This window comes from Gigantopelta aegis, chromosome 6 (genome assembly GCF_016097555.1).
Source record: "Gigantopelta aegis isolate Gae_Host chromosome 6, Gae_host_genome, whole genome shotgun sequence".
NCBI lineage: Eukaryota > Metazoa > Mollusca > Gastropoda > Neomphalida > Peltospiridae > Gigantopelta > Gigantopelta aegis.
Window position 1 is genome coordinate 27,202,032 of NC_054704.1, and position 60,948 is coordinate 27,262,979.

Genomic DNA, 60,948 nt, shown 5'->3' on the forward strand with positions numbered 1-60,948 from the left:
TGAGAGGTGGTCTACAATGTCATCTATGAAGATGATAAAGAGTGTTGGCGAGATGACCCCTCCCTGCGGGACTCCTCTCTGAGTGGCCATTCTCTGAAAAAGGTAGCTTTTTATCCAGCCATACATTCTTCTACAAATCTTTTTTTTTGAGAAGCTTTAAAAGCAGGCCATCCTTCCTTATGTTCTTTTACAAGTCAGGTTGATAAAAGCTAAGTACCTTGTTGTAAATGACTGCCTTTGTTTACATGTGCATACAGGAGTTGGTCAGAGCTGATGTCACTTCACCTCAAGCTAGAATTCCGGACGCACCAAAAACAAAAGAAAATGGCTGCCCCCCAATTAGCAGGAATAATCACGTTTTTTTATTAACTCTAAAATTACGCTTTTTTCATTTCTTAAAGCATCAGTATGTGTTGGTGGTCCGGTGGTCTTTCCAGCACATAAGGCTCATATTTGAGTTTACTCTCCCTTTAACACAGATAAATGTTTATTAAGGCCTCAGTCTTTGGCAACTTTTGCCAATAGCAGTTACATAAAGTTTCCACTTGAATCTCAAAACCATGTGTTGTGATGATCTAAATTTGTGCATGTACATGTATCATTGTAGAAAGAATAAGGCCTTGGATTACCCCAAGAAGTAACTGAAAACAGTAACCTGCATACACATGGGCAGTGTGATACTACAGTAGGCCTATATCCAGGCTCGCCACCATTAGGACCATTTTCCATGTGTGTGGTTTTTGATGCATACACAGAGTAGAATCAACCTGTCAGTAGAGGAAGGAAGGAAATGTTTTATTTAACGACACACTCAACACATTTTATCTGCAGTTATATGGCGTCAGACATATGGTTAAAGTACCACACAGATATTGAGAGAGGAAACCCGCTGTCGCCACTTCATGGGCTAGGATATTTTATATGCACCATCCCACAGACAGGGTAGTACATACCATGGCCTTTGATATGCCAGTTATGGAGTACTGGCTGGAATGAGAAATAGCCCAATGGGCCCACCGACAGGGATAGATCCTAGATTGATTGCGCATCAGGCGAGCACTGTACCACTAAGCTACGTCGCACCCTATCTGACAGTAGAGAGACCACCTGACGTGCTATAGTCACTAAGCTACGTCGCACCCTATCTGACAGTAGAGAGACCACCTGACGTGCTATAGTCACTAAGCTACGTCCCGCCCTATCTGACAGTAGAGAGACCACCTGACGTGCTATAGTCACTAAGCTACGTCCCGCCGTATCTGACAGTAGAGAGACCACCTGGCGTGCTATAGTCACAAGAGCCGTATCTGACAGTAGAGAGACCACCTGACGTGCTATAGTCACAAGAGCCCTATCTGACAGTAGAGAGACCACCTGACGTGCTATAGTCACAAGAGCCGTATCTGACAGTAGAGAGACCACCTGACGTGCTATAGTCACAAGAGCCGTATCTGACAGTAGAGAGACCACCTGACGTGCTATAGTCACAAGAGCCCTATCTGACAGTAGAGAGACCACCTGACGTGCTATAGTCACAAGAGCCCTATCTGACAGTAGAGAGACAACCTGACGTGCTATAGTCACAAGAGCCCTATCTGACAGTAGAGAGACCACCTGACGTGCTATAGTCACAAGAGCCCTATCTGACAGTAGAGAGACCACCTGACGTGCTATAGTCACAAGAGCCGTATCTGACAGTAGAGAGACCACCTGAAGTGCTATAGTCACAAGAGCCGTATCTGACAGTAGAGAGACCACTTGACATGCTATAGTCACATGAGCCCCTATCTGACAGTAGAGACACCACCTGAAGTGCTATAGTCACAAGAGCCGTATCTGACAGTAGAGAGACCACCTGACGTGCTATAGTCACAAGAGCCGTATCTGACAGTAGAGAGACCACCTGATGTGCTATAGTCACAAGAGCCGTATCTGACAGTAGAGAGACCACCTGACATGCTATAGTCACAAGAGCCCCTATCTGACAGTAGAGAGACCGTCTGAAGTGCTATAGTCACAAGAGCCGTATCTGACAGTAGAGAGACCACCTGACGTGCTATAGTCACAAGAGCCGTATCTGACAGTAGAGAGACCACCTGACGTGCTATAGTCACAAGAGCCGTATCTGACAGTAGAGAGACCACCTGACGTGCTATAGTCACAAGAGCCGTATCTGACAGTAGAGAGACCACCTGACGTGCTATAGTCACAAGAGCCGTATCTGACAGTAGAGAGACCACCTGACATGCTATAGTCACAAGAGCCCCTATCTGACAGTAGAGAGACCGTCTGAAGTGCTATAGTCACAAGAGCCGTATCTGACAGTAGAGAGACCACCTGACGTGCTATAGTCACAAGAGCCGTATCTGACAGTAGAGAGACCACCTGACGTGCTATAGTCACAAGAGCCGTATCTGACAGTAGAGAGACCACCTGACGTGCTATAGTCACAAGAGCCGTATCTGACAGTAGAGAGACCACCTGACGTGCTATAGTCACAAGAGCCGTATCTGACAGTAGAGAGACCACCTGACGTGCTATAGTCACAAGAGCCGTATCTGACAGTAGAGAGACCACCTGACGTGCTATAGTCACAAGAGCCGTATCTGACAGTAGAGAGACCACCTGACGTGCTATAGTCACAAGAGCCGTATCTGACAGTAGAGAGACCACCTGACGTGCTATAGTCACAAGAGCCGTATCTGACAGTAGAGAGACCACCTGACGTGCTATAGTCACAAGAGCCCTATCTGACAGTAGAGAGACCACCTGACGTGCTATAGTCACAAGAGCCGTATCTGACAGTAGAGAGACCACCTGACGTGCTATAGTCACAAGAGCCGTATCTGACAGTAGAGAGACCACCTGACGTGCTATAGTCACAAGAGCCCTATCTGACAGTAGAGAGACCACCTGACGTGCTATAGTCACAAGAGCCCTATCTGACAGTAGAGAGACAACCTGACGTGCTATAGTCACAAGAGCCCTATCTGACAGTAGAGAGACCACCTGACGTGCTATAGTCACAAGAGCCCTATCTGACAGTAGAGAGACCACCTGACGTGCTATAGTCACAAGAGCCGTATCTGACAGTAGAGAGACCACCTGACGTGCTATAGTCACAAGAGCCGTATCTGACAGTAGAGAGACCACCTGACGTGCTATAGTCACAAGAGCCGTATCTGACAGTAGAGAGACCACTTGACATGCTATAGTCACATGAGCCCCTATCTGACAGTAGAGACACCACCTGAAGTGCTATAGTCACAAGAGCCGTATCTGACAGTAGAGAGACCACCTGACGTGCTATAGTCACAAGAGCCGTATCTGACAGTAGAGAGACCACCTGATGTGCTATAGTCACAAGAGCCGTATCTGACAGTAGAGAGACCATCTGACTGACTGAAGTGCTATAGTCACAAGAGCCGTATCTGACAGTAGAGAGACCACCTGACGTGCTATAGACAAGAGCCGTATCTGACAGTAGAGAGACCACCTGACGTGCTATAGTCACAAGAGCCGTATCTGACAGTAGAGAGACCACCTGACGTGCTATAGTCACAAGAGCCGTATCTGACAGTAGAGAGACCGTCTGATGCTATAGTCACAAGAGCCCCTATCTGACAGTAGAGAGACCACCTGACGTGCTATAGTCACAAGAGCCGTATCTGACAGTAGAGAGACCACCTGACGTGCTATAGTCACAAGAGCCGTATCTGACAGTAGAGAGACCACCTGACGTGCTATAGTCACAAGAGCCGTATCTGACAGTAGAGAGACCACCTGACGTGCTATAGTCACAAGAGCCGTATCTGACAGTAGAGAGACCACCTGACGTGCTATAGTCACAAGAGCCGTATCTGACAGTAGAGAGACCACCTGACGTGCTATAGTCACAAGAGCCGTATCTGACAGTAGAGAGACCACCTGACGTGCTATAGTCACAAGAGCCGTATCTGACAGTAGAGAGACCACCTGACGTGCTATAGTCACAAGAGCCGTATCTGACAGTAGAGAGACCACCTGACGTGCTATAGTCACAAGAGCCCTATCTGACAGTAGAGAGACCACCTGACGTGCTATAGTCACAAGACGTATCTGACAGTAGAGAGACAACCTGACGTGCTACAGTCACAAGAGCCGTATCTGACAGTAGAGAGACCACCTGACGTGCTATAGTCACAAGAGCCCTATCTGACAGTAGAGAGACCACCTGACGTGCTATAGTCACAAGAGCCCTATCTGACAGTAGAGAGACCACCTGACGTGCTATAGTCACAAGAGCCCTATCTGTCAGTAGAGAGACCACCTGACGTGCTATAGTCACAAGAGCCCTATCTGACAGTAGAGAGACCACCTGACGTGCTATAGTCACAAGAGCCCTATCTGACAGTAGAGAGACCACCTGACGTGCTATAGTCACAAGAGCAAACCTCCTCAGTGGACCCATTCTCCAACAGCTTCTGCCCTGGACTCAGTCACTGGCATACCCAGAGGTTGGGCCCCATGGCAGATGAGCCTGGAACATTCATGGTATATAGGCACGTTAAGAGAATTCTCCTCCTCATCTGATAGCTTTTCCCCCCACTGTACGCACTAGTGGCCCATGACTGGTATATGATATGTGATGTCCTGTCTAAGGAAAGTGCATATAAAAGATCCCTTGCTGCTAATGGAAAAAGGTTGCAATTTCATCTGAAGGCTACAGTATGAGTTAAAATGAGATAGTGGTGTCATTAAACAAAACAAACTTTAAATTTTAACTTTAACATTTGATGCACCATGCATAAGGAAATGCTGTTGTTGTAATCAAAGATTCAATTTGTTGACATCTCTGTTTCCATGTTCTACAAACATGGAAAATGTCCCTTAAAATACTGTTCATTGCTTTTTTTTGTTTGAAGAAGGAAGGAAGGAAGGAAATGTTTTAGTTAACAATGCACTCAACACATTTTATTTCAGGTACTATGGCATCAGACATATGGTTATGGACCACACACATATTGAGAGAGAAAACCCGCTGTCAACACTTCATGGGCTACTCTTTTCAATTAGCAGCAAGGGATCTTTTATATGCACCATCCCACAGACAGGATAGTACATTGTTACACCAGTTGTGGAGCACTGGCTGGAATGAATCAACAGTATAATTTTTTCAACTATGGCCATTTATTGTCTAACAAAATAAAAATTATAATTAACTAGGTTTATAAAAGACAGGAAAGCACTGTCTGAGACAGGAGGGAAAAAACCCATTAACTCACCTGCAGTGGATTGATCCTACAACCCATCACACAAACCAGCCACATGTACATCCTGCTGCCATTTGAGAACTAATGCAGCCTGTAATAGAGACAAAGGTTAACCCATCACTGGGAAATGTTAATAATCCAAAGTTATTCTAACAATGAAATTGTCATACCAAAACTGAATAAATAACACAATTAAAAACATAAGGTCACAAGGTGACCACACCACAAGTATTAATTCTTTCCACTGTAAAAGGTATCAAGAAATTATTTTCAGGAATAACATGTATTATTTAATTTTTGTACTGATTATTTTTAATATAAAAAGGAAATGATTAAAAAAACATAAGGTCACAAGGTGACCATACTACAAGTATTAACCCTTCCACTGTAAAAGGTATCAAGAAATTATTTTTATGAACAAAATGTATTATTTAATTTTTATATTGATTATTTTTAATATAAAATGGAAATGATTAAATAACTTCTTAATTGGATCTACACAATCATAAAAATATTCTTTAATATTGATGTCCCCTAAGGTTTTATAAAAAAAATAATGAATAAACAAATAATTTTTTTTTAAATAAAATAATATAAAATATAATAATAATAAAAAAAAAAAAAAAAAGAATATGTTAAATAAATTACAAAATAAATAAATTAAAAATGAAGAATTGTTTATTTAAAAAAAGTTAATTGGTCAATATTTGTATAAAACAAGACAATTTTGTTTACATACTTTTAATTTACTATTTTTAAAACATGTTTACGTAACATAATCACAAGAAAAAATATTTTCAAAATAACATTCAATCAATGTTTATCTTGATCTTTATTTAATGTGTGCAGCTTTCAGCATGTGGTGGTTTTCACTGGCAGTTTAGTTTGTCACCTCTGACTCTTTTCAAACGGACCTCCCATTGAGAACAAAACAAATCACCCACCTTTGTTACACGTGATCTCACTAATTACTGGAACTGACCATTCGAAACCAACAACTTCTGTTCTTGTTATGCACGCCTACCTGTAATTAAGAGAAGAAACACTTACACACCTGCAAGTCTGCTTCTTACACACTCACACCTGTTGGTTTAAGACATCTTAATGCACTCAGGAGTCAGGTAAATTAAGTGTGTCCACTACCTGTGCTATTGTCATTTGGGTTTACTGATTACCAAGAAGTTCCTAGGTGGTATTAAAAGCTTATGTGTGTGTGTTGCATTCGACAAGTTGAGCCACTCGTGTCACATTACTTGTGTGTCTCAGAACATTTTACATGAATGTGCAGTTGGATCTGAGAAGTCAAGATGCTTTTTGCAGGTAAGTGCGAATTTGATTGATCTATGTACCTATTCATAATTATTTCAGACAATATTAGAATGGAATAAAATTTGAAAAACAGTAAATTTTATATAATTTATTAACAAGATTTTAGAATTGAGCAAAAGTAAATTAACACTTTTTATCATTGTCTATTGAAATTCTGGAAGTGAAAGGGGCACAATTTCTTGAGGGGTGGGGCAAAAGCTGTGTTTTTATCTTTAGTGAAGGTGGAACAGTTTCTTAGGGGGAGGGCAAAAGCCATGTTTTTATCTTTATTTATATAAAATATGATTTAAAAAACCTTACATTTTTATCCTCAAATCAGAGTTTTTGTATACAGTAGGACCCCAACAAATCCCCCCCTCCCCTCAAGTGGTGGGACTCCGGTCTCCCTGCTACCCCCACCCATCCTGTTCTTACAGGCCTATATTTATTTCCTAAAATATTCCAAGTTGACACAATTAATTGGATTAAACAAAATTTAATAGAAAAGATTTAGTATCTGATTAGTCAGGTCATGCTTACATTAAACCATTCCCAGCAGTACAAACACATGCACCAATATAATAATGATTAATATGGATAATCTATTCACTTAATGATTATTAAATAACAATTTTAAAAATATTACACTAGGAACTATAATGCACAGATTTAAATAGAGTTTGTATCTTTTAAAAGTACATGGATGTGTGTTTTAATTTTCCGATTATGAATTATGTATGTAAAAATATATTGTAACCCTCTAATTAAATGGTGCCCCATGAAGGCCAATCATGTAGACCCATGGTTTTATATACATAAAGTGGTAAAGCATTCGCTTGATGCACGGTCGGTCTAGGATCGATCCCCGCTGGTGGACCCATTGGGCTATTTCTCATTCCAGCCAGTGCTCCATGGCTGGTATATCAAAGGCCGTGGTATGTGCTATCCTGCCTGTGAGATGGTGCATATAAAAGATCCCTTGCTGCTAATCGAAAAGAGTAGCCCATGAAGTGATCACTGTGGGTTTCCTCTCTCAATATCTGTGGTACTTAACCATATGTCTGATGCCATATAATCGTAAATAAAATGTGTTTAGTGTGTCATTAAATACAAGTTTCTTGTTTATATACATAAAATAATGTACACTGTGCTGTTCACAAATTGTTTATGACATCTTTTATACAGAAGCTGTTCTTGACTCAGGGATAGAAGGGTGATGGGCTGTAGGATCTGTCCTAATTGGATTATTTTGTTTAACGACACCACTATTGCACATTGATTAATTAATCAGTGGTTATTGGATGTCAAATATTTGTTAATTTTAACATATAGTCATCAGAGGCAACCTGGTACATTTTTGCTAATGCAGCAAGGGATTTTTTATATACACTTTTCCACAGATGGAAAAGCACATAGCACAGCCTTTGACCAATTGTGGTGCACTGGTTGGAACGAAAAAAATCCAATCAGTTGTATGGATCCACCGAGATGGTTCGATTCTGTAATGCAAGCACATCAAGCGAGCACTCAACCAACTGAGCTAAATCCCGCCCCCGAATAACACACAGATGCTGATCTTCAACTAATTTTAGATTGTGTTCAAAATTTGATATAAATCAACATTTTATTTTAGACAGAACTGTACTATAACTTTGCCTCCTTTTTTGATCTGGTACAAAATATTTTTACGGAATGGCTTTAATTTTATTTTTTCCAAAATCCATAGCTCTCAAATCTGTTTCTCTCTTCAACACACTTTCTCACTGACCTAGTGATGATTTCATAATAGGTTCATTTGAACAAAGTTAAAGTTAGTTTTGTTTTTCAATAATCCTAGAGCACATAGATTTATTAATCATAGCTTATTGGATGTCAAACATTTGGTAATTTTGACATACATTCTTACAGAAAAAACCCCTACATTTTTCCATTAATAGCATGAATTGATATACCAGTTGTAGACCTAGAAATCATTGGGACAAAGACAGAATACATAAAAGCATGTGAAGTCCCTGTCCCGATGTGATCAACCAATTGGTACTGCACAACTTATACATTGAAGACTGGAACATCAATTCACATACCTTTAGGGAACATTTCGTTTTCAAACTTTTCATTATGCAGGGAACATTTTGTTCAGTATTGTGGTGAGATTTTCGCTACACAAGTTTTACAGTTCGTTACACAATTTAAAAATATTAAACAGTAGTTGCTAATCAATTTTCAATTGACTAGAAATGTCACTTATAAAAATTTTGAAAACAAAATGTTCCCTGTTATGAACAAAATTAAAGGGTTTTTTTGTTTAACGACACCACTAGAGCACACTGATTAAATGAATCATCACTGTTGGATATCAAACATTTGGTAATTTTGACTCGTTGGATCTTTTATATGTACTTAACCACAGACAATAAAACACATACTAATAATAATAATAATAATAATAATAAAATCTTTATTTATAGAAAGTAGCTCAGTTAGTTCTAGACTATTCTCCTCTGAGGCCTTCTTACTAATTATAACAATAATAATCATAATCATATTAATTATTAAAAACCCCAACAACAACAAGAAAACCAAAATTAATGAAACCATACTGTATGTACAACATATACAACCACAAAAGATATTAAAACATAATTATGTAGACGAGCAATCATGTTTTTAAGAAGTGTTTGAAAATTTTTTTCTTAAATATATTTAAACTAGGACATTTTTTAACATCATTAGGTAAACTCTTCACATACCATAGCCTTTAATATACCAGTCATGGGGCACTGGCTGGGATGTGGGGAACAAAAAGGCCAGTCATAGAATGGGTCCACTAAGGATGTTCGATCCTGCGAACAAAACACCTCAGGCTCTATGGACTGAGTTAGATCCCACCATTTGATTATGATGGCCAACAGCCAGAACTGGGTTATGGCCACTCTTAGCAACACTGAGAGTAGTCTACTATTTCACATTTTTTAATTTTTTAATTTTTTTTATGAAGAGACAAATTATATGTAATAGCAGTGGAAGAAGAAAGAAAAAAGTGTTTTATGCAAAAATGCACTCAACAATTTTATTTGGCAAAAGACATATTATGGTTAAGGACCATATAGATAATGGGAGTACGGACAATTGCTCACCGGACAATTGCAATACCTCACCGGACAATTGCTCACCGGACAATTGCTCACCAATAAAGTGAGAAATAGGACAATTGCTCACCTTTATTATTATTACTGTTTACTTTCCTTTTTCTATGCTGAACTGATGTGCTGAACTTGTTTAAAATATAGTTGTTTTATAATTAGTTTTGTTATTTTATTAAAATGTGTTTAACTGACATTTCTATACTGAACTGATGTGCTAAACTTGTTTAAAATATAGTTGTTTTATAATTAGTTTTGTTATTTAATTAAAATGTGTTTAACTGACATTTCTATGCTGAACTGATGTGCTGAATTGGAATAAAATATAGTTAATTTAGAATTAATTTTGTTCTTTTATTGTGTTTAACTGATATTTCTATACACCCACTGATACTGGAAATGAAATTTTTATTTAAATTTTTTTTTAAATTAAAATGAAAAATAAAGGTGAGCAATTGTCGTATTTCTCACTTTATTGGTGAGCAATTGTCCGGTGAGCAATTGTCCGGTGAGGTATTGTCCGGTGAGGTATTGTCCGGTGAGCAATTGTCCAGTGAGGTATTGTCCGGTGAGCAATTGTCCGGTGAGCAATTGTCCTACATTCAGATAAAGAGATATTGAGAGAAAACCTGTTATCGCCACTCCAGGGTTACTCCATAAACAGAATAGTACACACCACAGCCTTTGTTACACAATGGAGGTGGGGGAGGGGAGGAAATGAAGTTATTTTTATTTTGATACTTTCATGAAATTAGGAAATACTACACAATGAGATAAAAAAAACCATTTTAGCCAATAATAATAATAAAATTTTAAAATAACTCCACCCCAAAACAGGGGTAGGCCCTTATCATTCAGGCGTGTGTACAGACAAATTGTGCAGGTGGGGGGGGGGGGGGGGGGGGTCAGGTCATGCTGCCCTGAAAAATTCATTAGAAAAAATAAAATGTTCTTGGAGCAGGGTGTGTATGTGTTTTGACCCCCTCCTCCTTCCTCTACACCGATCCTCTGGACCCTAGTGATGAAAATCAGTTATACATATGTAGCCTGTGATATGTTAACTGTCACAAGTACCATGTCAGTTAATCTAACAATGTTGGGGTGTATCTATTTCCTTAAATCCGATCCAGGGTATTTTGTGTGTTTATTCTGCTCACACCTCCATTAGATTAAAAGTGATGAAACCTATACCCTGAATTAAAGCTGTCCCGACCCCATCTGACAGGTGGATGGAAGGATTACAGTGTATGTGTAACGAAATGAACAAAGCGTGCTGTATGACAGTATAGCTGCGGGGTGTTACCTTCATTTGTTCAGCTGAAATATACACTAACCTACCTTGTAACCGCCAATCTAGGCAAGTCATGCGTGAATTTGTCGTCTTTTTGTGTGAATTCAATAGCGTAACGGGGTGGGCAGGCATTTAATTTTCCAAAGTATGACGAAGTCAATTTTAGTACTATTCTAAAATAAAACTAAACACAGCACTTAATGTAAAGTGTCATGGATTTTAAGACTTTAGTGGTTAAAAATATAATCCCCGCCCCTTAACTTCGTCTTGCAGTTACATTTGATTTGCATGTGTGCAAGCTACTATTAGTGTAAATTGCTAAGACATCTTGTTTTGTCTGTTCGCACATGGACTTACAATTGTCTAATTGCAAACAATGCCAACAGGTACTGAATAGGCAATTGCCACTGGGAAGCAATACATTCTGTAATTAACTGACCTCCGACCTAACACTTTGATCTGTGACCTCACCAGTAAGACACCTGTCAGTCAAATTTCCGCTTCGGGTAACGCATTGTCGTGATCGAAATTGTAACAAAACAAATACTTTATAACCTCCCAGCCAGCTTAAACACAATTAACAAATATAACTGAATCAGTGACCGCGTATTCTGTGTTATAACACTACATTTTTATCGATATAATTTGTTTACATATGCTGCGAAAAGTGTAGCGCGCCATTTTTAAAAGGTAAAAAAAAACATGTCAGTTTGCTATTATGAGTCACAGCCACGGCAGCCGGAGATCAAACGCACAGGTTGAACAAAACGACAGACGATAGGTCGCTTTTATGATCGATCGAGCCTCAGGTTGCAGTGTAGCGCGATGTTTAAATGCTGGAAAAACATGACACTTGTTCTTTAAAACTTTTTAAAAGCTGATTTTACAAGCTTGTTCGACAAATTCAAGAAATTGTTGTTGCGTCGAGGTTGGTATTAGAAGAACCCACAACGTATCACGGACATCTCATTTCTAGGACTTGTTAATTACAGGTAACATGGCGAGGCGTGGTTTTTTGTTAACTGCTGACGGATTGTCGGCTGCTTTTTGATTTGTAGTGTTTGCCTGGTAGAGCAAGTTCACTGACATTCATGCCATCATGGAACTTTGAAGTGGCCAGTTTTAGTTGAAGTGACAACCATGAATGCCGACAGATTCGAGAGACTGGTAAAAGGGTGAAGCACAGTTATAATTTAAGTGAAATTATTTAGGCATGGTAGTAGCATTTATAATGTGTCTGAAAGTGCCTTTAAAGGAGATAATTATGAAGTAGGGAAGGCAGCATGTACTCGTTTATTAAAATACACCTCGGCAGGCCAAGGTTTATTTTAATGAACTATAGTCCGTCCCACAGGAAACACAGTTTTTTATACTATGAAATTTACTACAAGTTATTTGTTTCTAAGCTAACTGATTTGTAAATTGCACACAAAAATAGTATTTGTTTGTTATTTCCAAAACCTATTTACTTTTCTTCTAATGTCAAACCAAACTGAAATTATTTACAAAATAAAGAACTTTATATAGGAGCATACAAAAACCAAGAAAATGTCAAAGGGGTTTTGGAGGTGGGGTACATATTTCCAGGGTATCATGTGAGGAATGAAGGAAATGTTTTATTTAATGATGCATTCAACACATTTTATTTACGGTTATATGACATCGGATATATGGTTAAGGACCACACAGATATTGAGAGAGGAAACCAGCTTCCTGGGCTACTCTTTCCGATTAGCAGCAAGGGATCTTTTATATGCATTATCCAACAGGCAGGATAGTACATACCACAGCCTTTGTTACACCAGTTGTGGAGCACTGGCTGGAACGAGAAAGTATCATGTGAGAGACTGCCATAATACTGCTATACACTACATAGGTCTGGGAACATTTTGTTCAGTATTGTGTTGTGTTTCACTACGCAGTTTTAAAGCAATCGATTTTCACTTTACTAGAAATATTGCTAATCAAAATGTTCCCAGAAGGTAATATATGTTCCTTAATCTACATCTATAGGTTTTATCTTTTAAGGATACATGTCACTATAGTAGGAGGATTAGTGATTTTTCTTGGGGACTAGTACTTTTTCTGACCTGCTAGTTCCCCAACCAGTGGACATTTAATAATTTCTACCCCAACAACTTTCTTTTCTTTCGCTCCATAGATATCTCACTACACAGCTCGTACGAAATCAAGATGTTACGTCGGGCACTAATGGAGGAAGACAAGACAATAACATCGGAACAACTGGAGCTGCATTTGGAGGGTTGCAACCCACAGCAGTGTGTGATGGTTGCCCACAGTCCGTCCATCCAGGTGTACTATGCACTGCGCACCAAGTTGGAACAGAGTGACGAGATGTGGCTACAAGAGTTTATTTCACTGGACGGTCTGAACAGCCTGTTGGAGTCGCTGTACCAGATGACTGGCAAGTCGTTCACAAGTTTCTCCGATGCCATTCTCCAGCTGGACTGTATTTCATGTATAAGGACGATTCTCAACACTAAAGTGGGTCTGGAGTATTTCTTGACCAATGATAAGTGTGCCAAGAGATTAGGATTAGGTAAGCATAGGTGAAATAAGAGAGTACGGTATGATATTGTGCAACCCTAAAAAATTCATATCTTGCGACGGCTTACTGTGATGGTATTGCTGAATGCTGTCACAAATGTTTCAGGGCTGATGATGGGAAGAATTGATTGTATTTTTGTGTGTGTATGTGTGGTCAAACCTTTTAAAAAAAAAGTGATTGTTCAAAAAATTCTTATGACAGTGGCCATTTTTTGTAGATAAATGGAAATGTTTTCTGTCACATTAATTAAAACATTAATTCTTATAAAATTTGTATTTTTACTGCCATTTTTCCAAAAGGATAATTTGGTATTGATGTTCTCCATTCTTCTTTTTAAAGGTGATATGGAATAGCTTAGTTTTAATGAGTAACATTTAAAAAAAAAGAAAAAAAAGAAAAGAAAAAGCATTATATGTATGTACATGTAGCCCACGTTTCCCAGGCCCTTTGTAACGTGTTATGACACATGACATACACTACTGTTATTTTGCATTTACACAAATTGTCAATCAGATTTGGAACATTTTAATTAGCAACATGTTATGGTGACTTGAAATTGCAAGATATATCTAGATTCATATAGATATATAGCACTTTTTTGTCACAAGTAAATATCTATGTGGTAGCCCACTTGGCTTTCAACACTGATGACAATGATTGTCCAGTTCATAAACTGGGTAGCCCTAGGCATCTGGGCATGGGATTTTAATTTTTCCAAGCACAAACATGCAGATAGGGCCAAAACAAATTAAAACAAATTGCTGGTCTCTGGTCAGCATGTGTATCAATGTTAACCTTGCACATCATCATTTAAATGTTTTTGAATTTCCCACGGTAGCTACAACAGTGTCAGCTATACCAGAAATAATGCTGCACCACTCAAATAATAATATTGTGACATCATGACATTGTGGATCCAAATGAGGTCATTTGGGGGCAATGTCGAAGTCAAAGAAGTTGTCTAGGCTATATGCAAAATGTGAAGGAAAGCATTTAGGATACCACGTGGCAAATAAGGGGCCACTATGGCAGATGAAGACATAAAGAAACAAAATTTATGGATCCACCTTTTCTCTTCAATCCATGCTTTTCCAGAAAAAAGAAAAAAGAAAGCTGCATCACCAATATCGATTCTGGACTTTTGGTCCAACCAGAGATCAACTTTCTTTTTTACCTAGCACCAGTGGTCAGCCATATATCACACTGTTGACATTAAATATTTTCCTTTTTATGTGATATATTTTATTTCTTGGGTATGTGTTTCAGCTCTTGACATCAACAACACTCTGCCGAAGAAGCAGGTGATAGAGATTCTGTCTGCAGTGTGTGCCTTCAACTCACAGGGATACCAGCGAGTCGTAGACACACTGGAACATTTCAAGGTGAGAACTTCTTTTTTTTTCTTTTTTTTTTAAAATCCTACTGTCCCCTTTCCTGTCTCTCCTTTTGAATTCTATCTCATTTCTTCCCAATCTGGCAGCTCCTCCTATCTTCCAATGCAAGGTGAGACTTGTGCCTTCATCTGTTCTTCTGTTCAGTGATTGAGCATGCAGCTTTGTATGTTTATACATTTAGGCATTATTGGGCAACTAATAGCCAGTAATTTTAAGTCTTGTAGCAGTTTTATTCAGTGTATATTTCTTTTTCTGGGTTTTTTTTCAAAATGTTTGAATTTTAAAAACAAAATGCTCATATTTTTTATCATCAAATGGTGGAATGTAGCTTATTGGTAGAGTGTTTAACTGAGGTATGATTGACCAAGCTCACAACCAGTGCCACATGATAAAATATTGATTGGTAGGTCAGATGCCATGGTATGTGCTGTCCTTGCTATGAAAAACATATTTTTAATTGTCCAGTTGTTTTGGCTGTCCAAAGTGTTCCATATTCTCTGTCCAAAACTTATGATATGATTTTGGCTTAAGCATGCTTTGTAAATGGGGGCCTTCATTTGAGACCATTGTGCAACCCTAACCCTAGGGCGGGTCTCAGTACTCAATCACCTATATTCAAATTTATGGATTTTCTTTTTCATAACCCACTTTTGTTTGTGTAATGTGACATTAAACAAATATTCAGGTTTCCTTTCTTATCATCCAACCAACTCCATATCCAGCACTTGATCCTATAGATACTGTGCAGTTAGGCTCTATTTAACTGATTAGTACATGAAAATATAATTTAGGTACCTGAAAACATGCTTGAAAAAAATATTTTATTCAACTTAATTGATAGATACATAAAAAAATTGTATGTGAACTCAACCAACTCTAATAATCATATATACTACTCAAAAGAATTTAAGGGTCAGACGATATTTTCGACATTATTTTCTGAATGTCAATTATATTAGCTAGACCATAATGTCACGCATGGTATTGTTCCATTTTGACGAAAGTGGGTCTAAGCAACCCATAAATGAATTAAAATCCACTGTTATTGACACTGTCGACTAGTTCTAATGGCGAAAACATGCTTACATTTGCACGTAAATTAGGGCGAAAGCGAAAGGTCTGCTAAGTGCCCATAACTTGCTTTTTCACAAAGCGCTTCATTTGCACGTGTATTCCATATTCCCAATGCTGAATTTCCGTGTAATTGGATCTTGCGTTCGTGTACGGTGCACACTCCAAATTCGACAATGGTACAACTGACTATCGAAGATCGAGGAAGGGCTATTGCTTGGCTTCAGGATGGCAATACGCAAAGAAATGTTGCTCTGAGAATTGGTGTCAGTCAGAGTGTCGTTGGCCGACAGTGGCAACGGTACCAAGCAACGAATTCTGTTCGAAATCGTCCACGTTCGGGAAGACCCCGAAGCACTACAAATAGAGAGGACCGCTACATCACGTCAACGCACAACCACTGCACGCCGATTACGTGACAATCTGCTGACTGCGACTGGAACTCGAGTGTCTGATCAAACCATACGCAATCGTCTGAGAGCCAATAATCTACGCTGCCGTCGCCAGGCTGTTCGACCACCACTCCTACCACGTCACAGAACGGCCAGACGTCACTGGTGCACGCTTCATCTGCGGTGGCAGCGTGTTCAGTGGGGTCGAGTGATGTTCACTGATGAGTCCAGGTTTAGTCTCCAGTTCAACGACGGTCGGGTTCGTGTCTACAGACGTCCTGGGGAGCGCTTCGCTGACGTTAACGTTAGACAGCGTCACCGGTTCGGTGGTGGCAGCGTCATGGTGTGGGGCGGCATCTCTATCCACCACAGGACCCCCCTCTATGTGGTGGATGGCAATCTGAATGGAATCCGCTATCTGAATGAGATTATCCGGCCGTTGGTTCTCCCAGGCCTTCAGCAGATTGGCGGCGGGGCAGTTCTGCAGGATGACAATGCCAGACCCCACCGCGCCAGGGTGGTAACAGACTTTCTCAGACAACAAGGTATCGCCAGGATGGATTGGCCAGCATATTCGCCTGACTTGGCCCCAATAGAGCACGCCTGGGACGAATTAGGCAGGAGAGTTCGGGATAACCATGCCCCTCCGGCCAACCTTCATGATCTGGGTCAACTTCTTATGGCAGAGTGGCAGGCCATTCCCCAAGAGTTCTTCAGACGTCTGATCAACAGCATGAGGCAACGATGTGTCGAGTGTATTCGCGCCAGGGGTGGATTCACACACTATTAAACGAATGTTCTAATGTGTAAAATCCATGTTTGACAACCTTCAACTTTGACAGCATGTCATGTGACTTTCTTGTATACAGTGATGTTTATTTGTGTTTTTTTGTAAATATGGAACAATAAATAAAATGTTTCGTGTAGTTTACATCATCAATCTAATACACTCTGAAACTTATTTGGTTATACATTTTTGACCCTTAAATTCTTTTGAGTAGTATATGTACAGGTACTTACCTGTGTTTGACACCCAATAGCCAGTGTGTATTTTTGTGCTGCAGAGTTGTTAAACCATTCATTCATTCATTCATTCATTCAACCAACTGTTTTTTTATATAAATATTTGCAGCGTGAGACGAACCAGAGCCACAAGTACAGTATTATCATCAACGAGTTGAAGTCAGCTGAGACCGTCCCCTACAAGACGACCTTATTGACGTTCATCAACTGTCTCGTCAACTGCTGTGAAGACATCTCTGAGAGGACACGGTCGAGAAATGCTTTCATTGGTTTGTGTTTTAAACTCAACATTTGTACAACACATTTTAAAATGTGGGTTTTTTTTTTTAAATATAAAGTTCCCTCTGTTAAATCTAAAGCAATTCCTTCAGACTGTATGTACATTACATGATGTGATGCAAGTGATTTTTTGGCATGATTTCATGACATTGTTTTTACTGCCAAATGTTTACAATTTACAGACTAATTGCATTAGAAACAAGCAAAAGATTTAAAGCGGCTGAGCTCATGCAAATATACCATTTCGTGTTTATGAAACAAATGAGTTTAAATTTTCCTGTAAATCTCTATGTGTAGATTGTATAACGTAATCTGACTCATCAGAAGAAACATTAAATAAATGAAGGTGAAATTCTGGCTATAGTAGAACAACCAGTCAAAGGTTGTCATTTCCAAATCAGTAGCTGTTGAAGCAATCTGCACACAACAATTGTTGAAAAAATATTACCCTAGATATTTTAACCTATACGGGAAATAAATAAGAAAGATTTCTTTTTTAATGGAATGGTATGTAGCTTAGCACTTGGTATATCACATGGGTAAGGTGCTTTAGGTTCATGGAGTCTGGCACTTCAACAATTGTGATATGTACTGTCATATCTGTGGCAAAATGGAAGTAAAAGATTCCTTGCTGCTTTTCAGAAAGAGTAGCTGATGTGACAGTAATGGGTTTTTTCTTCTCTAGACCAACATTGTGCCAAAATAATTATGTTAGACACCAAGTAGCCAGAGTTTAAAATATGCTGAGGTGTTGTTAAACAAATTTTCATTTCCATGTTATAAACATATACCGGTATATAGATGTACTAATTCCTGTTATTTTTCAATAATTTGACAACATAAAATGTTTGTATTTTAAATGCATAAAAAGAACCAGTCTGTAACTTAAACATTATGTTGGAGGAGGCGTTTATATGAATCGCACTTGAGCCAAACTATCAACAAGACTTCATGTAATATGCGATAGATGTAGTTCCTGAAAACTAAGCACTGTTTTTAAAAATTCCAATAAAACATATTACAAGTAACATGTATGAATAAAATACATAAATTCATCCAACTTTTAAGATATTTATTAATCCCCTACCAGTCCAACTGGATGGTACTGTAACATGTATGAATAAAATACATAAATTCATCCAACTTTTGTACCGTCGGTAAAACTCAACAATGGCAAAATATATACATAATCTGCCATTCTTTAACATTTTCACATTTGAAATATGTTTACATACAGCTAAATAACCTTTCAGTCATATTTTCTGAAAATGTCACTTTAAAAAAAAAAATTGCCATAGGCAGGCTCAAAATTGCCAACAGTGGGCAATTCTTTTGAAAATTCGAGCCCTGGTTTAACCATTTTTGACAGAGTTATGGTCCTTGAACTTAGGTAATATTTAAATTTGTTTCCTGACTTTTTTTTTCTCCAGAAAGCCTTGAGATATTGAGCTGAAATTTTGTTTAAAGCTTTATCATGTACTGTTACAGATCAAGTTTGACTTTCATGGCAGTTTAACCATTTTTGACCGACTTAAGGCCCTTGAACTTAGGAGATACAAAAAATTCTTAGGTTCGGTTGTATTACTTTAGCAGTACTCTCAGAATGTTTGTTATATTTGTACATGGTAGATATCAAGATAGTTATTTGAAATGTTTCAGGTCTGCAGCTGTTGGATGTGATGAGTTTCCTGCAACGAGAAGAGAGAGATGATGACTTGCATGTACAGCTAGAGGTCAGTTTGCAGATAATAAACATGTTCATGTGCATGTATTTCAGGGGACAATATTTCGAAATCTGAGGTAACCAGAAGTCGGTTCACATGGTTTTTACCTAGGTAACCAATTGTTCGGTTACATGAATTATATTTGCGTAACCTGTGGGTTACCTCAAAGTTAAGTTGAAATTATATTTTAAATTAATTTCTTTTAGCTCAAACATAAAGTTAAAACGAAATACAAAAGAAAACGTTTTATAAAATAGTTTCTTTAATGCTTGCAAATCAAAAGAAGTGGTTTGTAGATGTTTCTTTTGTTTTCATACGATCGTAGCATTGTAGATTTATTATTATTATTATTATTATTATTCACCACTTGCTATCGGGATCGCAAAAAGTAATTTTTAGTTGCCCGAATCTAAAAACCACTGTCCTAGGAAATTGGGCCACCATATTCTAGAACCTTTGTGCTTGCTAAAGTAAACACTGTTGTAAAAGGACTAAAGAGATACATTTGGAGGGAAAATGCCGATTTGCCTGGTTCCACTGGAGAATAACATGCAACACTCACTGGTGCATGATTAGATTAATAAAAAAAAAATATTAATAACAACAAATAAAGGCTACTATTTGTCACTGATGTTATGTGTAAAATTTGGTATATAGCAGATTAAAAAAAGCAAAAACCCTAACAGCAAATGTCCAGTTCCTCTGAACTATAAAACAGACTACTGATTGGTGCATGGTTAGATTAATAAAAATAAATCTTATAAAAAATAAAAAGAAAGACCACAATTTGACACTGATATTTTGCAGTGGCGATGCTACTTTCACTTTATCGATAGTACTTCTATACTACATTGACGTCCCAAATGTTTGTTATTTAAAGCTCATGCGATGTTAGTATTTTTCAGCTTTTGTGACACTTTTGGATTTTTGTTTACGTTAAAACCATTTTCAACATTTGTAAAATTATAGGCAATCCAATGTTATGTCTACATATATTCCTTTAGAGATAAAATAGCAATAGATAATGTAGCCGCCCCCAGCGGTCTGTGCACATTTCTTAAAAAAGTTTGGCTCGACTCTATATTGAGCATTTAGCTTAGACTGGTCGTAAGTTACAACCTTTGCAATATACCGTTGTGTACTGGTTTGCTGTGCATCAAGTACATTTAAAAATCAGTCTAAAACATTTGTCGAAATATTAGTATATCTGAGTGAATAAACTTCCTGTAATCATGAAGTCTGCAAGTTTTAATTTCTGAACGTCTACAGGTCACGATGTAACCGATTTGCAGTTCGCGTAAATTTAATTTTGCGTAACTGACATGCGAACAGAACGGCGGTTCACGAGAAATATTATGCCCTTGTATTTGGTTAATGATGCACCACATTTATTGTAATATCCTCTTTATTTGTTAGTTGTGTCCATACAGCACGACAGGCAGCAAATATTTAGCATTGTATTAATTATTAGTGGCCATTTACAGGTATCAACATTGTCATGAGGATACAAACCATATGCTGGGGGAGTAGGGTGTTGTCATTTGACATTTTTGAAACTCGTAAAATATTTATTAAAAATATCCCAGGCAAACTCACATATTGTATTAAAAAAATCCTTTTCAGTTACCAAATTTCATGATTCTGTCAATTTTTTCATGAATGTGGACAATGTTCCTCTCTGTATATAGACGTAGCAAATATTTCATTATGAATATACATATTTAATTTAAAATTCGTTAAAGATTCTGCAGATAGAAACATGAACGTGAGTAGTAGTAGTAGCAGTAGTAATATACCTGAGTGTATATTTATATTTAATCTCTAGACGTTCTACCGACGGAAACATGAAGATGAGGCAGAGATGGAGGCGAAGTGTAATCTTGACCTGAGTAGTCCACAAGATCTCACAGACAAGATACAAGAGAAGGTGGGCATAGTCAGACATCAGTTGTTGTCAGTCACGGTGTGGAGATAACTCGGTGGTAGAGTACTTACCATGCAGGAGCCAGTTGTTCTAATGTCACTTGGGTTAAACAGTGGTTAAGAAGACTGTTCAAAGTCAGATATTAAATTAGTAGAAATAGCAGTTGAAGTAACATGTTGAAAATTTGTTTTAGAACAACTGATTCTATTTATTTGGTAATCAAATTTGTTTCATTTGGTAATAAAATGTTAACTTTTTTTGTATTTATCCAAAAAAGTGAGTGAGAAAAATTAAGTTTTACCAAGTGATAGCCTAACCATGCTTTGAATATTCAGGCCCAGGTATGTGATAGGTCTTAAAATTAATTTCCATGGAGGAGCTGTTTAATGATTTGTTTAACCAATGGTCCATAACTAATACAGTAAATCCTCTCAAAACCAGAATTCCCCCAAAACCGAACATTTTTCACGATCCTTTTTAAAAAATCAGTACAGAAATTAACCTCTATAAACCGGATACCTCTTTAAACCGGACATTGTACTTGGTCCCTATGGTGTCCGGTTTAGAGAGATTTCACGGTATATAAAATTGTGGTATATGCTATTCCTTCTATTGGAAAGAATATATAAATAATTTCTTGTTGTCAATCAAGACTAACCTATAACATGGCACTGAGTTTCTTTCCTAACCCAAGCAGTCTTTATCGGTCAGTGATCGCAATTTCATGTAATACCCTGTTCTTTGTTGCAGGTTTTTGGAACTCCAAAGATGGCTGCCTTTGTGAATATCCTACAGGATTTGTTGGCTCTCGAAGTATCAAATAAAGGGTAAGGTGTACAGTGCAATCCTAAGTCACAAAACTGTTTGGCAATAGCTTACACAAGTTGGTCAGGTTACAGACATTGTGTTTAAACGTTTAAGAACAGTTTAATTTTTCATACCTAAACTTTTCTGTTTTGTATTATGGCAGACAAGGCAAATTCACATTAATCAACACAAATGTATGAAACTGATCTAAAGAAATAGTTGTGTTGAGAATGGTTGGAATTGCAACACTGCCATTGGTTATGGTCAGTTTAATGCACCAATTGATCAACTTTTGATTACACAATCGGTTAGAATTATATGAACATAAGAAGGATTTGAATTACATGAACCATTCACCTATTGTCATGTTTACTAGGACGGACCATACAAATGGCTTAATTTTAGCTACCACGGTCACTTCTATACACTAACGTTTATTTGATTTTCCTTTTATTTACATAATATACCCTTGTTTAACACCCAATAGCTGATGTTCATTTGTGATGGGGTGTTATTAAACATTGATTTATTCCATTCACAATATCTTATATAATTTATCTTTGCAGGACTAAATTCTGGCACACTATTGAGAACCAAATTCATTACCTAGTTCACAGTACTGACAACTGCACCAGTTTAGAGAAATCCACACCAGCTGAAATTGACTCCATAGTAACAAATGAAATCAACACCTCCAGGGATGGCATGATAAAAGGTGCATCCAGATCATGTATACAGAATTCATCGTGCCGGAAATCTCTCACACATAACAGTGTTTACGAGAACGTGAACGTGAACCCAAACGCTCCAAAGATGCTGAACAATTTGAATACGCTAACCCCTTACAAACGAAGCTGGAATCATTTCAACAGTATTCTCAAGATGAAGGAGGCATTTGAAGGAAAATCTGTCTCCGGGGATGACGTACCATCACCAAGGACATTGATTCCCATGCCGACAAAACCTATGAAGAGTGTCAAGTGGATAAAACTGGAAGATAACATTGTTGGTAAGAAACAGAATATTTAACCACAAGATTTCTTATAATTTTTTAACTGTATATTTTCAGTCTAATGTATTCTTTAAAGAGCTCACTCCACACCATTAGATATGGAGTACAAAATTCCATGATTAGATATTCTATTAAAATACCTACTTAACTCTTTCACCACGACAGGCCGGTATACCGGCTAGCGATATCCAGTGCCTCTCAGCACGACAGGCCGGTTTAGCGGCTTGTAACACCTGTTCATATTTGGCGCCGAGTGATGCATCAATATTATAATTAGACAAAATCTCGCGCGCCATAGCTGCCATGTGACACACTGTAATGGCTGCGCCCATGTTCTAGCGAATTTTGAATGAGTTTTTCCAAGTTTATACTGATATTCTGACTGTAATTAAATATGAACCGAGGTGACGAAATTTCGTCTGTTGAAAACAATGGTTGCGATTCAGATGACGGGTTTTCCGATGATGAAATGTGGGATAATATGGACTTTGGTGCATTTGATTTAATCGAGATTGGCGATCGTGAACGAAATGTCATTCAACATGGCAATTTAGAAGAAAATGATACCGATGACGAGTTACAAGATGACTTGCCACTGTTTTACCACGCGCCTGAGTTTACCTGGAGTTTACCTGGACACATGAGCCATATTCGGTTACCTGCAGATCAACGTTTACTAAAAATCTTTTACATTTTGCTGTAAGGTTCTCTTAAAAATAGAACACATGTCATTTCAGTATCACAAAGCAAACCACATCCACATGTCAATGAAATCACAGCTCAAATGTTTTCAGTTTGTACAGCATGATATTAACAGATAGTATTTCCTTCAAATTCTGGATTGAATTTCTAAATGTATAAATGCTTCCCTCTTTTAAGACAAACCCAGATCTAGTACAACATTAAAAGCTTACTTTGTGCTTATTTTCCAGAAGCGAATGGTAACAACATTTGGTCGCACCAGGAGAACATCCCTCGTGTTCAGCCGGACTACAGAGAGCTGGAGACACTGTTCAATGAGACCAGGGTGTTTGAAGACTATGACGAGGTGATTTTAATAACACAGTACCGGCAGGTGCTGGGGTTCGAATCCCAGCACAGACTCCCAATATATAGTGAGGTGTAAGGACATTACATCAACATCTCTTCACTAACTGTAACCATGGAATCCCTATCCTGGACAGATATCCCAGACAGGCAATTTTCAGTGCCACTTTCTTTAGGGAAGGGGCTTATATTCGGACCCACATAATGCCTGGATAAATTCCTGAGGGTGTACCCTGAACAGTGTGCTTGAACCTTTCAATGTTTATGGTTTGAAAATCATTGGTGAGCAGTAAACCTCTCTGCTGAAATTAAGGTGGAAGAGCAATTGTTCTCAGTGTCAGATTCACAGTATTTTGAGTAACTTAAATTAGCAATATCAGCATGTGATAAGATGAGCATTTTTTCTCCCATGCGAAAATTGTTTTGGATGAGCACACGAGTGAAAGCAGTTGTTCGCGTCAAACAAGAACAGCGTTTTATCATCCATATTTCTAGACTGATAATCAGCATCATTCCCCACCATTCACAAAAGGCCATGTCATTTTTTATTCCCAATTTTGGACTAAAACATTCCTAATCTAAATGTAGATATTCCTTTTGTTTATTATTATATACAGATAGATTTTGAAATCGATACGTAACACTTGACAAACACCACTTGTTTAATAAGATGAAAATTTCCTCTTCTGTTTTGTAAAATGACCAAAATTCCCAAAGTCAAGGCCATGGGTGTCAAGTCAAATTTTAGAAATAAAGCCCTGAAGGAAGGAAACAATTTAATTTATTTATTTTTAAATTATAACAATTACAATAGGGCTCTGTTATCATAAAGGGGTCTTACAACCGCTGCTATTAAGAAAATGTCTTTAGCAAAAACATGCTGTGAAAATAAATTGAATATAGACCACAGCAAAAAAAAATTCTATGGAGAATGAAAAAATCTGCAGCAATCTCCACAGCATTGCCGATTGCCATGGGCAATTGCAGGAGTTATCTTATGCAATCCCAGCATTAGATATATGTATGGTATGCTAATGATTTTGTCATTTAAATGTTAACAGTTAAAAGAGAATTAAAATATTGTTATTTTTTGCAAGGTTCCACTACTGAGTCAGGATGTACGTTTAAACGTGAACCTGTTTTTAAATCGCCTGGAAGTGGAGCCCGAGGAACTTGTCAGAAATCTGGTGGAAGGGGATCCATCAAGTCTTTCATTGCCCATGTTGAAATACCTGCACAGAATTCTGCCTGATCACGATGAGGTAATTACTTCCCTCACATAATGGCTCAGTTTGTGATGACATTTGTAAAAACAATATTTTAATATATTTTCCCTATTTGTGTTCAAATATCAGTAGTTAAAAACTCAACATTTGTCAGTTTGTTGTAGACCTATGGAGTATGGTAATGCAAGAAAATAATATACTCTTACTGTAAAATGAAATAAATGCACATTGACCTACTGTAATTACAATACCTTGATCCAGGTACAGATACAGGTACACCACAGTGACTCAATCTGTTATGACACCAGTAAAACAACATTGTTTATTACATACCTATTCAATCTTACTATAGTTATAAAGACATTTTCAAACCGTGTGATAAATTTATCATGACCGAAACTTTAAATGGGGAATTCCCTTTTTATCTTTATTGGAGTTAACGCCTTTTTTTTTTACTGATGTCATATATGATTTAAAAATTACGCCACGTCATATTTGAAACATTACACAAGGCTGCCACAGAGTATGATTCTTGCATTACATAAATCTATGTATGTGAAGTTCTGTATATGTATTGTACAGTTGAACATGAAAAATAATTTATTAGGGAATATTAATTACTTTTATTATCCACATAGTTCAAGATATACTGGGAAATATAACCAGTATGATACACGTGTATTATACTCATTTCACGTGCACAACGAATGACATAATTTTAGGAAGTGGCTTCCCCAGTCTTAGATTTATGTAATTACTTACCAAAACAACGTCACTTCTAGTTACATTTGAAACGTTTTGATATGTTCTTTCATAATCATAAAAATAATATTATGGATAATGTGAATAATAAAGAAATTATTACACTCGCTGGTGAATCCTACTGATTTTACAAAACTTTTGTTAGTATTCATGTATTAACCCTCGCTCTCTCTTGGCCAGTACAAACATCCCGACACTCGTTTCATAAAATCAGTACTACACACACACTTATATAGAAATTTCTATATATATTCTGTTAAAAATTAAATTAATTTATTAAATATGTTAATGAATTCTATCTTTTGACAGATTTTGATGCTCAAGTCGTACAATGGCAATCTGCTGGAGCTAGGTCTTGGAGAACAGTTTCTTCTGCACCTGTCTGATGTTCCCGACTACCGGGCTCTGATCAGTGGTCACTTGACGAGAGCTGAGTTCACGTCCAATATCCAGCGGCTGAAGACCTCCCTCAAGGCGACCGTGTCTGTGTGTAAGTTTGTACTCGACAGCTCCGATCTCAGGGAGATACTCCAGCTCATTCTGAAGATTGGAAACTTCTTGAACCATGTGAGTAGCTTTGTTATGGTACTGTTTAAAGACAGAGTTGAATGGATTAATGTGAAATAATTTGTTTATAGTGGTATAATTTTAGTGTAATTCATGGACTAGTGCAGTCAATGAATTTAATAACAAAGAAAATATAATATAGGTATACATGTGATATGAATTTATGATACTACTTTTTGATCCACTAATTTCAGTACTCAACGAAATGTGCTTTTTATCAAAATGACGAAAATTATAAGTTCACGGTAATATGTCTTAAAATATGTATGTACATTCTTCTTCGGCTAATGTTCACTACGATAAATACAAATTATTTGTATGTCAAACTGGCACGTTAATACCTTTTTCTACAGCAATTTTAAAACAGTAACATTTGCAAGGGCGTGACGTAGCTCAGTGGTACAATGCTCGCCTGATGCACGATCGATCTAGGATCGATTCCCGTTGGTGGGTCCATTGGGCTATTTCTCATTCCAGCCAGTGCTCCACAACTGGTGTAACAAAGTCTGTGGTATGTACTATCCTGTCTGGGATGGTGCATATAAAAGATCCCTTGCTGCTAATCTGCTGTGGTTCTTAACCATATGTCTGACGCCATATAACCATAAATAAAATGTGTTGAGTGCATCGTTTTATAAAACATTTCCTTCCTTCCTGTAACATTTGCAACAAATATAAAAACCAAAAATGATCCCGATGATAATTTTTATTCAGCTGCAGAAAACTGCCATAAGTAAATTTTAGAAGATTATAAATCATCCCATTGGCTGTTGGGATATGCAGACCAGTCTACTAACATAGCAGGAATGTGCCATTGTATGAGGTCAGATTAAGTATTCCTAAAATAGAAAAAGATTCAAGGTTTCTCCAGACTCTGATTTTAGACAATTAATATTGCAATTGTGGCAATTGCCGTTGGTGCTGTCACTAAGTTTGAGCTCTGTGGTATGATAATATCTTTATTTCTTCTTCCTCTAGAGTCAGTACAACGGCAATGCAGCGGGCTACAAGCTGTCGAGTCTGGGCAGACTGAGTGAGGTGAAGTCGACCATGATGAACCAGACACTGCTTCACTACATCGTGCAGGTCGTCATTGACAACGATGAGACCATGCTCAAGTTCTTCACAGAAATACCTAAACTTGAAAAAGCTGCATGGTAACAGATTAGCACTGCATTACATACCATGCCAGTTTCTTGATGGCCATGACATGTTTTGTGTGTCTTAAGCTATCTATGCAAATTCTTTTATGTATCATAATAGCAGTGTTCACGCAAGGGGGCGACGTGGGTGAAATAGTCGCCTTTTCATACAAAAATTCGCCTAACTTTTCATCCATGGCAAAGTTCTAAGTCGCCTTCTTTTTAAAAAAAAATTCGCAATGATTCTGGCTTTTTTCCCATCGAAAGTATCGGTACATTTTGCCTCCATTTTGACTAAAGATCACGTGACCACTTTTTGCAATCGGCCAGTGGGCCAGTTATTTCCGTCAAATTATACACTGGGGAACAACATAATATTTTTAATTTTACAATTAAATTGTATCACATTTATATTGTTTTCCCAGTAACAAAAGTGTGCAGTGGATCTGTATTAACAGGTTTATGAACACCCAACAGAAATGTTTTCTGTATATTTTATTAATAAATTGATGTATAGCATTTTTAATGTTTATTTTTAAAAACTTCCATAGAAATTACCTATAAGTAGCCTCTTTCAGCTTTATAACAGTTTAACTTAAATTTGACCCTTAACATAGGGTGCGCTCCTTTCACCTCTCCTGGACATGTTCCAACTGTTCTGTCCTGGACAGCGAAAGGAACGATTTTGGAACAGGAAGTTACTTCAACAAAATGGCTGCCTCTATTGTTGTGGTCAAGCATTCGATCGTTTCAATTATTAAACATAAAATAAATGCTTTAACTTACACACTACAGTAAATCAGAATAACGATGTCGCCTCTTTAACTGGTGGTTATGTTGTTTAACTAGTCCTTGTAATTTTTATACCTGCATTTGGCTAGACAGTTAGTAATTTGTACTTTCCTAAAACACAAACCTTGCATTGTCTGCACCACGTCATCGTCTGGCAGAGGCGGAGTAAGTCCTGGACAGTGTTCCCATTCACTCCATTGCTGTGCGGAGTACTCTGGCTCTCTGGGAGAGTGAAAGGAGCGCACCCTTACATTGCATATAATAGCATCATGGACTAGTATAAAATAGCTAATAACAATGAGATGCAAACTAGAGAGTCAAGAAAAATAAAAATGGTTTATTTTGAACTTGTTCAGCTGTTCCCCTGAAGACATCAAGCTGGATGTGACGAAGATGAACCTGCAGATGAAACAGTTCGTCCAGCAACTGTCCCGAGCTCATCCAGCCATTCAGGACATCTTTCACTTCTTCATGGAGGTAAGGTTTCAGTAGACTTTTACACACTTTTACATCAATAAGTCATTCCTTTGTATACTTGAGCCTATTATTCAAAACAATTCTTTAACAGGTCTCTGAAAATTGTGAGATTGATAGTTCTGTTTGATTGCCACTCCCGCAGGTCTGGTTTTGTCTACCGGTATCCTATGTTTCATTCATGGATTAATTTTAAAACATCATTCACCTGGTTCTGTTTCACGTTCCGGCCAGTGCTCCACAACTGGTGTAACAAAGGCTGTGGTATGTAATATCCTGTCTGTGGGATGGTGCATATAAAAGATCCCTTGCTGCTAATCAAAAAGAGTAGTTCATGAAGTGGCGACAGCGGGTTTCCTCTCTCAATATCTGTGTGGTCCGTAACCATATGACCGACGCCATATAACCGTAAATAAAATGTGTTGAGTGTGTCGTTAAATAAAACATTTCCTTCTTACCTGGTCATGATGGATTATGCAAAAAACAAATGAGTGACCTGAATTTGGTTTTGTGTAACCCATAAATGAATTCTCAGATGCATGTTTAAGATAATAATTTTGCTATTTAATGTATTATAATTTACTTCTTTTATATACTCAAATGTCAGCTGATTTAAAATAATAATTGAGATATTGTGTAAAATTAAATTTACCATTCATTATAAAATATTAGTTTCAGATGACCTAGCCAGATGTTGTAATATTAAAGTTTTATTCTCATCAAATGCTGAAATACAGTTGCTTTTCTTTTTACAAAATTCCTTTCCAGTTATTTTCATTTAGATACATTGATTATGATCTAATTTACTTTTTCAATGAGGTTAGCCATTTTTTACTTGTAATATTTTGTTATTATATTACATATGTTTTCCCTTTTCTTAGGATGTCAAGTCTGAATTTAAAGAAATGCAGTCTTCAATATCAGAGTTACGGAACCTTTCCCAACAGATGGCACAGTACTTTTGTGAATTAGAAACAGATTTCAACCTCCAAAAATGTCTGAAAATAATACTGGACTTCTGCAAAGAGATGAGAAAATGTAGATATGTATGTTATATCTATAATCTTTTAATATGACTGAACAAGTTGAGAGAACTGGAAACACTTTAGCAGATTGTAGTTATCAAAGAATAACAATATATGATTTTGTCATTTGAACAATAAGCATAGCTTTTTGCAATAATAATTTTATTTATAATTATGTATAAACATGAAGTACTTTATTTCTATCAATGAGAATAAAATTCAATATCTGATGTCAGTTTTATATAAAAAATATATGATCAATTCTAATTTGGCTATTTTAATTATGACCTTTTTTATTTTGCTAGCTTACTTAGACAAATTCCTGTGGCCATATTTAATAAAAGGCTTTCCTTCATATAATTTGATAATACAGCCGGCTAATAAATAAAATGTAGTCATTATTTTCATTAATTTATTGAACATAATACAAAGTAGCTTTTTCTTAACTAAATTTTCTATTCCACTGACTTTATTCCAGGTTCGTAATCCATAGAACAGCTTTAATATTTGAACAATTTCTTTCAGGAAAACACACTGTTTCAAAAACAGAGGAATTTGGCGAGGAGACGAAGTGACCAGTTTCAGCAGCAGATCCGATTCAAGAACATGGCCTTACAGTTTGGTAAAGATGCCAGTAAGTAGATGTGCAAATCATTCTCAAAATGTGTCGCAATTCTTCTGTCAAGTTTACTAATTGCAGCTGTATTGTGTATTGTATTAAACACTATATTTATTCTGAACTACTTTATTGAAAAAAAACACCCCAATAATTTGAAATTCTTTCTTTAAATGTTTGGTCAGGATCATTTACAGTAAGTTGACTCGATGCCCAGACTAAAGTAAAATAAATATTGGAAAATTTTGAATTTCAAATTGGGAATTTTATATTTCAAAATTAAGACTCCAAAAATTACATTTGCTTTTTCAACAATTCTTCAAACGTTGCAAGTAATCTCTTACATGGGAATTTGGCAGTCGCATTCCATTATGGTATCATTTCAAGATTGTAAATAAACCCCAAAAATTCCATACATAAATATAAAAATGTGCTACAGACTGCTTCTTAATTAAATTAGTGATTTCCCTAGAAATTAGGCAAGGCATGGTAGACCACCCACCACTTTTGGAGCATTTTCACCATATTCGGGGCACTTTTCTTTCCATTAAAAATAACAAAAAAAGTAATTAAAATAAACATTAATGTAATTTATGTGCTTGCGTTAATAAATAAATGGCAAAAGATATAAAAGGCGTATTTTATTAGTTAATAATGCCTTTTTGGGTGTTTTATAAAGGCAATTTTAAAATTAATTAATGAAAAAGGCTTGTTTAATCTCAGAGCAGCATGGCACTGATTGAGGCAAGATGGTGCTAGACTATTGAGGCATGGTGCTGCACCATGCTAAAACAAGCTAGGGAAAACACTATAAATATAATATTATAACCCATATGGTTTAAAATATCTTAGTTGATATCTGTGTTACTTCCAACTAGAACGTAAAATGGGACATAATACCTCAGATGACTGGCACACTATGGTCTTACCGAAATGTCAAGCTCAGTGATATAGGCCTAAATTAAAATTGATTATGGGTATTAAACAGGATATTAAACTCACTACCATTTCGTATCATTTTTATGTACCTAATGAAATAATTTTCATTGTTACTCGGTAAAGCTTGTGACGATTGAAATGTTTTTCACTCGGGACATAAACATGATATGAAATGGAAGCTCATTTAATATCCTATAAATCTAATTTATTTTTCAATAGGAGCCAGTTCTTCAGTGGTTGAGGACAAAAAGAGAATTCTGGAAAAGATAATCAACGACCTACACCGTGGCAATTTCAGACCGGCCATTTCCTGTCTGCTCAGCCTGCCGCTCAATGATCTCTCGACAAGGAAGGAAAACGTGACCGCTCATCAGAACAAGGCCGTGACCCCTGAGTCAGAGGTCAATCCTCTTGACCTGAGCAGTATCAGCGTGGTGGGAACGCCCATGGTGAACCGCCCACGCAGCGAGGCGTTTGATGATGATTTCTTCGCATTCCCTACATCCACTGCTCGAGCTCGACCTAAAGTTCTCACTAGTTCAGGTAATAAAATATTAACTTTCTGTTTATTAAAAAGGAATGTTATACCAGTAGGTATAATTTATTTTTAAAATGATGGTTATTGTTGAACTAGGCTTTATAATATTTATAAAATATCTGTATGACATTGATATAATATGACCAATATATAGATTGAAAATTGGTGATGAAAATGAAAGGAACCAAATTTATTGAATAGGACTTCAGAACATGGTCAAATTGGTGACTATTTGGTGTATTATAACCTGTTGTAACACTTGGCTTAGAAAACAAAAAGGTTTCTACCATATTTACTACTAGTTAACACAAGTTTCTGAAGTTGGAATGGGAAATAAATGATTCCATAGATGAAGACTGACTGTGTCACTGGGATTCATCTCACTCCTCTCCTATTTTACAATACCACTGCATTGTCTTGTATATTGTGTTTGAAACGTTAGTAGTCACAATGGTTTATTTAACGATCTGTATTTTGTTTACAGAAAACAACCTTTTGGACGGAACTTCAAAAAGTCTGTGCCAGAATTTGCTCAAGCAGATTAAGGCAGCTGATTCATCAAGTCATGTGTCTGGTCACTACCGGAGCAGAAGTGATCTCACGGGATCGATTTCTGTCACATCAAAATGGAGGACGTACGAAGCTCTGAAACAGAAAGAGGAATGGATACACAACAACGGGCGTGCTCCACTGGCCAAGCCAGAAAGTCTGTGTATGCTAGCCACCCTGAACCTCGAGGATCATGGGAAGACATACCCACGAAACGAAATGTCGGTTCACGAAGGCCCCATGATTATAGCTCCTAAACCGATCACAAGAGACATGAAGAAGATGGAGAAAAAATCATCGTTCTCCAATTTCTTCAGCAAAATCTCGAGGGCGGTGTTGAAACCTCGCAATACAAACTACACCTGCTACGGGCAAAACAACACGACCCTGTTACAAAGGGAGGGAACCACACTGCTCAATGTTGGCAGTGCGGATTACAGTGCTTCGGAAAACAAGGAGAATGCAGTTGTCCCCCCTTCAACGTTGGAGAAGCGGTACGCCAACAGGGAATACAAGCGGTTTAAGGCTCAGAGACAGAAGTTGTCTCAAAACAGAATCAAATAAACTGAACACTGCTTGTTGATAGCATCGAATAGTGCTTTAATTGTAGACAATCTAGATGTTCAAATCGTCTCTGCCGGATCTATCAGAAATACCATCGAGCTTAGATGTGATTAAATTATTTGGGCATGTGGTTGAGGGTTGTTGCAAATAAAATACAGCTTGAATGGCATGAACATCTAGCTTAATGACTTTGCTCAAACAGTGTACATGTATTTTGTCTCATACATATTGTTCTGTGCTTGCACTGTTTTCATTTTTCAAAACTGTTTAAAAACATTGCTGCTTAGATGTTGGTACTGCTTTGGGATGGTTTATTGTGTTCTTTACTGAGTCTGTCAACTGATGGGAAAGAAAAAGGATTAATAAGAAGCATATTAAGCTGAAAGGTTTTTCAATTGGCTGGGAATGTATTTTTCTTAAAACACTTTACAATGTGTTGTGGTAGGTTGAACTTAATTAATTTAGTTTATAAATTTTTAAGTGATATTTTATGGTATCCTACCCAATATATGAAAACCATAATTTGTTAAAATCAAATGACTAGGATTTTTCTTTCTTTATTGCCTTGAGTTAATAAAAATGAAACACTGAAAATCCATGTCTACTGACCAGCTGTTACTATGGGAGATTGGATTGCAGCAAACTGTTGGGGTTTTTTAAGTGTGAGCTTGGTTGTTAGGTTTGTAACCCCTTTGTTACACTTTTTGTCTCATCTTTACGAAGTAAAAATGCAAGATATAAGTACATGTGTATTACTTTTCCAATGGAGGCAGAAACTGCATCAACGTTTGCATTAGCTCAACTAGATCAATGGAACTTGGTTTATAGGTGCATCTATGAATGTTCATCATAATACATGTGAAAACTCCTATTGTAAATTAATTTTTAAAATTTTAAATAAATTATGTTTGCATTTATCTCAATGTTAAAGTTTTGCATTTGACTCCCAGTTCTCACAAACGTAAGTCCTATATCCATGAAGCATACATGTATGAATGTTCTTCGCTATGCATGTTAAATATTTTAAATATTTATTAAATCAAACAATTTAATTTTCTTAATTCGATGTTTTAAAGAAGTTTCAAATTTGTATTATTAATTTGTTTTTGAAAATGCATTAAGATGGACATCTAACTAAGGATGCAATTATCAGCAACACCAAATATGTTTATGGTAGGGGAGACATTTAATTCTGTAGAATTCTTGTTTAAAATGTTTAACAAGGATCCTTGTTAAAGTGTGTACATGAAGAATGGTTTTATAATTGTATCATTCTCCACAATGCATACATCAATAGCACATACTATAAATAATATATTTAATTATATTTTGGTATATCAGATTGTTATATACTGTGCATGTTAGTTGTGATATGACAAGTCATTTCCAATATACAGTTATATTATAAAACGTTAAACCCAGTATAGGGTAATAGGTGTGTGTATGTATGGATCATGGGTCATGGGTTTTAGGTCAGTACTGAACTGAGCTCTTGGATCATGGGTCATGGGTTTTAGGTCAGTACTGAACTGAGCTCTTAACTAAATGGATTTGTAAGTTTATTACAAAATGGTTGTTTATACAGTCATGTGCATGGTTGGAAACTAAAACAGTGAAGTGATAAACACAGACTAATATTTGTGTGTATGATATATGTTGGTCCAAATTGAATTAATTATAATACAGTAAAACCCCTTAAAACTAGACCCTCAATAACTGAAATTCCAACAACATGAATGTTTTGAGTCCCTTTTTACATTTTAGTACAAAAAAATTACCTCTCCAAACTATACACCCTTAAAACCAGCCTTTTTAAATGGTTCTGTGGGTGTCCAGTTTGAAATTAAACCTTTATTTGACTTTAAGCTTCAGTCTGATCAGAGTTTTTGATCTGCTCTCTTGACGAATATGTTTGATTTATAACATGGGGTACATGTTATTCAGTATTTTCTTTCATTATACATGTTTCAAAGATGCAAGACTATTCTAATGTTGCATACATTGTATGCTAATCGAAGTTTAAAAACTATATTTCCCCGGTATCATGCTGTATCCTGTATCTGGTTGTGATAATATGGTGTGTCATACAGACAGTTAAGGACCATTAGACCTTTAAAAAAAAAAAAAGTGTTTCTAGTTTTCCAATCTACCATAATTTTATATAGTGACCCTGAAATGTTTTGATGCAAAAAAACAACAAAACAAAATCATGATTCCTGATTTTTTGCAATCAGTAAACTAGATTCAGAAGACCTTGGCTGATTACGTTTCTCGATTTGATTAGATTAAAAAAAAATATAAAAAATAATAATTAAAGTTCCTAGCTACCTACCTACCCTACTTTTTTCAAGGATGAAACCTGAAACACAAATATATATTTTTTTAGGCATTATTGGACTTAACAAACATAGTTGTGACAAGTATGTGATCCTTTTGGAAAATCGTTGGCGTTTTTGTGGCTGGTATTTGTGGTAGACCCAGCAGTGTGTGTTTGTATTGCAAGGTTGTTTTGCTCAGTCTTTCTCAAATGTGAGGTTTATAATTTGCTTTTATAATTTATTGTTGCAATTTGTATATAGTTAGTGTAGATTCAGCTCAACTCCTTTTATTTTATTTTTTACTTTATGTTTTGCTTAAAAGGAATGTTTTTTCTTGGATCACAAGATAGTGATACTTACCTTAAAGGTGTTTGAAAATGGCATAGTTAAAATCTTTGTACAAGTTTTGTTACCTTTATACAGAACTGTACTTTAAAATTCATCAACAAAATGATGTAAAAACAAAATTGTGATTCTTTTTATACATGTACCTGACCTGTTGTCAAGTGCAACCAAAGAGAGGTCAAGCTTTTTTTCATTATTATGTTTTCATACAGTAACAATGACCTCTCCAGTTGCACTTGCTGAAAGGTCAGGATAAGTATTCATGAGAAGAGAAAATTAGTTTTCTTCATTTTATTAATGCCTGGTTGTGATACTGGTTGTGTTTCATGAATGATTTTAAGGCTTTCCATGCTTTTGTGTTTTTCTAGTCATCTTTTTACATATTGTGTTAAACTGCATTGACTGCTTATTATTGCATTTGTATCTGGATTGAACATTCAGAATTATCACCACCTCATTCATTACCTCATCCCCTTTACTATCCTACCATTAACATAATCTTTATTCTTGAACATTTTCGTATACAGTAAAACTCTTCAAGACAGTCCTGTTAATAGAAATGTCTCCCTAATAAACCAGAATTTCATGCGAACTAGTACAGTCTATAATGCCAGTTGTAATTAATCAAGAACTGTTGTGATTGATACCATTCACCAGAACTAAAGTAAAGTTTGTTTTATTTAACGACTCCACTAGAGCACATTGATTTTTTATCTTATCATTGGCTATTGAATGTCAAACATATGGTCATTCTGACACTTTTTTAGAGGAAACCCACTGTCGCCACATAGGCTACTCTTTTTATGACAGGCAGCAAGGGATCTTTTATTTGCGCTTCCCACAGGCAGGATAGCACAAACCATGGCCTTTGTTGAACCAGTTATGGATCACTGGTCGATGCAAGTGGTTTACACCTACCCATTGAGCCTTGCGGAGCACTCACTCAGGGTTTGGAGTCGGTATCTGGATGAAACATCCCATGCTTTGACTGGGATCCGAACCCAGTACCTACCAGCCTGTAGACAATGGCCTAACCATGATGCCACTGAGGCCGGTTCACCAGAACTGTCAGTAACTTGAAGTGAACCCCATCTCCTGAGAACACCAAACCATATTCATTCAGCTTTATAAAATAATATTTGTGTCTGCCTTTGTCGGTCTCTATCTTTTTCTGTCTTTCTGTCTCTCTTTCTCTCTCTCTTACACGCACACACCACACACATGCACACACCACGCATGCGCATGTGCACACACACACACACAAATAAACACACATTTATATTTTGAAGAGTTTTATTGTACATATACATTTTGCACATGCACCCACTGCTTGTCAGTCCACCCCTCTACACATCATTGCATCGTACATTACCTAGAATTGACCTTTGTTTTAAATTATGATGTCATGTATATATTAAGTGCACTTTTGCCTTTTATGTGTATGTCTTTACTATCTATAAACCAGTCAACACATCGCAAGTCTATTTACAGTTTTCCACATACTGTTTACACACATTTATGTATGTGTTTTTACATACCGTACAGGTTTTTTCTTTCATTCTTGTATTTTTTCTGGCTTCATTTTTCTAATGCGAACAGTGCAATGTTTTATTTTTATATAATAGCATAGGCATATTCTTTATTAGTATTTGTTTGCTGAAAAGTTGTGGGGTTTTTCTTTCTTTTTTAAAAATTGTATATGGCATGGTATTGTCCCGAAACCAATGCTTTTATGCTTTTGATGTGATACTTCAACATTTAAGTATTGACAACAATTAAGTATAATTGCTCTTAATTTCAGACATTAATATGTTTGCTTTCATAATGTTATAATGCCAAAAAAATGGCCCTTTTGATAGTCATAAATAGAAAATATAAGTATTTATGCCTTTATTGTGTTTACTATTCTAATTCTTCAGTTACACACCTACAACAATTTATTTTCTTTATTAATAAAATAAATATTGTTTTGAAAAGATCTTCAGTTGTAACTGGAAACTATTCTTTTAATAGAAAATTTATTATTGTTATGAAACAAAATATTAAGTAATGTTAAACTAATATGGGATTTATTACACTTATGATGTTATAAATTGTTAGTGATAAATTAATATAGAATTTACTAAATGTATGTGATAAATCAAATATTATATTAGTTAGCAGTAAGCTTGTATGAAGAAAAGGTTATTTTTAACTAAAATCTTAAAAGAAAATTAAATTATTCAAATAGATTTTCCCATGACTTATAAAGTAATATGAAATGTATTATTATTACACATTTAATATTAATATAATATAGAATATTTATTATTATTACCCATCTAGTGTTAATATAATGCAGAGTTTGTTAAATTTGTTCAATAATCTTGTTAAAATCGAATTATCTGGGTAACAGTATTTCAGTCCCAAATTAATATTTTTATTTTTGTCAGTAATTTTTGCAGTTGTGACATTGTTCCTCGTCTAGTATGAGGTAAGTCCCATTTCCTGATATAACAATGAAAAATGTGTATTCATGTACATAGATGTTTTTGTTTTTTATTGAAAATATTTACATGCAACATTTTTGCATCCTGGTCTATAGAAAAGACATTGACACTATGTATATTATTTTTGTTGTTATAAGCATTGAATCTCTGGTAACAAGATGTTATTGTTTACACATTGTGTTATTTTCAGTTACAGCAAAACATAGAATGTTTTGTAAATGATTAATATAACAGTATGGACATGAAATTTACAAGGACAGGCTGTTTTTCTAATTCTATGAAATGTAGTTCTTGTATTTATCAAACTGATGTTACATATTCATAAATGAAATTTGTCAAAATTGTTAAGTACAAGTATTATATGAAAAAGTGGGGGGGGGGGGGGGGGGGGGGACTCTGGGTACAGAAGGTATACAAAGTTTTCAGTGTACAGAAACTAACATTTTGTTTCTAAGGAATTACCAGTGGGTTTGCTGAATATACACGTAAACTTATTAACAGGCTAAATTCAACTAAAATGTGATTACAGTTTTCTTTGCATTTGTGTATGCAGTTGCTTATTTCTTTATGTCAGTTAGTTAAAACTACAATATGTACAAGTATACATTTCAGAAATTCACTTAGGCAATTTTAATCATTAAAATGGTCATTTCTTCATGCTTCGTGTTTTAAAAATCTTTTTAATGGCTTCATTATTTATGGATTTTTGGGATAAGGTATACATGTAAAAATTAATGTGCTGTCTATTTCCCCATGTCTATTATGTTCAAACAACTTTGATTGTAATATACCTTATCTGCATGTTTGCCCTAGGTCTGTTATGTCACTGAAGTAATAAGTGAAATGAAATATTTATTTAATCAGTGCAATGCAAGCTTATCAGTTATGTTAGTCTGAAATCAGATGTTTGGTACATGTCTAAGTGGATATCCATAAATTGCATATGCACAGAAGTGGGAGGTGTTTGGACATTACATACAAAGAGTACTGTAAATTAGGAACTGTAGTATACGTGTAGGCATATGCATTAATATTGGGGGTGGAGTAAGGTGAAATTTACAAAATGTCTACGGTGGAGGGGGGGGGGCAGGGGTAAAACATCTTAGATGTTTAATATGTATACTTTTTAAATGGACCCTAAATTGAATCTATTTACATAGGACTGACAGAAAATGTTTGTATGGTTATAAAAATATTGATGATCAAGAAGAAAGTTGTTTTTAAATGAGAGAAATAGATGCCATTTTAGACAACACAATTCACATCCCATACAAACTATTTTATATAATTACATTCCACACAAACTATAATCAGTATTTTTTTTATCAAGCAGTGACATGCTTGATATTTTTATTATTATTTTATTTTACAAGATGTATATTTTTGTGATTTTAGTTATTAATATATAAAAATTAGGAAACAAATCTAATAATGTTGACATTGAATTTAATATATTTTTCATTTAAAATCTGTTCATAAATTCACTTGCTAAAGTTGCTGAAAATCGTTGGACTACTTCAACAACATCGCGTTGTCCTTGCGCATTGCACTACCATGTAAGACTGCAGCGCTGCAATACAAGATTGCATTTGAGAGAAGTTAATTGTGTAGGGTTTATGTTTTCCAGTACAATATTCTAAGACAGATATGCAATTAATATTTTGTTTTGAAAATGTTATGAACATGCATTTTTCAAATAAATTCTTCTTTTGCCTAGCTTTCAATATGGATTGTGTATGTTGTTATTACCTCAGTCAGTGTCATCACACACACACACACACACACACACACAGATACACACATACAGATACACACACACACACACACACTGATACACACACACACATACATATACACAGACACACACCCTTCCCCAGTTAGTTAGGTACGGCCCTACTTTTAGTATGCATTGCTTACACATAATAGCGTATTACTTTTGTGCATATAGTATTCACTGACGATTCCAACATGCTCAGGACATGCATCCCGACTACCTCGGGACATGCCAAATAGTCATTTAATATACCAGTTGTAGAGCACTTAGTCCTGGTGTCTCATGGATCGGCCATGATCAGATTTTAAAAGTGAAAACTGACCACCTATACTTTTTCCCTTTTATCAAGTATGATGGGGGGGGGGGGGGGGGGGAGAGAGATTTACCACGCACGTGTTTAGAAGAGTCATAAGAAAGAACAAGCTTTATTAAAAAAAGCCACTAGATTTAGTTTTTTCTGTTGACGAATAGTGTCTGGGTCCGCCACATATATTAAAAGAAAGTACATAGACGACCAAAAACACCATCACCCCCTAAAAAAAGAAAAAAGATTGTTTTCTTTAACAACACCACTAGAGCACAGTGATTTATTAATCATCGGCTATTGGATGTCAAACATTTAGTAATTCTGTCATATAGTCTTAAAGAGGAAACCCGCTACATTTTCCCATTAGTTCCAAGGGATCTTTAATAATATGCACCATCCCAAAGGCATAACATATACCACCGCCTTTAATATACCAGTCGTAGTGCACTGGCTAAAACGAGAAATAGTCCAATGAGCCCACCGACGGGGATCAATCCAAGAGCGACCGCATCAGGCGAGCGCTTTATCACTGGGCCACGTCCCGTCCCTAAAGCAAAAACACCTCGAAAAGACTGGAAGGTATGTTCTATAATTCAGCAGTAAAACTAATCCTGGTACGATTTCTTTGAACCGTACAGCCAATATTTAATTTTCATTATCTGTGACATGTTTCTCATGCTATCTTACTTCCTTTACCAAAAGTAATACGTATTATCAAGTGGACAATAAATCTTGACAATGTCACTGCGTCGAGAGTTTAAGATGACCTTGACTTTGTTATCGATTGTTTGCCGAGGTTGACCGGGGTGTGTTGGTTACCACATACAAATATATTAGAGTAATGGTATTGGCAGCCCGCGGTTCAAGATGAAAGAAACGGCCGTTTAACGACAGGCGCGAGCACTTTGTTTAATCAACGTCCATTAGGTGTCAAACAGGGGCCGCAACCTCCGCGATAGAGAAAGAAAGAAAGAAATGTTTTATTTAACGACGCACTCAGCACATTTTATTTACGGTTATATGGCGTCAGACATATGGTTAAGGACCACACAGATATTGAGAGAGGAAACCCGCTGTCGCCACTTCATGGGCTACTCTTTTCGATAAGCAGCAAGGGATCTTTTATATGCACCATCCCACATACCACGGCCTTTGATATACCAGTCGTGGTGCACTGGCTGGAACGAGAAACAGCCCAGTGGGCCCACCGACGGGGATCGATCCCAGACCGACCGCGCATCTAACGAGCGCTTTAGCACTCGGCTACGACCCGAACTCTGATTCAACAAATCCACTCGTAGTGCACTCCCTCCATCCCGAGTCAGGTCACCGATCTTATCGGAGGTCGGACTCGAGATGGGCGTGTTCGAAACCCTAGTGGTATATGGGCACGTTAAACAAGTTATCATCATCATCATCATCGTAGTGCACTGGCAGGAACGAAAAATAGCTCAATGGACCCAACGACGGGGATCGATCCTAATTCGCATCAGACTAGCGTTTTACCACTAAAACCGGCAACATACCGCCCCCCCCCCCCCATTTTTTAATTTTTAATTTAATGGTGAGAGATTGTAGTATTTATATCCATGGTGTATATATAGAATGAAACGTTACATATAGAAACTTTAGGCGCATGTGTTACTATTGTCTATGGGATTTCATTTGAGTGCATACAGTTTATAGTATCAACACCATCACCGTCCATCAATAAAACAATTCCTATTTCCCTAACACAATATTAATAAAGAATAAAATAAAAACAAATCCACCAAGGAGCGTGTGACAAGATCGTATGAACAGATCCATGTGATATCGATTAACAATTTCACTTATTAGGATTTTCTACGCGTTTATGGATCCGTGTCCAAACATTTGTTTGTTTCGGGACTTCATTGTGCATTTTATAGTACTAAACACGGACAGCGAAAATTGTTTGTTATTCTCCCGTGTACACATGCCGTTCACTCCACTAGCTACAAATTGCTGTATGGGTGGGTAATAAAAAAAACCCTGCATACACAGAAGAATAAACACCAACACTCGCTTAGACTCCGCGAATCTATGAGCAACTCTGTATTTATCATCGATGGCTTAGTGTTTCGTGTTTTTATCATACTGAGTCTTTAGCACGGCGGATAACGTTCAATTACTTTGATTTCGAACCGGATTTAGTTTCAATTCAGTCCACAGACAAACGTGCTGCGACCTAGGAGCTTTATGGTTATAAAGGATCCATCGCGTATCGACAGGATAAAAGTGACAGTTAATGGAGGAATTTTGTTCTCTGTTTCGCTTGACGAAATAGGCTTAGTGTGTGGTGGACAAATATCAGCAGAAAGTGAGAGGAACCAAAATGAACTTATTGGCACAAGCAGTGAAATTATAAGAAAACACACAACTCCTGTGTATTTTGAAAATTGCATCAGAAATATCTATACTGTTGTCAGGACCATGGACCTGTCATATAAACTTCACATTGTAAATTTATGACCAATATTTATGACTGAACAGTATCGTTATGTGACTGAGAAACTGCAATAGGTGTAAAAGGGTTTTATGGTTAGGCAATATCATGAACATCTATGAAAGAAAAATAGCAGGTCCTTGTTGTTCATTGGCAGACGTTATTGCCCATTGAGAAACGGTGGTTGAATTATTTGCAAACAAGGTCACGTGCTCCCAGTGAAAGATCGAACGCTTGGTAACTACTATTTGCTCATTTGGGATTTACCTTCCTAGGTTGAAGAGCTCTGAATAATAGGATAAACATGGATTTTAGAAGGAAGAAAAATGAGCATGGTTTAATCGCTTCCAGGTTATTCCAGTAATTGGTTGTAGCTGAATGAATATTTATTGACGTGTGTCCAACCAATTCGTCCTGTGAACACTGGAACAACAAAAACAAATTACATGGAGCTGATTTTGCATCATATTTATTTGATATTACACGAATCAGTAGAAGAATCTCGAGAAAACATTTTGGCAAGAGAATTCGGAAGACTACCGGTCCTAATTAGAAGAATAATGTTGCATGAGATGCATTAGGCGATAAACTGTTTTTAAAACTGTATGAGGTCGGTTTATTGACAGAATGAAACCGTTAAACCACAAGGATGTCAACACATTTGAAACTTTGGAACAGCGCAAATGAAGATGACTGAAACATGTTGTTAACATTTTATTTGTCTCAATAAGCAGAAGACGAAGCAGAATCTAATGACGACTAAAAGAAATCCATCCACAATTCACAGAAAATATCGACAAATAGTTACTGTTATATGAGAATTACTTGAAACTGCTGTTTTAGGTTTGGTTTTACTGAATGGACTATTAAGAGATCATAATGATTTTTTGTGATCTATCAATCAAAGAATATCATTTCCTCTTTGTTCTTATTGGATATAGTTAGCCCTGTTTCTCTAACTCGCAGCTTATGAATCTTGTCTTGGTTATCCTTTGGAGAACTCACTGTTCAGTCTTCTTAATCCTCAGAATTCGCAGTCTATTTAGTCTAAAACCTGGCAGTGACATTCATAAAAGACATCCGCAGGATAACTTGTTTTATGATTTGAATCGAGCTAACTTTATATATATATTCTTTTTCTTTTTGATTTGTGGAGAATCACCTGGAATAGATATATGATGTTCAGCCAGACTGGTCGTCATGCCACCTATCGCAGCAGCCATATACACAGATACATCGTGACGTAGCCGACAAGGATGCCACGGTGTTTATAGAAGTGTGATAAATAGACAACCGATCTAGCCAATCAACACACGGTTTGGAAATGTTACATGTGTTATTAAACTTGTAAAATAATTCAACGACGGGAATACCGTTTTGTATTGGCAGTCGGAATCCTCTATGTCAGAAGGAAAATCAGAAAGTTCTAGTCTTTAATCTGGTGTATATTAATACTGTTAAAGCGAACAGTTATCCTTAAAAATTAACAACGTGACCATTAACTGTTAAAGAATATAACGTACGTTATAATCTTTCACAATCTTTACTGAACAGGCGTTATAATATCCACATTTCCAAGAGTTTGAAGCTTTCTACGTTATTGTACAACAGGAGAGAGACACAAGATTTAGAATTTGAAAAATTCTATGCCGAGTTTTTTGTTTCCGGCATAACAATGCTTGGAAGTTTTCAAACCATCGAGCCAGTGAGGACTTCCCCACGGTTTAAGGACCGCCGAGGACGATTACAGAGGCTGAACCGTCATATTAGGGCTCCTGGTGGTCTTTATCGGACCTCCGTCGACCCGGACGGTTTCGACGGCAGAATGGTAACATCCAGACAATCGGTGTCGTTAAAATCTCCAGAGGTAAGAACATTGTCGCTATAATTGTGTTATTGAGATCATAACTGCTTTAAAGGCACTAATCTTGTCCCGGATCAGACCACTGGCTATCATATGAAACCTTATTTATAGAGTACTCCCTAATGACACTAGTTTAAGTCTACAGTCTAAATGCAATGAACGGATTTTCTTACGTCGTTTTACTCCTGTAACTAAGAGTACCCCACTTTAAGTCAACAGTCTATAATACGGATTTTCTTACGTCGTTTTACTCCTGTAACTAAGAGTACCCTAATTTAAGTCAACAGTCTATAATACGGATTTTCTTACGTCGTTTTACTCCTGTAACTAAGAGTACCCTACTTTAAGTCTGCAGTCTATAATACGGATTTTCTTACGTCGTTTTACACCTGTAACTAAGAGTACCCTACTTTAAGTCTGCAGTCTATAATACGGATTTTCTTACGTCGTTTTACTCCTGTAACTAAGAGTACCCCACTTTAAGTCTGCAGTCTATAATACGGATTTTCTTACGTCGTTTTACTCCTGTAACTAAGAGTACCCCACTTTAAGTCTACAGTCTATAATACGGATTTTCTTACGTCGTTTTACTCCTGTAACTAAGAGTACCCCACTTTAAGTCAACTGTCTATAATACGGATTTTCTTACGTCGTTTTACTCCTGTAACTAAGAGTACCCCACTTTAAGTCTACAGTCTATAATACGGATTTTCTTACGTCGTTTTACTCCTGTAACTAAGAGTACCCCACTTTAAGTCTACAGTCTATAATACGGATTTTCTTACGTCGTTTTACACCTGTAACTAAGAGTACCCCACTTTAAGTCAACAGTCTATAATACGGATTTTCTTACGTCGTTTTACTCCTGTAACTAAGAGTACCCCACTTTAAGTCTACAGTCTATAATACGGATTTTCTTACGTCGTTTTACTCCTGTAACTAAGAGTACCCCACTTTAAGTCTACAGTCTATAATACGGATTTTCTTACGTCGTTTTACTCCTGTAACTAAGAGTACCCCACTTTAAGTCAACTGTCTATAATACGGATTTTCTTACGTGGTTTTACTCCTGTAACTAAGAGTACCCCACTTTAAGTCTACAGTCTATAATACGGATTTTCTTACGTCGTTTTACTCCTGTAACTAAGAGTACCCCACTTTAAGTCTACAGTCTATAATACGGATTTTCTTACGTCGTTTTACTCCTGTAACTAAGAGTACCCCACTTTAAGTCTACAGTCTATAATACGGATTTTCTTACGTCGTTTTACTCCTGTAACTAAGAGTACCCCACTTTAAGTCTACTGTCTATAATACGGATTTTCTTACGTCGTTTTACTCCTGTAACTAAGAGTACCCCACTTTAAGTCAACAGTCTATAATACGGATTTTCTTACGTCGTTTTACTCCTGTAACTAAGAGTACCCCACTTTAAGTCTTCTGTCTATAATACGGATTTTCTTACGTCGTTTTACTCCTGTAACTAAGAGTACCCCACTTTAAGTCTTCTGTCTATAATACGGATTTTCTTACGTCGTTTTACTCCTGTAACTAAGAGTACCCCACTTTAAGTCTACAGTCTATAATACGGATTTTCTTACGTCATTTTACTCCTGTAATCAAGATCACACGTTGTCTCCCAACGTAACACCTAACAATTAACAAGCCACTTATTGACAATCTCAGATCTCTATGGTGATGTGAGCGTGTCTTTGGTTTCCTTAGTGATAATTCACAAAACGCACGTCGACTAACCGACATTCACGAAACAATACAGCACAAATTGAAGTTTAGAGTAAAATTCAGTATCCGTAAAATTCTGTGATATTTGTATTTGTATTTATGCACAGTTCTTTACACTGTTTTTGTTTAAACCTTGAATTTTTATATTGATGTTGATCATCACTTTATTTATTTGCATTACCATAGTTTGACACCCAATAGCCGATGTATTTTTCGTGCTGGGGTGTCGTTAAACATTCATTCATTCATTCATTCATTCACGATAATATAGTTATATAACATAACGTGTTATTTATAAGGAAAACGTATTTTAAATTCAAAGTTAAGTTATAGGCGAACACATGAATGCATGCGATTCACTTTAAATCAGCGTTCTTAGGATTTGTTTTCATAAGCATGTGCACATGATCAACACATTATGTTTGTACCATGATGCCATGTGAATTGAGATAACCCTAAACACTAATACATTACTACTATAATTATTATTTTGTAAAATAATGATACAAAATATCGCTTGCTACTAATAGGTAAAAGTAGCTTTTGTGACGTCAGCATTATTTTAATTTCTCACTCTGTAAATGTAGTGTCATAATTATCCGTACGTTCAATAATTAAAGAGGCAAATCTAGTCAATAATGCTTCTATTTGTACAAGAAACAACCATTTTTGAGTGCATCGTTACGGTAAAGTAAAAGGTAAAACAAAAAGTCTGTTGAAATTCGCGCTTTGGTTTGGTAAGTTATACATTTGTTTTACTACCACAACATTCACGTCTCCTTGATCACTGTTGCATTATTGTAGTTGCTGTGATTCGTAGATGATGAGCTTCTCAAAACACCAAAAAGTCGATGTCACGTCTTTGTCGTGTTTATGCGTTATTGCAAACGGACAACACTTTCTATAGGAACAAAAAGGCAGCCAGTTACTATAAATTATTAATGGCCTCTTTGAGATGTTTATTAAAACAATAGGTTTTTATGATACAAGATTGTTGGAGATCATCGATAGACTCGAGAACACTGGTAGTTTATAATAATGACCGCGATGGCTTGTATCACTTCATTCCTTGATTCATCCAATATGTGTGTCTGTCTGACTGACCCAACCCCGTCTCTCTCTCTCTCTCTCTCTCTCTCTCTCTCTCTCTCTCTCTCTCTCTCTCTCTCTCTCTCTCTCTCTCTCTCTCTCAACCAAATGTCGAAATAATAATGTTACACATCAAATACTTGTATTTTATAATGTGATGAGATGTCATTAAAAAACGGACTTTCCTTTCATTCGATAGTGATTCAGCAAAATTCCTTCTTTCTTTGATCCATCCATCCATCCATCCATCCATCCATCCATCAATTCCTTGGTCATTTACTCCTTAATAGCTCCATCTATTTTTATACGTCTGTCAGTCCACTTGCCCAGCCGTCCGCTCATCCATTCGTCCGTCCAGTGGTCCTCCCACCCGCCCGCTCATCCATTCGTCCGTCCACTGGTTCTTCCACCCACCCACTCATCTATTCGTCCGTCCACTGGTTCTCCCACCCACCCGACCATCCATTCGTCCATCCACTGGTTCTCCCACCCGCCCTCTCATCCATTCGTCCATCCACTGGCTCTCCCACCCACCCACTCACTCATCCATTCGCCCGCTCTTCCATTCGTCCATCCACTGATTCTCCCACCCATCCGCTCATCCATCCGTCCGTCCACTGGTTCTCCCACCCACCCGCTCATCCATCCGTCCGTCCACTGGTTCTCCCACCCGCCCACTCATCCGTCCACTGGTTCTCCCGCCCGCTCATCCATTCGTCCGTCCACTGATTCTCCCACCCACCCGCTCATCCATTCGTCCGTCCACTGGTTCTCCCACCCACCCACTCACCCATTCGTCCGTCCACTGGTTCTCCCACCCACCCGCTCGCTCGTTACCTTGCTACTTCGCTGTTTATCTCTCTACACCACCCCACCCATTTAAAATATTTAATTGCTTTATTTTGTGTGTGTACAATTCGCATGAAGCGCGGTCGGTCTAGGATCGATCCCCATCGGTGGATCCATTGGGCTATTTCTCGTTCCAGCCAATGCTCCACAACTGGTGTAACAAAGACCGTGATATGCACTATCCTGTCTGTGGGATGGTGTATATAAAATATCCCTTGCTGCTAATCGAAAAAGAGTAGTCCATGAAGTGGCGACAGCGGGTTTCCTCTCTCAATATCTGTGTGGTCCCTAAGCATATATCTAACGCCATATAACCGTAAATAAAATGTGTTGAGTGCGTCGTTAACTAAAACATTTTCTTCCTTTTTGTTTGTACACCGGCCTCGGTGGCGTCGTGGTTAGGCCATCGGTCTACAGGCTGGTAGGTACTGGGTTCGGATCCCAGTCGAGGCATGGGATTTTTAATCCAGATACCGATTCCAAACCCTGAGTGAGTGCTCCGCAAGGCTCAATGGGTAGGTGTAAACCACTTGCACCCAACAGTGATCCATAACTGGTTCAACAAAGGCCATGGTTTGTGCTATCCTACCTGTGAGAAGCGCAAATAAAAGATCCCTTGCTGCTAATCGGATAGAGTAGCTCATGTAGTGGCGACAGCGGGTTTCCTCTCAAAATCTGTTTGGTCCTTAACCATATGTCTGACGCCATATAACCGTAAATAAAATGTGTTGAGTACGTCGTTAAATAAATCTTTTTTTTTTTTTTTTTTTTTTTTACATTTATTTAATTTAAAATAAATCCGATTTCATATTATTATAAGAAGATTTTGCTTACACTCACGAACGACAATGGGTGGCGAATCAATAATATTAAAAACGAATACAACACGAAAACAAAATGGAAATTCTGGTTGAAAAAAACCCCCAGCTTACACGTCCCTGAACATTTTTATTCATTCTTCTTCAAAATTTAGACACTAGAGCAATGACTGTTTTTTTTTTTTATCTTCCCATTTGTACTTTAAAATAACATGTTTACTTTTTTAAAATAAGAATATGAAAATAAAACTTACCCTACAAAATAGGACAGATTGCTTAAAATGATATCTAATTCGTCTTTATTTAAACTTTTTTCAGTTGTGTTCAGTGTCCATTACAGCCATCACTCCAAGATATACCTGTCAAAGTTTACAATATACATGTGCACTCTTGTTTTTAAGAAATCACGCATAAATCTATTGCTGCTAATCGATGGACCCGACTTTTGCCAATGTCCTGATCACCAAAAAAAAAAAAAGTAAAAAAAAAAAAAAAAAAAACGTTTGTTTTGTTTAACGACACCACTAGAGCACATTGATTATTAATCATCTGCTATTGGATGTCAAACATATGATAATTATGACAGTCATAGAGAGGAAACCCGCTACATTTTTCCATTAGTAGCAAGGGATCTTTTAAATGCACCATCCCACAGACAGGATAGCACATACCACGGCCTTTGATATACCAGTCGGGGTGCACTGGTTGAAACGAGAAATAGCTCAATGGGCCCACCGACTGGGATCGATCCTAGACCGACCGCGAATCAGGAGTGCACTTTACCATTGGGCTACATCCCGCCCCGTACGTCCCAACCAGTGCCCGGGATTGATACACCAAAGACCATGATGTGTTTTGTTCTGTCTATAGAAAGGTACATATAAATGATCCCATGTCACTTTTCGGTAGGAGTAGTATATATATATATATATATATATATATATATATATATATATATATATATATATATATATATATATACTGGATAGGTAAGAAAAAACCGAATCCACTTGGGGCGATCGATCCTGAAATCCGTCGCACTTCAGGCAAGCGCTCTGCCACTCTCAACACCTACTACCAAGTGTTTATTAACCTTAGGTTAAAATGTGCTGATGTTAAATAAATATTCCCTTTCTTTCATACGTCAGTCAACCCAAATGCTTGTTTCAACAAGTTAAAAAGTTAGTTTGTTTTGTTTAACTAGAGCACATTGATTCATTAATCATCGGATGTCAAACATTTGGTAATTCTTACATATAGTTTTAGAGGAAACCCGCTACATTTTTTTCTATCAGCAGCAAGGATCTTTTATAAGCACCATCCTAAAGACATGATAGCAAATACCACGGCCTTTATTATACCATATACTGGAACGAGAAATAACCCAATGATCCCACTGGCGGGGGTCGATCCCAGACCGACAGCGCATACGTCGAACGTTTTACCACTCTGCTACGACCCGAACCCTGATTCAACAATTATTAACAATGTCATAGACTATCATACTTACTAAACTTTGACCCGGAAGCACCTAATTTGATACGATGCAACCTACACAGCTGGTCCTTCTTTTAGATCCATATAATATTGCTTCCTGCTAATCAATTCTCTATACAAGAAGTTAGAAAGGCGGGCAATGCTGTATTAGAATTATTTATGTTTTCTATACACAAACAAAATAAGCCTCTCCGATATTGAAGAGTTGAAAGCATTTCTTAGAAAGAACTGATATAATTTTCTTTCATTTTCTGAACATCAAAAGATTATGAAGTACAACTGATATTCGTTCCATTTTGTACAATAGACAGACTGTATTAGCGAGGTCTTAGCAACTGAGACCGTGAATAGCAGTATTCAATAATGATTAATACTCTATTTTTGATCGAAACTAAAAAAAAGAGAGAAAAAAAAAAAAAGAGAATAAAAAAGGTTTTCGGTTTAGATACGATAACTGATTTACACAAATTGTTATCTTCCATTCAGCACTATTAACCAAGATAACTTTATATGTAGTAAAATAAATGCCGATGTCCTCCACCCTACCCATTCCAATCACAATTCGAGTTCATTTAAAGCACATACCCAGTATATTTCATTCATATAGTACTACGCGTGGAACATTTCTTCTCAGTGAACAACATTTAAACTTTTAAATATCAACTTTGCAATCTAGCTGGGATTTGAAACTCTTCAGCCTCACTTGGTGTCATCTAAGCCTACGGGTGAATATGTTGTTACACATTTTATTTTGAAACAAGTAGATCTATTATATTCCTAAGCTAAAACATAAGTTTTGGAAGCTATAAGGCGCACCTTTTGGCTCCATAGATGGGTCTGTTTATTTTGATAACGGGAAAGGCTCTGAAGTTTGTTTGTTAGATGAAACATTAAATTTGTATTTTTGGAATAAAAAATTAAAAAGACAGAAAAACGTGAAAGCGAAATGATTAAAGAGAAATGAGTTTTATAATACAGATTATCTGATTAATCCGCCATGACACGATGACGTCATTTTAAAGATTTATTATTGTTGACACAACCCTGCCACTTGATACGAGTGGTCGGTGTTGACAGGTACGATGATGTATGGCGATATTGTTACCGTATCGCCGCAGAACACGCGCCCGTGTTGTGCAAACATACATAATCTTACCACTAAGGACTATTCCAGAATCCACTGTATTGGAAGAGGGTGGAAGATATGTTTTCGATTTTAAGGGCAGGAGTGTAGAAACTTTTTTTTTGTCATAGAAACAACGTTTAAAACAGTTGACAATTATGATCCAAAACATTGTTATTTTGTCTTCCAACTACTAGGGCCTAAATATTGAGTGTTTACGGGAACCCAACCCTACCTAGAAAAAACGACTCGCCCTAAAAAATATTTCGGTGTATTATTATTTTTTTTTTTCAATTTTAAAATTATTTTTTATTAATATGTCCAGTCAATTCGAGTATAGGTGGTGTAAAGAGTACATACATGTATTACAGTTTATCTGGACTTGTATAAAGGTGAAAATAGTAAAAAAAAAAAAAAAAAAATATATATATAATATATAAATTAAAAGCCTTACTTCGATTTCTTTACCTTTTCTGTTCTTTCAGTTATTCAATCGTTTTTCACAAATGTTTACTTTTATTGATGGATTGATTTATTGATTGAAAATTGCGGTCTCCATTATTGTACAATTTAATGTTTGTAATTAGAAGAGGGCCTCGTAAGTTGGATAATTTGTGCCCAATACAGTACATGCAATAAAATATGTTTTCATTCAAATAAAAAACTGAAGTACCCTTCCTAATTTTGTAGGAAAGTAGGTTAGGAAATAGCCTCTCCTCACTATAGGATGTTTCCCGTCTACAGATATTGTCCCTGTGGGCCTGAAGGGTGGACCGGTGGAGTGTAATTAGTCCAAGGTTTGACACCACCATTAGACTACGATACGTCCAATAATACAACAATTGATGTTCGACTCCATGGTCTAATGCTAATAGTTTGTAGGGAGAATCCATCCTTTTGTCAATTATTTTCTGAAACGATTTAACCACACCACGCTCTTCCAATGATTATTCATTTCTGTACTTACGAAGTGTTTCTGGTCATTCTGGTGTTTCTAATACCACGAAATGCATTGTTTTCATATGTAAACAACCCCCACGTATCTCTGAAAAGCTCTAGTCTATTTTAAGAACATGTCCCTGTTTCAACCCTTAGACCCTTGTAACTGTATCCAAATGTATTACAGGTTTTTATATTAACCATCCCTGTTTCAACCCTTAGACCCTTGTAACTGTATCCAAATGTGTTACAGGTTTTTATATTAACCATCCCTGTTTCAACCCTTAGACCCTTGTAACTGTATCCAAATGTATTACAGTTTTTTATATTAACCATCCCTGTTTCAACCCTTAGACCCTTGTAACTGTATCCAAATGTATTACAGTTTTTTATTTTAACCATCCCTGTTTCAACCCTTAGACCCTTGTAACTGTATCCAAATGTGTTACAGGTTTTTATATTAACCATCCCTGTTTCAACCCTTAGACCCTTGTAACTGTATCCAAATGTGTTACAGGTTTTTATATTAACCATCCCTGTTTCAACCCTTAGACCCTTGTAACTGTATCCAAATGTGTTACAGGTTTTTATATTAACCATCCCTGTTTCAACCCTTAGACCCTTGTAACTGTATCCAAATGTATTACAGGTTTTTATATTAACCATCCCTGTTTCAACCCTTAGACTCTTGTAACTGTATCCAAATGTGTTACAGGTTTTTATTTTAACCAATCTTAGTGTTCATTTTCATGGGTTGAAACAGGGTCGACGAGTTTAAATACATTTTAGAATACCAATGTCTTCAAATCATGTTTGTAGAAGTGACTTTTAAAAATTTAACTTTGTAATTTTTTTTTTTTTTTGAACGTACGGCATTGTTGGGAGGTAAAAACACTTTATTTACAGATACTGATAATGAAAAAAGACTGACAGTCTTTTTAACGAACTGTATTGCTTGGAATTAATAAAAACAGTCAGAATAGCAAATACCATGACCTTTAACGTATACAGTCTTAAATTCCAATGAACTTGGCTTTAAGCCGGTGTAGGGATAGGAAACCAGCACCTACTGTATCCGTCTTAAACCGAATGACATAGCCATCGCACCATTTTGCGTGGGTGAATAATCATGATCTCTTCTTAGCCCGGGGGCAGCTACGTCACTGTAATACATTGTTAAATAATTATACATGATCTTTATGGAAAACGTGTAGCCTGTTTTCATAATTTTATGGTTGAAAGAGACAGTAAACATCTCACAACATTTTCAATCATTATTATTTGCAAAGAACTATACAGAAATAATTATGTACCAGATCCTATGAATGCGGACTTTTCCCCTCATCTCAATTATGTATGCAGTTGGAGCTTACAAATGTCGGGAATACTAATTAAACGAACTAGGATTATACTGTTTACGAGTTATTAGTTTCTGATGGCTTTGGCACTAATTTTACCTTGGTGTATTTGTTCTGGTCGCGGTGTGTTGTGTTTGCCACAGTAAAGTACATTTTTCTTGTTTGTTCTGGCTTATTTGAAAAGTCTGTTTGTTTATCGGTTGCCTTAGTAACGTAATATTTATTAATGCACTAATGTTAGCACGCGTTGTATTGATGAGCTCTAATGGTTTTTCTATCTCCTGATTCCGCTGGTAACCGCGAATTAACTCTAGTTTAATCAAGGCATAATGACCCGTCTGTTAAATGTAGACTAATTATGACGTATACCATGGGCTGGAGGGGTTGATTTGCCCGAAATTTTACCCAGATAAAAACTGCCCGAATTTCCCCCACTGTTTTCCCACTGTTTTGTCCGAATTTGGGGGGGGGGGGGGGGGGGGCAAATGCCCCCCCCACCGGGTCGTACGCCCATGACGTATACCCACTCTGTGTTACATTCTGTCACGACATTGTATGAGGCAGCACATTTTAGCTGAGATATGAAGTAGTGATAAGTGTCTATATACATAAATCAGTCGATGCGTTTCCTCCTTTTCATTTATCTTTCAACTTATTTCGTGCTTATATTCAAGTAAGGTTCAAGCACTTCATTTATCATCATCACCAAGTAAATGTGTAAAGACAAGGGAGTTAATTCACTAAACTCTTGCCACTTTGCGATATCGCAATGCAATGCAAAAAGGACGAACGTTGTGTGAATTAGGCTCTTTAACACAACTCGTTTAAGCTCTTTCAAGCAACATGGCATCTTCCTTGCAAGTCGTTTTGCACTACACCGCAATATCGCAAAGTTGCGAGTGTTTACTGAATAATGTTCCACGTTTCCATCACCATCATATTTTACTAAGGCAAAACACAAACACAGCTAACCTATAGCTCGCGTGTTTTCGCTGTCAGTATTTCTCCCACTAAATACCCACCAACATACAGCACACTGACAGTGTTCATAGTAAGGCGGAGGGTCTTTCTTCAGAATAAATGAATTAGCTTAAAAGTATGTATGTTCGTTACGAACACGACACAAGACTATTTCGTCCTTCCTGCACCGCATATAGGAGGACTGCAATTCTCCCAGAACAGGCTTGATAGAATGAAGCTTGTTGTCAAGTTCAAAATATATATCGATTAATACTGTTTAAAATCACTGTAAGGCACGCCAAGCCTGGCATGAGGCAAATCCAAAGCAGACTTGGCAGCTGAATCCGCCCTTTCATTACCCCTGATGCCAACATGGCTGGGCACCCAACAAAATACAATATCTTTATTAGTAATGAATAAAAAAAATCCACTTTCGTGTCCACCATCCAAACTGATAGATGTTCCAGCTTACTATTAAGTAAAGCTGGGAGATGCGAAAGTAAATCTGTGAAAATAATAAATTGGGATGCAATAGAATCCTTTATTTCTTCCAAGGCTTTAATGACGTCCCACATTTCAGCAATAAAGATTGATGTTTATGTGCAACAGCATCTGTACAATCTTTCTTCAGATGCACATTATAGTACATAATGTTTGGTGGTTTGATACACCAATGTGGTAAAACAAAATATAAATGAGTTTCCAAAGTGTTTGTTAAATCAATGTTGGAAACCCAACAAAAACCGCTTAATGCGAAGATATAGCGTTCGGCCTTGCATCAAATAACTTTATATAACATCGAATTGTGTGTATGATGGTAATAATTTAATCTTGGTGGTATACTGAAGAAAAAGCTTTGCTCGGTTAACACCCCAAAAAGGTTTGTGTGCCCCACGTACAAGCTCTCTACAGGAGATTTTCTAAAGGCACCAAGACAAATTCTAAGTCCCTTGCTGTGTACAGGATCTAGCATCGTTAGGTTTTTTGCTCCATTCTGAATTGCCAATAACTTTTAAAATATTGAGAACCGTTTAGCCTTTCTTTTAAATGTATTTTAAACGGGGGCACAATAGATAGCTTTCTGTCAAATGTGACCCTCAGAACTTTGGTCTCCTCCACCAATGGAATCGGAATTTTGTCCAGAAACAATTGGATCTATGTAGAGACATCTTTTCTGGCAGATATGCATAGTCTTTGAATTTGAGAACTTAAAGTGTATTCAAACAAAAGTGCAACTGACGTTCAGTGATACTCATATTGGACGATATGTAGCATTCAACATACGATTTTAAACACTGGGTGATGCTGTTAGTTTTCACACAAAAATAAAGTTACAAACAGGTTGTTACCTTGAGGTACACACATCTTTTATTTGTGAGTGTCAGACAAAGTCGACCGTACCCGGACTTTAAAAGATCTATATTTTACAAATCTTAAAATAAAAACACTAAGTCGACCTCTTAGGCCCATGCCATGGAAGTCTACTTAAATCCCATACTTCCACGTGGTATTGTAAGCTTTCTCCAAATAAAAAATGATTGATACCTAATGCTAATTATGTATGATTTCAAGATTCCTTGGAAAACGTTTTAAATTAGAAAAATGATCTACCGTACTTCTGGGAGTACTTTTACATACCTCTATAACACTAAGGTTTCGGGCACATCGTGCTACATCTAGATCTGAATCCGCTTTTCACGTTAGTAAACAATTTGTGGGATTCAAGATACCAGGAAAGTTTACCGTTAACTACTCATATCATGGTTTTACAGATGCAGCTTGTAACAACAATAGGGTGATAACTGGTAGGATTTGTTGGATCCTTACTAGGCTTGGGGATGAGATTAATAATTGCTTTCCTTCAATCAGAACGAAAGTCACCAAAAATCCAAAGATTTTCATTAAACTAATTAAAAGAGTATTAAGGTAAATGGTTTAGTAATTGATAATGAATTTCATCTTATCCTACTGAAGTATCATGGGCTGTACGAAGAGCACAGTGAATAAGAAGACCACGTTAGGCATGGGGGGGGGGGGGGGGTAGGGACGGGAATCTAATGGTGTAGTTAGTTTAAGAATGAATGGATGAATGTTTAACGACACCCCAGCACGAAAAATACATCGGCCATTGGGTGTCAAATTATAGTAAATGAAACGAAATAAAGTCTTAGTTTAAGATACCTCAGAGCCGTTGGTGGGGTTGATAGCAATGAAGTAATTAGTATTAATATTTCTTTGCCATTTAGGAATTTGAAGAAGCCTGATATTGGGGATCTATACCCGAGTGTACTCAGGCTACGCCACTTCTGTCTCTCATACTAATAAGATTATTTAAAAGCACAAATAAATCATAAGATACACTGGTACAATAACGCTTTGCCACTTCACTTCTGGGTTTGATTTTGAGCCCTTCCTTCAAACCAAGCGTGAACTCGCTAATGGACTAAAGTAGTGGTCTGTTCTACCCTATACATTATAAGTTCACTCTACAATCAACACGGCTAAGACGAACGTTATATAAGCAGAAAATATCGACCAGCGTTTGTTAATTCGGTCAGTGTTTGCCCACCTGGCTGGATGAACACAAAGGTGTTCATATTAGGAGTTCATATTCTCACGCGCAACATAATTATGATCACAATATAATTGGAGTGTCGACTTCGAAACGAGCCCCAATTTTCCAAGCATAGATAATACGCACTTAAAGGGACATTCCTGAGTTTGTTACATTGTAAGATGTTTCCGATTAATAAAATATTTCTACGATTAAACTTAAATATTGAATATATTTTCTGGTTTAGAATAACAGTGTCTGTATATTCGTCTTAACATTTGTAAGTAGTCGAAACTGGATTTTGTCTTCAAATAATTTCGTACGTACGAAAAAATACATTTTTTAGGAAATAAAATGAAATTTAACCTAGTACAAATATTAGAACGATCAGAAACACGTTTAATTTACAGCCACTAATATTTTATGCAGAAAAATATATTTAATATGTAATTACAATCGTTAAAAAGTCTATGTTAGTCGATAACATCTTAAAAATTGCAGCAAACTCAGGAATGCCCCTTTAAGTACTGATGAACGAATATAGATATACATTTTAAACCTATCTTAACAATTATAACACACACACACACACACACACACACACACACACACTGACATATCATTTCAATAAAATATAAATATTACCATATCATATTTAGGGCGATAGCTGGTAGGATTTGTTGGATCCTTACCAGGCTTGGGAATAGGAATAATAATATGCAGACACTGAAATACTGAGTTCTGACCACAGTATTAGATTTCGTCCCCACTCCACCCCAGAAAAAAGAATGAAAAGAAACAGATGGTCTATATTAGTAATCTCAATTTTTTTGGCTTTCAAACTTCTTAAACAAAATTATGATATTATAGTATAGAATTACTTCCTTCAGATGTGACATCAAAGGCACAAATATAAAACTAACCAATCCTAAACCATGGTTATTTTAATACCATTTGCCCAACTACGTCACACGATGAATGATACTGTCTAACAATAAACATTGCTATTCTTAGGTTGGCGCGCTACCTGTCTTTAGTCTTTGTTCTATTTTGGAAGTAGGTTGTAATATTAATCGCCGCGTAATTATCACCTTCTCTCGCCGTTTTCAATGCCAAACCAGTATTGGAAAACGAGGTCCCCGTTCAGCACAGTGTTTTATGAGGCCGCTCGATATAATGAGTGGCTGGAGAACAAGTGAGCTCGGACCACTTTGACAATTATCCCTGATGGACGGAGATTACGCCGGGCGGACGACGCGAAAACCGGTCGTTTTTCATTTCATTATTCCAGAAAACAAAATAAGACGCAAAGAGATTTATTGAAACAAACGTTTTGCCATATCATTATCACCATCATCATGGCTGGTCTAGTTGGAACTCCTCCCGTCTGTTAATCAATAACGAAATATACTTCATTCAAAGTGATTTGGTCCTTTAAGGACTGAGCATCTTAAATTACTTAATGGATAATGCATGCATAAAATATAACTGCAGCCATATTAAATGTGTGTATCTATACAAAATCAACAATTCGGATTAGCTGTCAACATCACCCAACCACCCACCCCCATGTATTTCCCCTAAAACTCTCGTTCCAGTCAGTGCTCCACAACTGGTGTAACAAAGGCCGTGGTATGTACTATCCTGTATGAGGGATGGTGAATATAAAATATCCCTTGCTGCTAATCAAAAAGAGTAGCCCATGAAGTGGAGACAATGGGTTTCCTCTATTCTCTATCTGTGTGGTCCTTAACCATATATCTGACGCCATATAACCGTAAATAAAATGTGTTGAGTGCGTCGTTAAATAAAACATTTCCTTCCTTCCTTCCCCTAAACTCCCCACACATCAGCACAAACCCAATAAACCAAATGAAACCGATTGCGATGTGCCCCTCCATATAAAATCCTGATTACGCCAATGATTTTAGATTAGTTGAATGCCATTATCCCCAGTCCAACATAACAAACAGGAAAAGAAAAAGAAAACAATCACACAACAATTCCAACCCGACAAAATGTTTTTTTTTTTTTAAATCGAATCAAATCAAATCAAATCAAGAACAAAACCAAACAAATTGGGAGAAAAGATTTCTGACAACATCCCTACATTTGCAATTTTCACACAATTAAGTTCAGGATTCAGACCCATAGAATTTGATATGCAAAACTATTATCTACTATTTTTCAATATTAAAAAAAATCGGTATTTTGAGATTTGCTCGGTATAGTACATCGGTATTGATACAAAACCAATACCGAACGATTATACTGTATGCCGCCCAGCTATTAATTTGCAGAAGACAAATGCCGCATAAATAAGTAATAAATCTAACGACATTTAACAACAAATACAAAGGAAATTAAAATCGTTCATTAATGTATATCACTTTGATGCGTGATAAACTGTGCATGTTAGCGGTGACTGATCGATTCTATTAACTATTAATGAAAAAAATCTTGCAGCTGGTTCAAAAAGGAAATTAGTTCTTTTTGTTGGTTTAAAAAGTAAGAAGCATCGCGTACACTCTAATGTTGTCATAGGAGATAACAACTCCACTTTTCTAATTCACCCCAGCTACCAAAGCAAAGCAAAACATCAATCCTAGTAAATCATGCTTAGTTTTGTTTATTTGTTTTGTTGTTATTGTTGGTGATTTGTTTGTTTGTTTGTTTGTTTTTTTTACATCAGTTTCGTATCTATTGGGGGGGGGGGGGGGGGGGGGAGTGTAGGAGTGGTGGCATTTGCCCGCCAGAAAATATGTTCTTTTTAGTTTACAAAACTCATTTTATCTAACAAAAGTAAGTTGGTTTTGTTTGAGCATTAGAGCACATTGATGTATTGCTCATCGGCTACAATTCTCACATATTATAAAATACACATGTATATAGTTTTATAAAAAAAAACCCGGTTATGTAGCAGAAAAAGATATTTTACAATGCATTACATGCTTTTCCCCCACAAACTGGACAACACATACCATGGTCTTTGATATACCAGTCGTGGGATGGGAAAATAAATTC

General features: G+C 36.7%; 1 protein-coding gene and 1 long non-coding RNA gene across 2 annotated transcripts in view; one reads left to right on the plus strand and one right to left on the minus strand.

The window, feature by feature from the left end:
• The window catches only part of LOC121374028, a 15,608-nt gene extending 9,324 nt beyond the window's left edge, over positions 1-6,284 (minus strand). Inside the window, exons 1-2 of the long non-coding RNA XR_005958173.1 lie at positions 6,197-6,284; positions 5,265-5,343 (exon numbers count right to left, since the gene is read on the minus strand). This is a non-coding gene — a long non-coding RNA (uncharacterized LOC121374028). The remainder of the gene's footprint in view (positions 1-5,264; positions 5,344-6,196) is intronic.
• Positions 6,285-11,747: 5,463 nt separating this feature from the next.
• Positions 11,748-36,871, plus strand: LOC121374446 (inverted formin-2-like). The gene is made up of 17 exons (XM_041501547.1): positions 11,748-11,986; positions 13,156-13,554; positions 14,830-14,945; positions 17,553-17,712; positions 19,382-19,455; positions 21,272-21,373; positions 22,121-22,197; positions 22,744-23,186; positions 24,122-24,237; positions 25,334-25,498; positions 26,534-26,791; positions 27,770-27,948; positions 29,082-29,202; positions 30,081-30,245; positions 30,750-30,858; positions 31,999-32,322; positions 32,802-36,871. Exons 2-17 carry the CDS (start codon positions 13,188-13,190, stop codon positions 33,428-33,430), a joined length of 3,405 nt encoding a protein of 1,134 aa, XP_041357481.1. The 5' UTR covers positions 11,748-11,986; positions 13,156-13,187; the 3' UTR covers positions 33,431-36,871.
• Positions 36,872-60,948: the final 24,077 nt, after the last annotated feature.

Coding starts and splice junctions, on each gene's coding strand:
- LOC121374446 (XM_041501547.1), top strand. CDS start 13,188: ATGTTACGTCGGGCACTAATGGAGGAAGACAAGACAATAACATCGGAA. Junction 22,198..22,743: donor CTCGAAGTATCAAATAAAGG/GTAAGGTGTACA, acceptor TTATCTTTGCAG/GACTAAATTCTGGCACACTA. Junction 29,203..30,080: donor TCTTTCACTTCTTCATGGAG/GTAAGGTTTCAG, acceptor CCCTTTTCTTAG/GATGTCAAGTCTGAATTTAA.